We start from the raw sequence: 72089 nt of genomic DNA, 5'->3' as shown, positions 1-72089 counted from the left end.
CTATGGGCTACTCTTATTTCGAGTTCGAGCAAATACTCACTCGACCATTAAGCCTACGGGCTACATTACTTGGAGTTTGAATCACTCACTCGAATAATAAGCCTACAGGCTATATTACTTCAAGTTCGAGCAATCACTCACTCGACTACTAAGCCTACGAGCTACTCTTATTTCGAGTTCGAGCAAATACTCACTTGACCATTAAGCTTGCAAGCTATATTATTTCGAGTTCGAATCACTCACTCAACTAATAAAGCCTACGGGCTACATCACTTCGAGTTCGAGCAAGCACTCACTCGACTACTAAGCCTACGGGCTACTCTTATTTCGAGTTCGAGCAAATACTCACTCGACCATTAAGCCTACATGCTACATTACTTCGAGTTCAAATCACTCACTCGACTACTAAGCCTACGGGCTACATCACTTTGAGTTCGAGCAAATACTCACTCGACCATTAAGCCTGCGGGATACATTACTTCGAGTTCGAATCACTCACTTGACTAATAAAGCCTACGGGATACATCACTTCGAATTCGAGCAAGCACTCACTCGACTACTAAGCCTAGGGCTACTCTTATTTCGATTTCGAGCAAATACTCACTCGACCATTAAGCCTACGGGCTACATTACTTCGAGTTTGAATCACTCACTCGACTAATAAGCCTACGGGCTATATTACTTCAAGTTCAAGCAATCACTCACTCGACTATTAAGCCTACGAGCTTTCTTATTTTGAGTTCGAGCAAGCACTCACTCGGTTATAAAGGCTACAAGGTCCAAATACGATCAAATTGCCTAAAGCCTTATGAAAATCTTCATAAGGCATGAATGAAATAAAATCTTCACGAGGCAGAGAATAAAACAAAGGAAAGTTGGGAATAGAAAAGATCTTTATATATATACAAGAATATTTATAATGTCCGAACAGGACCCTACACAAAAAACCAAAATGAAAACTAAGGGCTAAGTTTGTTTGTTATCTACGGGGGCGGTCTCTTCTCCAACAGGCTCCTCCCCGCTCTCGGACCCTGCTACCATTATCACCATCATAATCATCGGAAGCCAAGGCTTCAGCATCGTCTTCGAGGTCTTTAGCCCTTTTTATCTCTTCGGTGAGATCGAAACCTCGAGCATGGATCTCCTCGAGCGTCTCCCTCTGAGATCGGCACTTAGCAAGTTCAGCATCGGCCCGATGTGCTCGAGTGTTGGCGGTCTCGGCTGCCTCTCTTGCTTGTACCTGACAACTTCAGCATCGGCCCGATAGACGGCCACGAATGCATCCGCATCGGCCTTTGTCTTTTCGACGTCAGATTTGGCCTTGGCAAGTTCGGAGGCCAACCGAGCCTCGAGCTTCTCTATTCTTCTTGCCTGAACCGAGCTTTTCTCCTTCATGCTTTGAAGTTGGTTTTAGGCTGATGATAATTGGGCTCGAGCAGCCTCTTTCTCTGCATCAAAGTGGTCCATACTTTCTTTCCACTTCAAGGACTCTGCCTTTATCACATCGACCTCATCACGGAGTTTCCCAATCATCTCAAGTTTTTGCTGTAGCTGTGAGACCGAAATATTAGTCATCGTTCTGATATCGAGCCTATAGGCTTTTAATAGTATCATTACCTGCTCGGACAGATCGGTCTGATCTTGGTGAGCCTTAACCAACTCAGCTGGAAGGTCTTTGATTTCCTCTCCTCTTCGCCCTAAGAGGAGTTTAGGGGCATTCCTCTCCTCCATGACCCGTTGAAGGTCAGCCTTGTATCGACGCAGCTCGGCTCGAGACCGAGAACATGCTTCTCGATGAACCGCTGCGGCCTGCAAAGAAAGAAGAAACAAAGTTAGAAAAGAAAAACAATCATAAAGGTAATACCAACGAAGTAAGTTAAGGCTTACCCGATTCAAAGCCTACTGCACTCCGAGGAAAAGATCAGATGCATCACTAGCGCCGGCAACGTCCTCGACACCGGTAAACAAATCACTAAAAAGGGTCCTCTCCCTCATGAGATCCATCTATCTCGAGGGCCCCCAAAGCTTGGGCTTCCCGAATCGCCCCTTCGGAAAAAGCAGGGAAAATGGGCGAGTCTTCGATTACTACTGCCCCAAGTGAGTCACTAGGGGCATTCTCTTCAGTTCGAAGATATTCAGGGACGGTCCCTTCAGACATATCCACCATCTGTTGACTTCAATGGGAGATATCCTCGATCTCCAATGGCTCGGGGACTTTGCCCAAATCTTTCTCCGATATACCCTCAGTTCAAGGCGGAGCCTTGTAAACCACCATCGATCCAGCTGCCTGTGGGGCATCATTGGTTTTCTTCACTCGGGCCACCAGTACGGACCCGTCGTCTTCTTCTTCTTCCTCGTCTTCATCCCTTAGACGCCGAACTGATTCTAAGGTTAAAGGGATGATATTCTTCCTCGACTTACAAGCCTTCGGTTTTGGATTTTCGGAAGAAGATGCCCTTTTTCTCTTATTGTCCTTTGCCGGTTTAGAAACCGGGGCCAAAGTTTCCTCCTCTCTGGATAGGGGTCTCAAAACCGCATCCTTGCCCAGACCTACACACAAGAAAATTGATTTGAGTGTATGGAAAACAATTCGAACTATCAATGATGCGGGAAAGGAGATTACGGTGATTTTTGGCCTCCCATCGGCCCTTTGACAAATCGCGCCATGAGTGCTCGGCGTACGTAGAAGTCGAAGCCAGGGCCCGTACCCAGTCCTTGAGGTCGGTAACTGCACCGGGCATCCAAGGAACCGCTGCACCACAAAAGGGGATATCAGTAAGAAGGAAATGAAGGGGAAAAATAATGGGAGATTACAGTAGAGTTACACTTACGCTTCATGTTCCATTCTTCGGGAAATGACATCTTCTCGGCCGGTATTAGGTCCGACGTTTTCACTTGAACGAACCTTCCCATCCAGCCTCGATCCTTGTCCTCATCTATGCTCGAGAACAGAACCTTGGTGGCCCGGCGCTGTAGTTTCATTAACCCTCCTCGAAAGAGGCGGGGGCAGTACAATCTAATAAGGTGGTCGAGGGTGAAAAACATCCCCTCGATTTTGTTCACAAAGAAACGGATCAGAATAACGATCCGCCAAAAAGAAGGATGGATTTGGCCTAAGGTTATTTGGTATTTACGGCAAAAATCAATGATAACAGGGTCAAGGGGGCCTAACGTGAAAGGGTAAGTGTACATACTTAAAAACCTTTTCACGTGAGTAGTAATATCCTTTTCGGGAGACGAAACTACTACTTCTTTGTTCTCCTAGTTACAATCTTTTCTTATCTGTTCGAGATACTCCCCGGTTATCGAACATATATATCTCGATACTTGCTCACATCGACCGGGAACTGATGAGCCTTTGTCGACCTTAAAATCAGAGGTAAGAACACACGCCACGGGAATGCACTCCTCAGGCCGTGGATCCACCGGTGTTTTGTCGACGGCAAGTTGGGAAGAAGAAGCTTTTTCTTTTTGGGGGACGGTTTTTGATGTTTTTACCATTTTTGGATTTAAAGAAGGAGATAACAAAGATATGGTGTTTTAAAGAAAGATTTTGCAGTAGTAAACATAGAAGGAAAATTTTGTAGACTTACAGATGAATTCAGAAGGTGCGAGAAAGAAGTTAGAAAATTTAGAATTTGGAGATGTAAAAGTGATTAAAAGTGAAAAAAATGGTTATTTATAGGTTGAGCAATGGCGGTTCAATTTTGATAATGGCCGACCATCATCTGACACGCATTAAATGCCTCGCTAAACTGAACCGACGGGACAACTATCACGCACGTCATAATCGAACTCGATGCAAACGTCAGTATATATCTAATCGTACCGTTGAAAAATCATGTCGTTTCTCGCTACATTCCTTCCCGAAAAACGAGTGGACTATCTGTATACGGTCAAAACCGGTTAGTCCTTCGTACGAGCTGGTTGAAATGGTAATGCATTGGATCGAAAAACGTCTTCATAATATCAGGTTGAGGTCCGAAGTCAGGTCATCAAGCTTCGAGCCCTAGGGACCGATCAATATCGAGCTCGTTATCATTATCGAGCTCGAATCCAAATCGAACTATGATGCAAAGTGAAGTTATCGAGCTTATGAGGCAGAGACCGACCAACACTGTCCCCGAATCAATACAAGGCTCCGAGACAGAATCGAGCTCGAGTCAAGATCGAGAGCTTGACTCGATATCAAGCTCGAGTCAATATCGAGCTCATAGACAAGAGCCGTTACAACCGCACTAGAGAAGGGAATCCTGGCAGGAATTATGAAAAAGCTTATTTATCATAGGTCACCCACTATGTATTTTTAATTATATCTAAAGTAGGATCCCTCCACTATAAAGGGGGTGGTTATTATTTCTGTAAGGGACAAAGTTTGGCATACATTATAACTGAGATATCATACACTCCTATATTGAAGAGTTATCATTTTTTAGTTTCATAGATTGATTCATCTTGCTTAATCCATAAATTATTTTCTTTCCAACTTTGCTTATTTTTCATTCTCTATAGTCAACACTCGATATTTTTATTCATTCTTACGATTTGTGTCAAGTTATACCACAAACCCTTAAAATTACGTACAAATTTAACTCTATCCATTTTTTTTTGGGTAAACAAACTTTTTTTACACAAATAAAAGAATGCATTATAAATATTCACCTCATAGAAACAAGTGTCAGAAGATTGAAGTATGAATTATACGAAAGAGGAAAGCGAATAATCGCCGCTCCCCTTCCCATACCCCAAAAAGAAAAAGAAAGAAACAATTTGCCTATTGGCCCTACATAGAATACTTTATTTTCATGTGTCCAATCTCACACATGCTTGAGAAAAACTAAATTCCATTAATCAAATGAATGAGATATGTATATTTGTTTGTCGGTTCTTTCACCAAAGATAAGATACTCAACTTAGTAGACACTCAATCGGTGCGCATCAAGTTTATTCTTAAAAATAAAAAATTAAATCCCAACTGGTAATCCTGTTACTCACTTGTTCGGAAGCTTCATTGTCAAAGAAAGGCAGTTAAACGGAGCTGATTAGATCCACACCCAAAAAATCACAATTAAAACAAAAATAATCAATTTGGTAGACAATCAATTTGCATTATTTTTTAGTCCTTGCATTAATAGAAAAACAAGTCGACATAATTTATGTATCTAGTCTTTGCATTACTAGGAAAACAAAGGGATCGATAATTTTACTGACTTTATCGTGGTTACCTTGTTTGCTATTTGTGTTTGGCATCCAGGTGCTTTTCTTAAATGTCCCATGTTACCCCCCTTTCTTTATCATATTCCATCTTTAGTCTCATTCTGCATCATTACTAAATGGGTGTGGAGGTATGCAAATGAAAAAATTCTTGGCAAGGAGCGTTTACATTGTATACGAAGCGAATGCAGGTTAGTTGAGTTAGAAGGATCGAATATCATATAGTTAAACTAACAAAGAATATGCAATTTTCGTATTTGGTTCAATTATTAGAGTTAATGGTGCACAAATTGGTATCCAGGTGGTTCAAGGAACAGCGCAGCAAATGCCGCTCTTCCGATCATTAGGAAGGTGACAGCAAACATAATGAAACATTTATTTAAGCATTTTTCTGAGGTTTTCACTATAATAATAGGAAACTGCGGAGTTTTCTTGACTATCTTCACCTTCTTTGTGGTAAGTCGTGGCCCCACGAATATCAAGTTGTATGTTCAATAAGGCACGTGGCTATATCAATATCAAATTTTAAGTACAATAGACCATCAATTAGTAATGTTCCTTTTGAGTAAACACTATAGCCATGTGCCTTATTTTAAATGAAATACGATCAACTAAGAACTTCACTGGTTTGGTGTTAACAGATCGCCATACTTTTAAAATCCCTACCGACTAGAATTGACCACAGCTATTCAATTTTAAGCTTTAACACTGCCTGTTATGGGGTAAATCAAGTTTTCACCATATTCTGTACAATATCAATAACAAACTCAAAAGCATGCTTCAAATTAGTGTAGTAGAAAATCAACACAAAACAAAGTCGCTATAGGTTAACACTCTTTTTCAAACACAAATATATTGGAATAACCAAGATATAAAGCTTCCAAATGGTACACTCCTGCAGCATTGGAAAACATGAAATGAAAGTTTGTCAAATGAAACTGGGGCACACTGGTCCTCTAGAAAGTCCAAGACGCACTTCCATGCCGTGATGCATGTCAGCTGGACGGAAACTTTCAGAATCCTTTGGATCTGCAGGATTTATCAAGAAAACGAAGAAGAATTCAAGAGCAACTACAATATGTATTATGAATAAAATTTTAATAACACGGACAAAAGAACAGTAAGTAAACCTAACGAAACATCAAATGTTCACTGTACAGGCATTTCAACAACATGCAAAATAACAATCCAAGTTGAAAGCAAATGATTGTCACAGCATCAAATTAGGGAAAACTAATCCTTCCCTGCATTGATGATCCTAAAAGAACAACCTATTGAGCTTGCCTATAGGTGTGCATGAACAATTTTCTTGTATTATCAAATTTATCCAAGCACACAAGTCACGATAACATGAGAGCCACGTGAAACATGTTTCAGCTAATCTAATGTCACATTATCTCACTTGAGCAGTTCATAGGGGTCTAACCATGCAGAGGGGATTTTCTAACTTCTGCCCTTCAGAGAATTATTGAGGTGAAATCATTCTAGATACAAACCTCTAGAAAACGAAAAAATTTGACAAAACAATGTTGCTTGTACAGGTTATGGACTTGGACAAAAGAGACTATTGTTCGTCAAATAATGCAACTACTTCAAACCCATTGCCTAAACTAGCTGAAAACAGTTTTAATTTTTAGAAAAACCAAATAAAATTTCAGTGAACTAAAAAAGAAGAATTGAAAATCAATTAGCCAACGGAGTTGCTTAAGTATCTAAGTAGCAGATGGCGATCAAGAGGAAGGTCAAACCAATCAAAGGCATTTCCCAAGAAAATTCATCGTCAAGATCCAGTGAAGAGGAACAATAGTCAACCATAATAGTTGGCATATTATAAACAATGTGTACCATTTAGATAATCCTCAAAACCGAAGTCATCCAAAGCTCCTGTTAAAGCCTCTAAACCCACCATTGAAGATGTTATACTTCCAGATGGCCTCTGAAATCTGCAAATACTTAGAAGTAATGAGTTTTAAAAACCGGAGACCAATAACTGCTGAGGTGAAACAGCTTCTTTGTTGTATGTACACAAAGTAAGCTATGTAACCTTGAAATACAGTACATTTCACATTTCACCAGAGAAAATATATTTGCCAGTAAAAAAATCAACATAACAGAACCTGGCAGTGAGATTTCAGAGAGACAAAGACTAATCAAAAAGGGATCTTAAACATAGAAATGGTACCTTGAAGACCAAAACTAATGACCTTTGTCAAAGACCTTTCTTTGTAAAGAAGAAAGAACTACCAAAATAAAGTTGATTTACACTTGCATATTTTCAATAGAGTTACCCACTTCTCCATAATTTTTTAATAACCAAAAATTTTCCGAGAGCCCGTGGCACACGGTTTGACATTTGGTGGATAATCCGCCCCTTTACCTTTCTCCACTTATATATCAAGCTTTTGCTTGCGACATGGCTCAAACTCGTGATGTGCGCCTAACACATACAATACATCATGGGCTGCACTGTTACCACTAGATCAAAACCTTGGGGGCTACCCACTTCTCCATGCTAATAGATTTCTTTTTGAGAAACTTAACTTAATACTAAAGTAAGATGACATTTTCTTTTTCCAATCAAGAAATAATTCTTCCAACAGTAAAAAGAGCCAAAAACCCTACCAATCAAAAGGAAAAAAAAAACCCAAAAAGAACAAAAGACTCCAAACACCATTCAAGTCTACCGATGAAGGATGTACAACACCTCAACATTAAAGGAAAATAAGGAAAAGAACATATGTTCACGTAGATAATGTGAGTCACCTTAATACACACTTTAAGTTTGATCTCAGAATTAAAGACATTCCCCAAAATCCCTAACACAAACATCCGCAAGTTTGCAAAATTGAACAAATTTTTTTGCGTCAGTTAATTTTCTGTCTCATTTGGACTGCCACGTGATGCCTCTTCTTCCTTATTGACCTTTGCATTCCATTGCGGAGAGAGTCCCACTTTGCCCCCTTTCATAGAAAAATCCTATGCAAAACTCTACTTACCTCTATCAGCCCCTATAACCAATCAACAACCAACACAGAAGAATCATTATACCTCTACTCACTTATTCAGATCAAAAGCTTTGATCTGCTCCACACATTCACGAGCATAAGAGGGTGTGTTGATTCCAATGACCTAAAAGGTTTTTCTTTTGCAATCATTCCATTAATAAGATTGGAAGCATGGTATAGAAAATTTTAGATAATCTGCTGTTATTTCTCCAAGGAGTTTAAGTACTGGCAACTAGCATTCTATAATTAGTACTAATAGCTAATGTTTAAAAGTGAGGCCACTTAAATTGCAACATTACCAGCAATTGTTAAATTTTCTCTTCTGCATACATAGGGGGTTGCAAATACTATCTGACAAAAATCAGATGCATCAGCAACGGTACAGTGTAATAACATTTTTCACTCGGTGAATGCTCCTTCATGCAGAATAATTTATATAACCCAAATGCAAGCCAGCTGCCAATGACATCAGTAAGCCATAATTTACCAAGAAAGAGGCCTTCATCAGGCAACTACAGTAAGCTAAATTGTCATGGTGCCTACGGTGCACTTTCTGCAACAGCGAGCAGCAGAACTATCCTCCACGACAGGCTAGAATTTGATGTGAAGGAGAGTAAAATAGAGGAATGCATCACATTCCGATCGTCCAAAAAGAGCCTTTTTCCATTTAATTTGAAAATTATTTCCCTAAGAGAGAAACTACGAGGACGTTCTTAAGCCGGTAAGCCTCAGGTCAAACTTACTTATTCAAATAATGTATTAGGAAAAGATTTTATATAATACCTTGAACTACATACAAGAATGAGAAACATCAATCTAGAATTTAAAGAGACTCAAAGGTCTCTACTCAAGTCTTGTATAAGTAGTAGAGACTCATGTCGCTCTATCCTATGCCCAAATTCTGAGTGTCAGACAGGAAGAAATAAACATGACTTATGAATGAAAATCCATGGTGTACTTTCTCCAGAATTTTAACTCAGAAACCTACCCAGCTCACCACACAATTGAGCTGTTAGCTAGGCAAATACAATACTTATAGAAACATCCCATTTTTTAAGGTGTAGTGTCTGGGCCAGCTTGCGCGCATTCGGCTATTCCACTGCGCACCTACTAACTCGAATTAGTACAAGTACCGGGTAACTCTGCCCACCAAGGCTTAGGCAGATGGAAAGAAATCATCTAGTGTTTTTGTCTCCGTTGGGATTTAAACTTAAGACCAATGTGCTCCTCCCCTTCGTTAACCACTAAGTCACACCCTTCGATTATATAAATATCTCATTGATTAGATAAGAATGGCATCCAATCGGGTAAGAATCAAGGAACATACAAAAAATGAGTAACAAATGATGAACATTAAAAAGGGAATAAATTTTCCCAATAGGACCCAATAGAAAATATTTCACAGTGAAAAACCATAGCGAGCAAGTGCTTCTGCATAAGTAATTCTTTATATATCAGAAAAATCAGCGCATAAGGTTATAAAAACAAAGTTAAAGACTATTACCTAATCAATCAACTATATCTCAATCAACAATTCTCTTACAACTATTCCACCCAATTCGGGCCCATTTCATACCAATAACAGGGAGGGCGATGCACTAAGCTCCCGCTATGCACGAGGTCAGGAGAAGGGCCCGAACCACATTGGGTCTTATGTAAGCAGCCCTTGCATTTTTGCAATAGGCATGACCTACTTGTTATACGAAGGCAATTTTTACCGTTGCACCAACGTTCCCCTTCAGATAGAGTAATAGACTATTAGCAAATTAATCAACTATGTCTCACTTCAAATTCCCCATCTATTCCACCATACTCGGACCCATTTCATTCCAATACCCAATAATTTATCTTTTAACGAGCTCTCTAAGGCTAGATTCTTTAAATTTCACATCTCTTCTACACTGACATAGAGAAAAAACTTTAAAATTACCTCTTTATCAAAAAATAAACTTTAAATTACTTATAATAAACGCCAACCTTGAAAGAATTTGGCGCTCGAGCTCCAACTTCATAGGTAAAGCTGACCCGTAAGTGTTGGCAAGGATCTTCCTCTTCATCTTCTCTTGCCTAACCTTCGCCTGCCAAAGTAAAAAAAAAAGAAAAAAAAGAAAAAAGGAACATATATTTAAAATTATACTAAAAACACAATTATAGCATTTAACATTAAAAGTTTGCGAAAATTTATACTTAAGAATAAGGTATAGCATATGCAATAGAGTGGCGTTGCTACCAAAATCTATTGAGATTCAGTTCTTTGTGACTCTAATTCGTCCAAAGCAAAACTTTACTAATTAATGAATTTTTACGCCATCCGTGTAATTTAAACAGTCATAACAGATTACTTACTATTTATTTTAGGCTATATTACATGCATTTACCTTTTAAATGATTGTGAAAATAGTTTGCACAAAACTTAAAATCTTCTTAAAAATAGAACTATACATGAACAGTAACATTATTGTAAGTGACAGAGTGGGCATGCTACCACGACCACTGAGATTCAGTTTTTCCTCGCTCTAATTTGTTCAAACAAATAATTTAAAGGGGAAAAAAGTGTGATAAGGAAAGAAGAGTACGGAGTGGTAGGAAGATTGGAGAGGATGAGATCCGACGATGTCACTCTTAACACCATGAAGACCGAATCGAAAAGCATCACTTCTCACTCCACCGATTTCGTGTGGTATTGTCTTTGAAGCTTCCATTGCTGATTGCTCTCTTCGTCTGAAAGAATTAAGGGAAAGAAGAAATCTCTGTCTAAAGAGAGATGGTGAAGGACGTAAAAGGAGAAAAGGGCCTCACCTGTGGCTTCTTTTGGGCCGGGCCCCTCCTTTGCCACTCGTAATAAATTAAAAAATAGCCAAATTTACAAGTGATAATTGAAAAATAGTGACAATTTCAAAACTAATCAAAATTTAGCCACTTTTTATGTAAAGATAAATTTGAACGAAAATACTTTTTAAAATTCGAAAAATATTACAGCATAATACACTGGAGTTCCAGTATAATATATCGGTCCAGCATAATATGCTGGAAGTTCATACACAGGTGCTCCAATCTCCAGTATATTATGCTGGAATTTTCCGTGTGTTGGAGTTCCAGCATAATATGCTGGAAGTTTATATACAGGTGCATCAATCTCCAGTATATTATATTGGATCGGTCCGTGTTACAGCAAAATAGTGGCTATTTTTAATGACTTTGCAAACGATGGCTATTTTTCAATTACCAATCCAAAAATTGGCTAGCCCGTGCTATTTTTACTTGCGACTTTTTATGGATTTTGAGAATTTTGAGCAGTCGAATAGCTTGCTTGACTGACAACAATAACAATAATCCAGTAAAATCCTACTAGTAAACTTTTGAGAAGGTAGTGCGTACGCAGACCTTACCCCTACCCCGAGGGAATAGAGAGACTGTTTCCGAAAGACTATCGATTCAGGCAAACGAGAAGAGACAATATATCAGTACCATCAATAAAAACTAAAGGAATAATAACTACAGCATAAAAGCCCTAAAATAGATGAAAACAATAGCTTGTTTGACCAAACTTATAAAATCAATTTACTTTGATTAATTTTTTTTTTCTTAAAAATACGTTTTAAAAAATATTTTTGATGATAATCTATGTTTCACTAATTAATTTAAAAATTACTTTTGATCAATAATTAGTATTTGTCCAAATTTGTAAAAAGTGCTTTTAATCGAATGTTTGGCCAAGTTTTGTTTCGGCCAAAAGTACTTTTTTTCTTAATAAAAGTTATTTTTCAAAGTTAAGGTATTTGATCAAGTTTTTAGGAGAAAAAAATATTTGATTAAAAATAGAAGTAGATTTGAGAATAAGAATCAAGTATCTGCCTAAAAATTACTTTTTGAAAAGCATTTTAGAAAAAAATACAGCCAAAGCACTTTGGATCCTGCATTATGACGCCGTGCACCATTTCATAGTATTGAACGCTGAAATTAACAAAGGTTTTTGGAACTTGGAAATGATTTGTTCCGGCAGTGGCGGAGCCACCTTATAGGACGTGATGTCAAATGACACCCCTTTGCGAAAAAAATACACTATGTATGTAGGTAAAAAATAAATTTATATGTATGCGTGCTATGTATTGACTCCCCATAATTTTTAGGTGTATTTACTTTTATATATTTTGATACCCCTTAATAAAACTTCTGACTCCGCCACTGTGTTCCAGCAACTAGTGACAAAAGTGTAATGTTTTTTTTCTCCTTCACTCCTGATATTATTCTTTATTTATCTATTTTCCTTTAAAGAATAGAACAGATTAGAGCCCGTTTGGACATAAGATTTTTTTTATTTTTTTTTGATTTTTTTTTACTTTTTTTCAAAATCAGTGTTTGGCCATAAAATTTTCAACTTTCACTTGAAGATGAATTTTAGAATTTTTCGAAAATTTGAAAAACTCCAAAAAAACTGTTTTTCAAAATCTTCACTCAGATCACTCAGAAAAATTTAAAAACAATCCAAAATTATATTCACGTTCAAACATAACTCTAATTTTCAAATATCATTTTCACTTGAAATTTCTTTTCGCCTTTTTGGAATTTTACAATTCTTATGTCCAAACGTCCACTTAATAAGACCTCATCCCAGGACTTCTGATCCACTGCAACCATGATGCATGAAAACCAAATTATAATATCGAGATTACAACTCATTTAATATAAGAATTTATTGGGTTTGAAATTAATTATTGTACTTCTATAATGAATTATTTAACATTAGGGATGACAATGAGGCGGGACGAGTTTTCTCTGATGTGGGGCGAGGTAACTGGTTTTTTGTACATATTTCAAGCGGGGTGGGGCAGGTTGTGGGTTGAGACCATTAAAACAATATGTTTTTATTTTTTATTTTTTATCTTATTATTCTTACAGCGTTTAACCCAATTTTGTTTGTTTATTTCTATTAGGAAAATTTACGTGCCATAGCTAATTCTTAGGGTTATTTATGGATGATAACTACCTTCTTATTTAATTGCTTTCCATAGCTACAATGTAAAAACTTACCGGTGTATACACCCAATTTAATTAAGTTAACCATAAACAACAAACTAAAGTTTATTAAGAGTCCTATTTTTAAATAATAATAGTTTTTACTTCACACACGGTGTATACACCCAATTTAATTAAGTTAACCATAAATAACAAACTAAAGTTTATTAAGAGTCCTATTTTTAAGTAATAAAATTTGTAAAGATGGAGTATATCTAATAAGGCACCGTGATAAAATTTAGGGTTGCCGTCACATTTCTATCTTTTATTCCCTCAGTTTTTCTTCTAACATTGGTTTTACTCTTCATCGCTGATTTAACAAGAAGCTGAAGTTTACTTTTTTAATGATGCAATTGCAAAATTAGTGTACAATATTATGCCAAAAACTCAATTGAGAATATATTGTGGGAGACAAGTTTAGCAAGTAAGCGTATGCTACTTTTTGCTTTGGAGTAAGCAAAACTAAATTACAAATATAACTTTAATAAATGTGGAGTTATCTTTATGTTTTCATCGAATACATGTAAGTACCAGGAAAGAAATATAGTCTGCCTCCTCTTTTTTTTTTTCCTCCTTATCAATAAATCCTAATAAACTACAATTTTGTTTTGTCGTCTAATTTATTGAACAATTTCTGAACAAAGAAATGTCTAGCTAAAAAACTTGAGTTTTTCCCAGTTGGTTTCTTGTATTTTTGGTAATTTGCTGCTAGTTCAAGTTGACGTTAACATAAGGAACATGACAAAGAATAGCAAAGAGAATTTTTATACAACATTATTTAAAATTATGTGAAAAATATATGGTAGTTAACTATGGTTATATACTAAAAAATATGGTTAAATAAAATGACATATGTCATTTATTTATAGGATGGGTATAAACACCCGGTGCGGATAAGTATTTACCTTTTAAATTTACCTATCATAGCTATATTCCAAATACATAGAGTTATTCCACTATATCAATCTTTTTCCTAAACTCTCTCTCTCTCTCTCTCTCTCCTTCTTCCATCTCTCTTCTCCCTCGGCCAGCCGCACGTCCAACTTCGTCACCACCCACCGCCGTCCAACGAGTAATAACAGTAGAGAAATCGCCGCTTGTCATCTTCTCCGGTGATGCTCTACCGGAGCCCAACCAAATCGTCGCCTCCCTTCACGTGAATCACCCTTAAACATCATCGCCACCCACCGTCAGATCCAAATCTGAAATCACGAAATTGTGATCAATCCATTACCGGCGTCGAAAATAATGGTGTAGGAAGATCGGAGGTGTCACCAGATCTAGATTTGACGGAGATGCCGTAATCCATGGCTTTCTTCCCCTTCTCTGTATCTCACATCTGAGTGTATTCGTCTGACCGGAAACTTATTCTTCCACCACTGCTTTTCATGCTGGAAAAAGGAGCGCCTCTTTCTCCTTCATTGCCTTCCACGCAGGAAATTTGTTGTATAAATACAATGTATTTTGTATTTCGTCAAAGATTTAAAGTGTATGTTGCATTTTCGCCGGAGATCCGACGGGACTTGATTGTATTCTATATTTTAAATATAGTGTATTTTATATTCTCGTCGGAGATTTGGCCGGATTTGACTGCTTCATTTTTTAATATAAATACAATATATTTTTAAAAGAATTTAAAAGTATTCTTCATTTGGTTAGTGTAAGTACAATGGTGCCTTATATTTCTCCGGAGATCCGACCGGTTTGATCATATTCTTCTTTTTAAATACAGTGTATTTTTGCCAGAGATTTGACCGTATTTGACTGTATTCTTCATTTCGTTATTTTTTTAGTGTAAATACATTCAAATACAGTCAAATACGTTCAACCTTGCGATATCAAATAAGGTTGGTATAACGACCCGATCGGTCGTTTTACTTTCTAGAACCCCGTTCCCCTAAATAACACTTCCCGTACGTGCTTTTACTATTTTATAACTTGCGGGATAGTTAGTTCGGGATTTGGAAGGGTCCGGGTTGAAATCAGAACACTTAGTTCCTTAAGGTTGGCTAAAAAGGTCAAGTTTGACTTCGATCAATATTTTGAGTAAACGACCTCGGAATCGGGATTTGACGTTCCAATAGGTACGTATGATGATTTCGAACTTGGGCGTATGTTCGGATCGGGGTTTAGATGATCCGGAAGCGTTTTGGCACCTAATAGTGAATGTTGGTTCTTCGAAGATTTTAAAAGTTCTTTAAATTTGGTCTGGAGCGGGTTTTGGTGATATCGAGGTCCAAACGGAATTTCGAGACCGGGAATAATTCCGTAATGTTATTTAAGACTTGCACGCAAAATTTAGTGTCAATCTGAGTAGTTTAAGTACGTTTCGCCGCATTTGGAGTAAACTGAAGAACTTGAAGTTTATAAGTTTGATTCAATGAGTTTTGGGGTGCGATTCTTAGTTTTAATGTTATTTTGGGCGTTTTGAGAGTTGGAGCGAGTCCGTTTTATGATTTCAAACTTGTTGCTATGTTCAGGCCGGGCCCCGGGGCCCCAAGTGCCGATCGGACGAGGCTCGGGCCAAGTTGGGAGCTTAGAGCAACAACTGAAGCTCCCAGATCTATCATAATTGCATCTGCGCTTGGCCAGCCACAAGTGCGGGCTTGCAGATGCGAGCCACGAGCCTCAGAAGAGAAATATCGAGGGCAACCCCGGAACCGCAGATGCGGAAGATTGGGTGCATCAGCGTGACCGCATGTGCGAGAGTTGTGGTCACAGGTGCGGCTAGGCTCACAGAAGTGGCCCCTTCTGTCCGCAGATGCGGAGTAAGGCCAGGTGAAGGAAAAACGCACCTGCGAGGCAATTGCCGCAGGTGCGAAAATCACTGGGCAGTGAGGGTTCATTTAATACGGAACTTAGGTCATTTTTATCACATTTTTCTTTCACTCTTGGGCGATTTGAGAGCTTTTAAAGAGGGAATTTCACCTATCACTTGGAGGTAAGTGATTTCTACCAATCTTGAGTTAAATACATAGATTAAGGGTAGCTAATAACATGTAAATTAGTGAAAAATCATAGGTTTAAGTAAAAACCTAGGTTTTTGATAGAATGAGATTTAACCACGAAATTTATTATGGAATTTAGTAAAAATTATATATTTGAGTTCATAAGGTTATGGGTAACAACTTTCTTCAAATATTTTCGGAATCCGAGCACGTGGGTCCGGGGGTGAGTTTTAGGATTTTTTGCAAATAGGCTTGGGAAATCATTTTGATAGTTAGGGTATGAACTTTAAGCATGTATTAATTATTTCATATAACATTTGACTAGTTTCGAGTCGTTTGGCACCAAATTGAGGGTGGGGCACAAATCTTGGATCGGAAAGTAGGCCTTGAGACGAGATAAGTATCTTTTCTAACCTTGTAAGAGGGAATTAACCCCATAGGTAAATTATAACTAATATGTTCTCCTACGTGTGGGGGCTACGTACGTACGAGGTGACGAGAGTCCGTACGTAGCTACTAATTATGCTATTGTCCGGGTAGTCTAGGACCCATACCATGCTATACTTGAAATGTTTGCACTCCTACTTGTTGAGTTAATTGCTTAAGTCATATTGGAAGTTGATAAAAGAATTGTAAAAGACTAAATTCATTTACTTAAAGTTGCGAATGGAACACTTGACTATAAATGAGAATTTGTGTGTTATTTGAAATATTTTCTATTTGTGGAACGGGCCGAACGCCTCGGTAGCAGATAGATGCATCTATGGTTCATGCCGTTTGACCCTCGGTAGTGCACAATTTAAATATTAAGTTGGATCGGGTCGTACGACCTCGGCATAATATGCGCATGAAAATCTTTGGAACTATTCATGATTTATATTGCTTAAAATGCCTTGAAATACGAGCTGTTAAATAATGAAACTAAACTCGGGATTTAATATTTGCGAAAGAAGAATTTACTATTTCCTGATATTTGAGCTTTCGGTATTGTTCATGAAATCTATGCTTAGTATAAAATTTGATATATCATTGTTGGCCCATAGTAAGTGTCAAAGTAGACCCCTCGTCCCTACTTCTTCGAGGTTAGACTGGATACTTACTGGGTACATGTTATTTATGTACTCAGGCTATACTTCTGCACTTCACTGTGCAGGATCTGAGGCAAGTACATCTGGTTACCAGTTCGATGCGCATATTTGATCCCCGCTACGAGACTATACGGTGAGCTTCCTTTCCGAGCCGTTCTGCAGCAGCCAGAGTCTTTCTTTTGTTTATTTGTTCTGCCTATTCATTTCAGGCAGTAGATTAGAATTCTTTTGTATATTTTACAAGTAGCCCATATACTTGTGACACCGGGTCTTGGCACACACTAGTAGACTTATAATTTTTGGGTTGTATTTCTATGGTTATGATTTCATTTAGCTGCTTTCGTTTTGCTCACTTTAAATTCCGTTATTTGTTAATTTGTTTTTAAAATTTAAGGAAAGTTAGCTTCTTGAAAAAAAAACTTATTAAAAATGGAAATCACTAGATTGTCCACTGTCGGATTTCCTAGCAACGACGTTGGGCACCATCACGGCCTAAACTAGAATTGGGTCGTGAGTACACCATAGTATCAGAGCACTAGGTTCACGTAGGTCTCACAAGTTATAGGCAGAACTAATAGAATCTTGCGGATCAGTGCGGAGACGTCTGTGCTTATCTTCGAGAGACTATAGGGTGTTAGGAAACCACTCTTTATTCATCTCCTATCATGCAGTTGATGGTATACTAAGTTCCTTTTTCTCATTCTCTCACAGATAGTGAGAACGCGTACGGCGGACATTCCAGACCCGGGAGGAGCTGCTCCCCCCGGTGCTAGAGGCCGAGGCAGGGCACCGGCGCAAGGTAGGGGACAAGGATATCCCAGAGCTGCCCCAGTTGCACCACCAGTGGATCTAGTGGAGGATCCCACCATTGAGGAGTAGGGCGAGGTGCCCGCAGCAGAGCCAGCCCCGGTAAATTTCATGTTAGCAGCGGGCTTTTAGGAGGTCATGGGTCGTATGCTGCAGTTCATGGACACTATGACTCAGGATGGTTTATTTCCAGCGGACCACGCCACCTCTCAGGCGGGAGGGGGAACACAGACCCCTACCACTCAGGCTCCTAGGCATACAGCCGCTGTATATCATACCCCAGGCACTCTCCCGTGGGCGGAGCCTAGCTAGTCGCAATAGCTGTACCTGAGCCTAGACTAGCTGTGGTCGGCAAGCCGCAAAAGCTTTTAGACAGATGGATTAGGCTTCACCCTCCGGTCTTTGGGGGTGAGCGACATGAGGATACTCAGGACTTTATTGATAGGTGCAGGGACAGACTACACAACATGAGGATATTAGAGTCTCATGGGGTGGATTTCACTACCTTTCAGTTGGAGGGCCGAACACGTAGGTGGTGGCAATCTTATCTTCTTGGTAAACCAACAAATTCTCCTCCCATGACTTGGGACCAGTTCACACGCCTATTCTTGGACATGTATATTCCACCCTCTCAGAGGGAAGAGTTACGATTCCAGTTTGACCAGCTCCAGCATGGTCAGATATTCGTGACCGATTATGAGGCGGGGTTCTCTGAGTTGTCTCGCCATGCACTCATGATACTCCCTACTGAGGCGGAGCAGGTGCAGAGGTTTGTTCTGGGGTTGCACTCAGGTATTCAGGCTAGTATGGCCCGAGAGGTAGATATGGGGACTTCCTACCAGCTAGTAGTGGAGATTGCTCGGAGGATTGAGGGCTATCGCCAGAAGGGTAGGGAGCAGATGCATCAGGACAAGAGGGTCCGTTACTCCAGGGAGTTCAGAGGTGCCCCAGCTGGGGGCAGAGGTCAGTTCATGAGGGGTCAGCCCAATAGGCCCCTATATCCAACACCGCCGCCTCCATGGTGTGCTCCAGCGCGGCCCTATTTCAGCGCTATGCCGGAGAGTTCTTACCGACCGCCAGCTGTTCAGGGTCCTTCCAGTAGGTACTCCGGTCATTAGGGTTCTTCTAGTGCTTACTTCAGTGCCATGCTAGAGAGTTCATATCGCCCACCAACTATTCAGGGTTCTTCCGGTGGGTATTCAGGCCATCAGGGTCAGACTTCAGGGCAGCAGATCACCGCGCCGAGAGGTTGTTTTGAGTGCAGGGATCTTACTCATGTGCGGAGATTTTGCCCCAAGCTTCGGGGCAAGGCAGTGCAGCAGGGCCAACAGCCCATGATTACAGCTCCAGTAGCCGCACCAACCGTTCAACCGCCCAGAGACGGAGGGCAGGTGGGTAGAGGCCATCCTAGAGGTAGAGGTCAGGCAGGCGGAGGCCAACCAAGTGGTGCTCCATCCAGATTTTATACTTTTCTGGCCAAACCAGATGCAGTGGCCTCAGATGTCGTGATCACAGATATTATCCCTGTCTGCGGTAGGGCTGCTTCAGTATTATTTGATCCAAGATCTACCTATTCGTATGTGTCATCCATGTTAGCTCATTTTCTGGATGTTCCTCATGAGTCTTTGGTTACTCCTATTTATGTGTCCACCCCTGTGGGTGATTCTGTTTTTGTGGATCGGATCTATCGGTCCTATGTGGTTACATTTTGTGGATATGAGACTAGGGCGGATCTTCTGTTGCTTGATATGACCGATTTTGAGGTCATTCTGGGCATGGACTGGCTATCTCCATATCACGCCATCCTTGACTGCCATGCCAAGACTATTACCTTAGCGATGCCAGAGCTGCCGAGGTTGGAGTGGAAGGGTTCATCTGTCAGTACATCTAGTTGAGTTATACCTTTTATGAAGGCTCGACACATGGTCGAGAAGGGTTGCTTGGCTTATCTATCCTATGTTCGGGATACTACCGTAGAGTCTCCGACGATTAATTCAATGCCAGTAGTTCGGGATTTCACCGATGTGTTTCCTTCGGAACTTCCAGGCATGCCACCAGATCGTGATATTGATTTTTGTATTGACTTGGCTCCAGGCACTCAACCTATATCTATCCCACCATACCGTATGGCTCCAAAAGAATTGAAGGAGTTGAAGGAACAACTTGAGGAGTTGCTAGCAAAGGGGTTTGTCAGGCCGAGTGTATCACCTTGGGGTGCACCAGTATTATTTGTGAAGAAGAAAGATAGGACTATGCGGATGTGCATTGATTACCGCCAGTTGAACAAAGTCACCATTAAGAACAAGTACTCGTTACCGCGTATTGATGATTTGTTTAACCAGTTGCAGGGTGCTAGGGTATTTTCTAAGATTGACTTGAGATCAAGGTACCATCAGTTGAAGATTCGGGACTCAGATGTTCTGAAGACTGCCTTCCGTACTAGATATGGCCATTATGAGTTTCTAATGATGTCCTTCGGCTTGACCAATGCCCCGGCGGCATTTATGGATCTGATGAACAGGGTGTTCAGGCCTTATATTGATTCCTTTATTATTGTCTTCATTGATGACATCTTGATTTACTCACATAGCATGGAGGAGCATGAACAACATTTGAGAGTAGTGCTTCAGACCTTGTGGGAACAGAAGCTATATGCTAAGTTCTCCAAGTGTGAGTTTTGGTTAGATTTCGTGGCATTCGTGGGGCATGTGGTATCAGGCGAGGGTATCAAGGTGGATCCCAAGAAGATTGAGGTAGTTCAGAGTTGGCCTCGTCCCACTTCGGCGACTGAGATCAGGAGTTTCTTGGAATTAGTAGGTTATTATCACCGGTTTGTGGAGGAATTTTCATCTATTGCAGCACCTTTGACTAGATTGACCCAGAAGAGTGCTCTGTTCCGTTGGTCCGAGGATTGTGAGACGAGCTTTTAGAAGCTTAAGAAAGCTTTGACTACAACACCAGTTCTAGTGTTGCCTTCCGGTTCGGGGATGCATACCATTTATTGCGATGCTTCACGCGTTGGTTTGGGTTGTGTACTGATGTAGGGGGGGCGAGTTATTGCATATGCTTCGCGTCAGCTGAAGATCCATGAGAGAAATTACCCTGTGCACGACCTAGAGTTAGCCGCGATTGTTCATGCTCTTAAGATCTAGAGGCATTACCTTTATGGGGTGTCCTGTGAGGTTTACACTGATCATCGCAGCTTGCAGCATTTGTTCAAGCAAAGAGATCTCAATTTGAGGCAGCGCAGATAGCTTGAGTTACTGAAAGATTATGACATCACTATTCTTTATCATTCGGTCAAGGAGAATGTGATCGCGGATGCCTTGAGCAGAAAGGCAGAGAGTATGGGTAGCTTGGCATTCATTTCAGCAGAGGAGAGGCCACTAGCCTTGGACATTCGGTCCTTGGCTAACAGACTCGTGAGGTTGGATATTTCGGAGCCCAGTCGAGTTCTTGCATGCGTCGTTGCCCAATCTTCACTATTCGAGCAGATCAAGGCTCGATAGTTTGATGATCCGCACTTGGCGATTCTCAGAGAGACGGTACTACAGGGTGGTGCCAAGGAGGTTTCTATTGGCGAGGATGGTGTTCTGTGACTCCAGGGTTGTCTATGTGTTCATAATATTGATGGCTTGAGGGAGAGGATCCTAGAGGAGTCGCACAGTTCCCGATATTCCATTCACCCAGGTGCTACGAAGATGTATCGTGACCTGAAGCAACATTATTGGTGGCGGTGGATAAAGAAAGACATAGTTGAGTATGTAGCTAGATGCTTAAATTGCCAGCAGGTTAAGTATGAGCACCAGAAGCCAGGAGGCCTACTCCAATAGATGACTATACCCGAGTGGAAGTGGGAGCGCATCACTATGGACTTCGTAGTTGGGTTGCCGTGAACTTTGTAGAGGTTTGATGCAGTTTGGGTCATTGTAGACAGATCGACCAAGTCGACACACTTTATTCCTGTGATGACTACATATACCTCAGAGAGATTGGCCAAGATTTATATCCAGAAGATAGTTCGGCTGCATGGTGTGCCCGTTTCCATTATTTCAGACAGAGGTCCTCAGTTTACATCACATTTCTGGAGAGCGGTACAGAGTGAGTTGGGGACTCGCGTAGAGCTCAGCACAACATTTCATCCGCAGACCGACGGTCAGTCGGAGCGGACAGTTCAAATATTGGAGGACATGCTCAGAGCATGCGTGATTGACTTTGGAGGCCAGTGGGATCGATTCTTGCCTTTGGCTGAGTTTTCTTACAACAACAACTATCAGTCCAGCATCGAGATAGCTCAATTCGAGGCTTTATATGGTCGGCAGTGTCGTTCTCCCATTGGGTGGTTTGAGCCCGGCGAGGCTAGGTTGTTTGGGACTGATTTGGTGAAGGATGCCTTGGAAAAGGTAAAGTTGATTCAGGAGCGGCTTCGCACAACTCAATCCCGATAGAAGAGTTACGCGAATCAGAAGGCGTGTGATTTATCGTTTATGGTAGACAAGAAGGTTCTCTTGAAAGTTTCACCGATGAAGGGGATTATGAGATTCGGAAAGAAGGAAAAGTTGAGCCCAAGGTTTATAGGCCCATTTGAGGTGTTGAGGCGAGTTGGGGAGGTTGCTTATGAGCTTGCTTTGCCTCCCAGCCTATCGGGAGTTCACCCAATTTTCCACGTGTCGATGCTATGGAGGTATCATCCCGACTTGTCGCATGTGTTAGACTTCAGCACGATTTAGTTAGATGAGAGTCTGGGTTATGAAGAAGAGCCAATTGCCATTGTTGATAGGCAGGATCGCCAGTTGAGATCCAAGAGAATTTCCACGGTAAAGGTTCAGTGGAGGGGCCAACCAGTCGAGGAGGCGACCTGGGAGTCCGAGGAGGACATGCGGAGCAGATATCCACACTTATTCAGCACTCCAGGTATGAATCTAAACCTGTTCGAGGACGAACGTTTGTTTATGAGGTGGAGAATATAACGACCTGAACGGTCGTTTTACTTTCTAGAACCCCATTCCCCTAAATAAGACTTTCCGTACGTGCCTTTACTGTTTTATGACTTGCGGGACGGTTAGTTCGGGATTTGGAAGGGTTCGGGTTGAAATCGGAACATTTAGTTCCTTAAGGTTGGCTAAAAAGGACAAGTTTGACTTCGGTCAATATTTTGAGTAAACGACTTCGGAATCGGGATTTGACGGTTTCAATAGGTACGCATGATAATTTCAGATATGGGCGTATGTTCGGATCGGGTTTTGGATGACACAGGAACGTTTTGACGCCTAATAGTGAAGGTTGGTTCTTTGAAGGTTTTAGAAGTTCTTTAAATTTGGTCTAGAGCGATTTTTGGTGATATCGAGGTCCAAACGAAATTTCGAGACCGGGAATAGTTTCGTAATATTATTTAAGACTTGCATACAAAATTTGGTGTCAATCCGGGTAGTTTAAGTACGTTTCGGTGCATTTGGAGTAAATTAAAGAACTTGAAGTTTATAAGTTTGATTCAATGAGTTTTGGGGTGCGATTCTTAGTTTTAATATTGTTTTGGGCATTCCAAGAGTTCGAGCGAGTCCGTTTTATGATTTTAAACTTGCTAGTATGTTCGGGCGGGGCCCCAGGGGCCTCGAGTGCCGATCGGACGAGGCTCAGGCCAAGTTGGGAGCTTAGAGCAATAACTGAAGCTCCCAGATCTGTCATAATCGCACCTGCGCTTGGCCAGGTCTATTCATGATTTATATTGCTTAAAATGCCTTGAAATACGAGCTGTTAAATAATGAAACTAAACTCGGGATTTAATATTTGCGAAAGAAGAATTTACAATTTCTTGATATTTGAGCTTTCAGTATTGTTCATGAAATCCATGCTTAGTATAAAATTTGATATATCATTGTTGGCCCTCGTCACTACTTCTTTGAGGTTAGACTAGATATTTACTGGGCATATGTTGTTTATATACTCACGCTACACTTCTGCACTTGACTGTGCAGGATTTGAGGCAGGTACATCTGGTTACCAGTTCGGTGCGCATATTTGATCCCCGCTACAAGACTATACGGTGAGCTGCCCTTCCGAACCGTTCTGCAACAGCCAAATTTTTTTTTGCTTATTTGTTCTGTCTATTCATTTCAGGTAGTAGATTAGAATTCTTTTGTATATTCTACTGGTAGCTCATATACTTGTGCGGATCTTGGCACACACTAGTAGATTTATGATTTTTGGATTGTATTTCTGCAGTTGTGATTTCATTTAGCTGCTTTCGTTTTGCTCACTTTAAATTCCGTTATTTTTAAATTTAAGAAAAGTTAGCTGCTTGAAAAAAAAACTTATTGAAAATGGAAATCACTAGATTGTCCACTGTCGGCTTGCCTAGTAACGACGCTGGGCGCTATCACGCCCTAAACCAGAATTGGGTCGTGACAGTTAGATACAACTAAATAATATTTTTAAATACACTCAAATACACGCGGAAAAAAAAATAAAAAAATAGGTGAACAGTGTATTCAAATACACTCAAATACAACGAACGGTCCAAAACAAGCTACGAAATATAAATATATAAAATGTAGCTACGAATTGTTAAAAGCTACTTAAAAGGTAGCGGTTTCTGTAAGTTCCCCTTCTATTAAACTCTTTTCTTTGTTTCTATTTTTCATGTTACTCGGTGAAAATATCAACTCATTTCTGCAAGACCCAATTATACTAATTCAGTGTATGACAATTTCTTTTTCCCAGTGACAATTGAATTGATAAATTCTTATCTTAACAAAGTCGTTGGTTTGTTTTTATTTTATGCTACTATTAATATATATTTTACAACAACAGGAGATACTATTTAACAACTAATTTTCGAATTAAAATGGTCAGGAAATAATTAAAATGGTATACTATCAAAAGAATTCGAAAAAGAGACAAAAAGAGAGTTATTTACTTAGTAAATACAAAGTGGGTCAATAAAAATAACGAGGAAGGATCGAGTACATTTGGTCAAGAATATGAGTTATATTATAATTTTGAAACATTTTTCTTTCTTATTTCATATGGGGTCTTTTTGTGGAGTAGAAAACACAAAGAAAAACTTTTAGGTATTAAATTGCTTGAGTAATGTAACTAATAAGCTCTCCACTTTACACAATTATAAAATATTTAACTTATTTATTTTAGTTAAATAATAAAATGAAAGAAAAAGAAAAACAAAACATATGCGGGTGCGGGGCGGGTGCTAGGCGGGGTGGGTTAAAAATAAAAAGTTTGCTAGGCGGGTTGAAAGTTTTGCGTGTTTAGTCAAAAGCCGCACCACTGCCATCCTATATATATATATATATATATATATATTCGAGTAAAGCTACTATAGTGCAGTTGAATCCAAAACTTATATTTTATCCGCCCCTGATGTTGAAGAAGGTGGAACAGGGAATGTATTCATCCAAAACGAGTCTCCTTCATTTCATTGAAGCCTTTACATATACTTAGCTATCCATAAGATCAAACCTCAAATTAAAATAAAAGATTAGCTACTTAGCTAGACAAAGCATTAACCTCTGCCTTATAACACACGATGGTGTGGTTTATTTAAATTAAAGGCCATTTTTAATTTATTGAGCTTAATTAGAAGCGGCACTGAGTAGGCTGAATGTTGCACATACGGGGGAGGTAACGAGCTCTCTCCATCAATATTTGCTCAGACTCTTGGCCTCGGCTACCACGTTCCTGCATCATCATCCTCCTTAGGGCTTCGCAGCGGCATTGTGTGTCCATGTTCCTCAATTCTTGGCAACATTGTTGGAGATGCTCCTGTCCTTGGTTCCTTTCATCGTCGTCTGTTACCATGCTTAGCTCGTCGCCATAATATTGGCGGCTTCTTGAAAGGTACATCCTGCAAATCAACATTACGCAAAATTTTATTCATTTGATTTATACTTAATTTTATACTATTAGTTTCAAGCAGTGTAGATATATATAATCCTGCAATTAGTCATGTTGTACGCAATTTTTTGTGCGAAATGATTGAATATAATAAACTATGTTGGTTTCATTATAATCCTACAATCAGTAACGTAAGCAACGTTTAATGCAACTGTTATTATTAGACTTACTATATTGTTACAATTCAAGTTGTTGTAAGTGAATTTGATACTAATTATAAACCGTCATATTTCATAATACTCTATTAATTAATTTATGTTTCTTATTATTTTCATGTAGTGCCAATTTATTGTTAATTATTTTTGAAAAAGATATATTTACAACTACACATAAAGATAATTTAAAAAATAAAATTTTGTGAATTAGTGCTGTCGGATGACATCCCTTTCCAAAGGGTGTCTTCGTCACTACCTGCAGTGGTTCAACCTCTGCCTCTGGATCTGCTCTTGGCACCTTTGCGACCCCTGATTTTCGTACTCGCCCTCTGTTGCGGTGGCGGTGATGGTGTTGGCACTTGCAACAACTAACAAACACAAGAGAAGAGCAGCAGCCAGTGAAAGCTTCCTCATGACAAGTAGTGAAATTATAGTATGTGTTATAGTAATTGTGAATAGGGAGAGGTGAATATAATATTGTTATGGGTGTGATGGTGAACTCAATTTTTAATGGTATTTATAGCAAATACGTTGCTTTGCATGGAAAATACGTGTTGAATCTCTGCTAATTAATTAGGTAGATGATGAAAGTTAATTACCAGAGAGGTAAACGACTAAACGTGGCAAGCTTCAACCTTCCACATCAATTTACATGCAAATGCTGCCGAAAAGCTTTTTGTCCATTTCTCTAGACATTCTATGCTAATATGAAGGGCTAGAATCTCATCCGACTACCGAACATTTCGCTTTGGACTATTAGTTCAACAATATATCCTTAGTCCCTTCGGGATGGCCTAGTTGGTTCGGAGGGAGGTCATCCGCACAGATGACTTGGGATCGATTCCCCTTAATGTCTTCTGAATTGAGCCTGTCGCACAATGTTTTTGTAGTGCGGTTTACATCCTTGTATGCGGGGACAGATTTACCAAGGGTGAAGCGGTGTAATGTGATACCGCTTCGTCGAAAAATTTAACAAATTATATATATAAAAATGATATGTGAATATTAAATATGTTATAAATATAAATGGATGACCCCACTTGCATAACACATTCCTCTGTTGCAACGGAAAAGATGCTACATTTTATCAGGGAGGTGGCTGTATCGATTCTCTCAGCCAGCATAGAGGTTTAGCTTTATTTATTTATTGCTTTCTTCTTCTTCTTCTTCTTTTTGAAATACCCCCCCCCCCCCCCCCCCCACGTTAGGGCATTTAAATTACTTTTTGTTTATATGATCTTTTTATAACGATTTATTTATGTGTTCATTTATTTAATGTGACACCGCTTGTAAGAAGTTCTGCGTACGCCACTGCGGCTGTATGGTTTGTAGGTTATTACACAGTGGGGGTTTACCCAGTGCACACAGAGTGCTCACCCGAAAGGGTAGAGGCTATAGCAACTGCGAGTTTTTTTGGGATTCCAAAAAAAAAAAAAAATTCCTAAAAATGCCTAGTGCACACTTCATATATTTGATTGTTCGCGTCATAGAATATACTTTAATCTTTTTAAAAATATTTGACTTGAACTTATATACATACTGTCATTAATACGTTTTTTTTTTCGCTTTGAATATTGGTGTAAATGGATTCCCTTAATAAAATTTAACTCTGTCGAACTTAATTAAACAAAGGAAGACGCATAAAAAACTTTAATGAATTGTTGATCCACAAAAATAGACAGAATATAATAATTGTAGAGGACATGGACTTCATGTGCTGCGGCGCCGATTTTAAAAGTTTGGCCAAACATGCTAACATGAGTGTTTAGTACATCTCTTTTTTTGTGTAAATTTGGTATTAATATTTTATTTTGTAAGTAAACTACTAAGTACTATATATTTAAAAGCTATATAAAAATAACTATACAAGTTTTATTGTAGTTAAATAACTTTACAAAAATCATAGTCAATATAAAATTATTTGTCTTTTGCAATATTTCTGTCACGACCCAGAATTTCCACCCTCGGAACCATGATGATGTCTAACATTTCACTTGATAGAAAAGCCAACGTTAGATGTAGTTATTAACCATTTTTAATAATTCAAATCAAATGAAAACCATTAAGCTAAATAAGCCAAAATAACATATATAAATCTGATAAACGGCGATATCCAAATACAAATCCCAGAATTGGTGTCACCGTACACGAGCATCTAGAGTACTACAAATAATAGTTTGAATGAAAGTATAACCGTCTGAACCGAAATAAACAGCTAGGGTAATGTAGAAGAGGGACTTCAGGGCTGCGAACACTGTGCAGCTGTACCTCAAGTTTCCGTCAAGCACCGGATCCGAGCAATCTACTGACCGCCGCTAGGACCGACTCCAAAATCTGCACAAGAAGTGCAGAGAGCAGTGTGAGTACAACCGACCCCATGTAGAATAAAATCGCACGACAGAGTAAGAAAGAAGTGATATTATTCCTAAACTTCATAGCTTTTGGAAGATACGTACAGGCGTCTCCGTACCGATCCTCCACACTCTACTAAGCTTGCTCATGATTCGTGAGACCAAAGCAACGTAGTGCTCTGACACCAACTTGTCACGACCCAAAATTCTCACATTCGGGACCGTGATGGCGCCTAATATTTCACTTGCTAGACAAGCCAACGTTAGATGTATTTATTAACTATTTTTAACAAACTTCAAATGCTATGAGAATAAAGAAATTGAATTTCTGAAACAAGATAAATAAGCTAATAAGTGACGAAATTCAACTACAATCCCGAATCTGGTGTCACGAATATATGAGCGTCTAAGATACTACAAGTAATAGTCTGAAATAAACATAACCGTCTGAATCAAATGACAACTAAAAGAAGTATAAGGGGACTTCAGAGCTGCGGACGCCATGCAGCTATACCTCAAGTCTCCTCTGCGTAGCTGGATCCGAGCAAGTCGACGGTACGCCGCTGGGACCAACTCCGGTATCTGCACAAGAAGTGCATAGTGTAGTATGAGTACAACCGACCCCATGTACTATGTAAGTACCGAGCCTAACCTCGACGAAGTAGTGACAAGGCTAAGGCGGGTCACTTACATTAACCTATGCGCAATAATAATAATAATAATAATAATAATAATAATAATAATAATAATAATAATAATAATAATAACAAAAGAACAGGAATATAAGTAAAGCATGTAACTCATATCAACGAAACTCAAATCAACCAGCAGAGAGTCCCGAATAACCATCCATATAACTCATCTCAACAACCGAGGCCAAACCAGCAATCACAACAAATATAATTTTTATCAACATGTTGCGCCGTGCAACCCGATCCCACAATATAAACTTTAAACAAATTCGTTGCGGCGCGCAACCCGACCCCTCCATATAATCATCTGTCAATATCATAGTCCATCCTTATTCCGCCTTTTTAATTTATTTCTTTTCAATTTTCGTTGCGGCGTGCAACCCGCTTCCCAAATAATATCAATTAATAATAATAACTCAATAACTAAGATTTACCAGAAATCATACATCAAGAGAACAAATGTATGAGCAATGGAGAATAACATGATAATCAAAGAGACTTGAACAACTCAGATGTATCAACTTTACCAATTCAACGGTATCTACTTTTAACAATACGTACAAGTGAAACTACTTCAATGAAGGCAATAATTAATACGAAACTATAAGGCAACAGGGCGTAAAACAATTTAGATATATGAGGAAAACAAATCCATACAAATAGTAAATAAGTATGGAATCAGGGAGGGGATGGACAATTTAATACAAAAAAAGCTAAATGGCAAGTAGCAATTATGGCATGGAAGTCAAATAAGCATGTAAAAATTAAGGCATGAAAACAAGACATAATGTTAAGCAATGAAGATAGAAAAAACAAGTAATGTAATAGTTAAGTCATGGAATAAAATAATTAATAAAATACAGGAAAACATTGAAACAAGTAATTTGACGAAGTATATACACTCGTCACCTCGCATATATGCCGCTACACATGTAATTCACATAGCACATAGCTCAAGGGTTACTAATTCCCTCAAATCAAGGTTAGACCCAACACTTACCTCACTCCGCAATCAACTCAAAGTTCAATCACGGCCTTGCCTTTCGAACAATCCTTCAAACCAACCAAATCTAGCAAATTATTAACCAAACGATTCAAAATAAGCCTTAGAAACTACTCACGAATGAAAGAGGTTCAATTTAGATCATTATTGAAAAAGTTAACAAAAGCCAACCCCATGCCCGCTTGATCAAAATCCGATATTCGGACCAAAACCCGATCACCCATTTACCCCCGAGCCTAGTTATGCAATTCAATTCAAAATCTGATCTCAATTCGAGGTCTAAATCCCAATTTTACAAAAATCTCTAATTGTACCCAAATCCCTAATTTCTACCATGAAAATCCTAGATTTGATGTTCAAATCTTATGAAATGTAATGGGTAATTAAAAAGAAATATATTGAAGTTGCTTTCCAAAGAATTTAGGAAGAAAATCTCTTGGAAAAATCGCCTCTAGGGTGTTTAGGGTTGAAAGTTTGAAAGAAATGAGCTAAATCCCGTTTTTTCCCTCCTTTACCCAACCACAGTTATCGCAGTTGCGACACATAGTTCGCAATTGCGATGATCGCAAAAGCGATCAACCATCCGCAAATGCGAAAAAGTCACTGAGCCTGATGTCATCACAAATGCGACAATTTTATCGCAAATGCGAACCAAGGCTGCCGTAAATGCGAACAATCGAATCGCAAATGCGAGTCTGCCTCAGTCTTCCTCTAGTCGCAAATGCGACTCGAAAGTTTGTAAATGCGAACCTGCCCTCCTTCGCATCTGCATAATTTACTTCGCAAAGGCGAAGCTGACCCAGCCCCCACCATCTTCGCATATGCAAGCCTGACCTCGCATTTGCGATCAGGTCCTCGCAAATGCGAGATCTGCAGACGTGATGCACCAACACTCTTTTATGTTCAAAAATCACTCCGTAGCCTATCCGAAACTCACCTGAGCTCCTCGAGTTCCAAACCAAACATGCACACAAGTGTAATAATATCATATGAACTCGCTCGCGCGATCAAAATACTAAAATAACACTTAGAACTATGAATAGGATGAAAACAAATAAAATTTTCAAAGAAACTAAAGAACTTTTAATTTTTTAACCGGACGTCCGAATCACGTCAAATCAATTCTGTTTTGTACCAAATTTTGCAAACAAGTCATAAATACTGTAATGAACTTATACCAAGTTCCGAAACCGAAATCCAAATCCGGTAGCAACAAAGTCAACTTACGGTCAAATTTAGGAATTCTTTAAACCTTTAGATTTCTAGTTTTCAACAAATTACGTTAATTCAAGTTAGGGACTTTTGAACTCGATTTCGGGCATACGCCCAAGTCCCAAATCACGATACGGGCCCCTCGAGACCGTCAAAATACCGATTCCAGCCCGTTTACTCAAAACATTGACCGAAGTCAACTCAAATGAGTTTTAAGGTACGATTTCACATTTTCATCCATTTTCTCATAGAAACCTTCCAAAAAAAAGACACAAACTGCGCACGCAAATCGAAAAAGGCTAAACGGAGTTATACGAGGTCTCGGAACACATAAATGAAGGGTAAAACTATAAATGACTTATTGGGTCATCACATTTCCGCTTTAAGTTATACTAGTACATATAATTGAACAATTCTTACAGAACATATTTTTACTAAATCAGCACTAACTTATAAAGTAATAATAAATGTAATGCTATTTTTGAGTGTTTGAAAAAAATATTTATTTTGATTTTTGTCGCAAAACTAGCCCAAAATTAACGTCAAACAGACATCACTTAAATGCTTTAGAGCAGAGTCCGCAACCAAAATGTGGTTCTTTTAGACTCAAAGAACCAAAATATGTAGAAAAAATACTGGTGACCATAATATATATAACACCCTTTTATAAGGCGCTATACCTCAACGGCCGTTTGCCCAGTTAAGTATAACGCCCTTATTTAAGGCGCTATATATATAACGCCCTAACTTACCGCGCTATATATATTATGTGGCTCACCAATGATTCTTCTGTGCTTAACTGGCATAACAATAATTCAACTAGGTATAGCGCTCATATTTAAGGTGCTATACCTCAAATAATTGTACCCCTGACTGGTTTTTGCCTTATTTAAAGAGGTTAAGGATTTTGTAAAAATTCATTCATAAATATTTTCAAGTCTTCTGAAATATTTCTTCGTTAAGTTATTTTGTATTTTGTCATAATGTATGAAGAGCGAAGGATTAGAGTTTTATTATATTGGGAGGGTGGGGAGGGGGGTGAGGTTGTGGTGGCGAATAACTCAGTAACCTATAGTTTATCTCCACAGTGTCATGTTAAATTGTCACTTACAATAAAGTACGATACATTGGTATTGTTGTTATGTAAAAAATGAGTGTGAGCAAACGTTCGGTGAATATTAAAGTAACCAGAAGATATTCGTATTCTGTCACTCCACAAGGGGTTGCTTGTTATACCGAGTTTAACATCGAAGACGATGAAACTCTTAGAGATTTTTTTAGGACTCCGGATGAATACCGGGAATTCCTTGGGATAAAAATATTGGAAATGTACGTCAAGGCTGAAGACGTTCGCAATAATGAGGTTGCACAAAATAGGGATATCCCCCAGTCATCAGGTGGTTATTTTGGAGCAGTTTTAGTCGAACAGGTTCCGGGTGAAAGAGTTTGGCCTGATCTAAACTTATCTCCACGGGCAAATGAGGAGCGAGGAATTTCTCCCCTAGTTTACATAATCCACAAGCCGAGTGGTAAACTTCAATTTTCCTTTATGTTACAATATTTATTTTTGATGTATTGAATTTGTATTAACACTCATATATTCCATAGGGGGTACCTGCCAGATATAAATTTTACAAGTTATGAACCAACGCCCAGTTGGAATATACCTAGTTTTGGTGTGTTGGATCATGGTGGTCCATCCGGGAGTCATCACTAACATGATAATGTCCATCATGAGGTAACAACACATTATGATTTGTAAGTGAAGTGATAAAGCTATATATAAAGTTTGGATCAATTTGAGTAACTCATTATTTTGTTCGTTGTGCAGTGAAAACGAGCAACTTGAAGGTCCTGTCCTTACTCAATTGCCCGAAGACGACATATTTAATCGGGATCTGGCAGATGCGCAGAGTGAGGAAGAGAATAGTGATTATGAGAACAATGCCTATGAGTCTGGAGATGACACACCCTTCCTTGATGAGGGTGATGATGAGGAGGAAGAGAATGCTGAACCTAATTTGACGAGGGAGCATGCTCCACCTCCCGTTAGACCAAGAGTGTACGAGTCCCACATACCGTTTCATTCAAGAGAGATTCCCTACCTTGATCATTTGCCAAGTATGCCAGATGTGGATGCCCTCACAAAGGATATTGACGAAATTCGGACAGCAATGTGGGATGAATCTAGAGCAACGGTGCTGTCAAAAGGCATGTTTTTTCCTGATAAAGCGCGCCTAAGCAGGGCGGTGCAAATGTATAGTGTAAAAGAGTGTCGTGAGATCACGGTAACAGAGTCATCTCCGGATGTATACAAGGTTATTTGCCGTGGATGGTTTACAAGTTGTAATTGGTTACTGCGTACGAGGAAGAAGAACATAAAAAAGTGGGCTGTGGGTAAATACATTGGCACCCACAATTGTGAAATGGACACATTCAATGGGAATCATTTTAACTTGAATGTTGACTTAATTTCTCTTGTCTTGATTCCACACATTGAAGCGTCCATGAGGTACAAGATCAGAGAGTGTATAACATCTGTCCACCAGGAATATAGGTGTACCATTACCAAAAGAAAGGCATTTCTCGGGTGCAAACGTGTATTTGAAATTGTTTATGGTAGCTGGAATAAGTCCTTTGCATCTCTACCCAGGTACATGGCTGCATTGCAACACTTTAACCCCGGGACTGTTGTTGAATGGAAGCTTGAGCGGAGTCCGGGAATACCAGAACATATATTCCGATATGTGTTTGTCACAACCCAAAAATCCCGCCACAGGCGTGGTGATGGAACTTAGTCTCTAAGACTAGGTAAGCCGATTACAATTACATTTCAAGCCATTATTTATTTATTATTTTTATTCAATACAAGTGTCAACACTAACAACGGAAATATTCAACAAACAACCTCCCAAGACTAGTAATACTGAGTCACGAACTCTAACTGAATACATGAAATGATCTCAAAGATCGAATACTCAATACTGTTTGATTAATAATTAACAGTACAATAAAATAAAAAGACTTTAAGGGACTGCGATGACCAAGCAGCTCTACCTTGAATTCTTGCGATCACACTATAACTCTGTCCGAGTCCTGTAGCTCCAATACCTGGATCTGCACAAAAATGTGCAGAAGTGTAGTATGAGTATACCACGGTCAGTACCCAGTAAGTATCAAGACTAACCTCAGTGGAGTAGTGACGAGGTACAGTCGAGACACTCACTAGTCTAATAACCTGTGCAATATAGTATACAAAAATAATAGAAAATAAATAACAATAAAGGCAACACAAATCAACCAGTGATATGCATAACAGGGCAATAAGAACACCATTAATATTGCTCAACAAATAATAAATACAAGTATACCCAATTAAATCAAGTCCTTCAAATATAAATCTTTCGTCTGTATGCTTCTCAAATAATACTCTTCAGGATATAATATTTTTCAATAAATATATTTAGAATATACTCCCTTCAAATAAATATCTTTCACATATAATTCTTCCAAATAACTCTCTTTCAAATATAATTTCCTCAAATAAATATCTTTCAAATATAATTTCCTCAAATAAATCTCTTTCAAATATAATTTCCTAAAATAAGTATCTTTAAAATATAATATTTTGAATATAATTCTTACAATTAAAAGTCACCATGTGACACCCCATTTCATAATCATAAAAATACGGGTCTCAGCCCTTTTTTTTTATATATTTTTCGTAAATACGAGTCTCAGCCCACTTTCATATTTTCACGGCACTTCGTGCCCATAATTAAATCATCATATTTCTCCGGCACCTCGTGCCCACTTTTCATATCACAGCTGCACGGACAAATCACGTGTCAATAATAAAACCATCATATTTTTTCCAGCACCTCGTGCCCACGTTTCATATCCATTGCGGCGTGCAACCCGATCCCATATAACATTACCTGCCCGACAATAGCCACAGTCTCACAATTTCAACATAAATCAGGCTATTATCAAGTTTACCGAAACAACAAGACAAGTTGCACAAGATATAAAAATAAACACAAGGAATACCCCAACATCATATGAAAATTACCAACACAATAACTCCACATCATTACATATCATCCCTGACAATAGCCACCCTTATCTCTCCTATAGCCACCCTTATCACTCCTATAATAGCCTCCCTTATCCCTCCGCCCTGATAATATCAATAGCCACCCTTATCGCTCCTATAACCACTCTTATCTCTCATATAGCCACCCTTATTTCTCCTATAGCCACCCTTATCGCTCCGCCCAAATAATATCCCAACATACATAACAACAGCGAAATGCCTCCCTTATGCCCACATAATATAAACAGTGGAATGCCACCCTTATATCCTCAAAATAATAACTCACACAACACAATAATTTACACAGAATATTATCACGGCAACATAACAAAAATCAATTCATATCACAATTTGCCCAATGGCCACAACCAATTCCAAAGATATAACAAATCAATTAATTTCACAACAAATAGCCGAAGGCTCCACACAATGTATATAAAACCTCAAAAATAATCAACAGAGATAGAAAATAATCAGCATAGGGCAACACCTTCATTAATCCAAATTTTGATAATTATATTAACACTTCTTCTTAAGCTCGTTTAATTAATTATTTGCAGAGAAAAAATCCATAATAAAATTAAATTCCAGAAATATCAAACCATCAAACTCACAGAATTCACATAAATATACAGGTAACATTCACATCAAATCGTCATATAAAAACAAATTCAATAAATGCGAATTGAGGTATGGCAAACAGATGATTAAATAAATGCCAACAATTATCCAATTTACTACATAATATGCCCAAGACTTTAACTCAATAAATTTTGCATATATAGCCCGAGTACGTACTAGTCACCTCGAGTACACGGCTTTTCACATTTCACAAATGGCACATAAGACTCGATGCCTAAGGGGTAATTCCCCCACTCAATAGGCAAGACACTTACTTTTTTGAAGTTATGCTGATATTCCAAAATTGCCTTCTTGCTTGAATTGACCTGCGGGCCGCTCAAATCTATCCAAATTAGTTGTATAACTTCATTAAAATTCATCGGAAATAATTTCGGATAATAATACATCGACTTAAAATTTATTCCAAAAAGTCAACAAAGGTCAACGCGGGGCCCACCTATCAGAACCCGACATAATTTTTATGAAATCCGAACACCCATTCCGATACGAGTTCAACCATACCAATTTTATCGAATTCCAATAACAAATCATCCTCTAAATCTTGAAATTTTGTTTTTGAAATATTTTGCAAAAATCTTGATTTCTTCCATTAAAATCTAATTAAACGATGAATATAATCATAGATTCATGAAATATAAATACTTTAGGATATAGAACACTTACCCCAACCAATCTTGTGAAAATTCCCTCCAGAATCGCCCAAATTCGAGCTCCAAAAATTCCAAAACGAAATGGCAAAAATGACCAAGTTCAATCCTTATGTTTCTGCCCAGTTTCGCACCTGCGGACGAGTCGCCGCATCTGCGTAACCGCTTTTGCGCGCCAAAACTCACTTCTACAAAGGCCACTGCCAACAACACCATCGCACCTGCGGACTCCTCTCCGCTTCTGCGCATTCATAGGTGCGATGCAACCTGCGCATCTGCAAAAGTAGTCGCTTCTGTGTCGTCCTTTCCCGCTTCCGCAGGTGCGAAAATTTCTTCGCACCTGCGACCACTGCCATGCCCTTCCATCTTCACTTCTGCGAGGTCGCTTCTGCGGCCTTGGCATCGCAGAAGCGATTCCACCAGCTGCTGCCATTTTCCAGTATTTTCCTTCAAGTCAAAATTGCTCTGTTAACCTTCTGAAATCCATCCGAGGTCTTCGGGACTTTCACCAAATATACCAACATATCCCAAAATACAATACGAATTTAGTCGAGGCTTCAAACTCAAACAACGCCGAAATTACGAATCGCGCATTAAATCGAATTATGAGTTTTCAAATCTTCCAACTTTTATATTTTGCGCCGAAACGTATCAAATCAATCCGGAATGACTTCAAATTTTGCACACAAGCCATAAATGACGTAATGGAGCTATTCAAATTTTCAGAATCGAAATCCGACCTCGTTTTCAAAAATTCAACCTTCGATCAAACTTTCTATAAATCTTCTATTTTTCAACTTTCGCCAAAATACGTCGAATTGACCTACAGACTTCCAAATCCAAATTCGAACATACGCCTAAATCCGAAATCATCATACGAAGCTATTGCCATCATCGAAATTCCATTTCTGGATCGTTTGCTCAAAAGTCAACTCTCCGTTCAACTCTTTCCATTAAAACTTCTAACTAAGAATTGTTCTTTCAATTTAATTTTGAATCTTCCGAAAATCAAACTCGACAACACCCGCGGGTCATAATACATATTACGAAGCTGCTCAAGATCTTAAGTTACTGAATGGGGCGTTAATTCTTAAAATAATAAGTCCGGTCGTTACAGTGTTCTGGGCTTTTTAACCTAGCAATTGATGGTTTTTTGCATTGCCAGCCGATAATATCCATAGACGACACTCATGTCTATGGAAAGAATGTATTAAGTTGTTGATCGTCATTGCAGTAGATGCTAATAGAAGTATATTTCCCCTAGCTTTTGCTATTTGTGACAATGAAACCCAAGAGACGTGGACACTATTTTTGAACCACTTGAAGGAGCACGTTGTTAGACAACGTTCAGGTATTTGTCTAATATCTGATCGGCATAGCGGTATTTTAAGTTCTGTACAAAATTTTCCTGCATGGCAGGAACCGTATGCCTACCACCGTTACTGTGTGAGGAACCTGAAGGCTAATTTCTAGAAGGCATATCCCAACAAGGATTTGCATGATTTAATGTGGATGGCTGCAACAGATCACTAAGAGTGTAAATTTAGGAGGCGCATGGCATCGATCAGGCAGGAAGACCAAGGAGCCTATCGTTGGTTGATGCGACATGAGCTTGACAAGTGAACTTTACATGCGGATGGTGGTAGAAGATGGGGAATTCTGACTACAAATGTGTCAGAGTCTTTCAACGGATTATTGAAGTCTGCACGTGGATTGCCTGTCACTGCCATATACTCATGCTCACCATCCATACGGTCAGGTGGAGGGGGTGGCAGAATCAGGTCATGCCGCTGGTCCTAAATATCGATCTGCGCCTCTAGCCATGCCACATATGTCTGGTCAACCCTAGAACGATCATCCCGCTGGTAATGTGTCCTATGCCAAGCGGACGGTGGAGGTACAAGCTGCGGTCGACCAAACTGGCGAAGGACTCGCTCGATGGCATGATACTCGACAATATCGAGACACATCAATGGGACGGAAGAGCTCCACATAATTCGGCCGGTCGAGCAATAATCGGGCAAACCAGCTATTAGCTCGTCGTTGTATGGCCTCCAAATGAACTATTAAGTAAAAACAGGAACCGTGAGTATACGCAACACATATAAAGCCAGGCTAAGTAAACTTAAGTATACATTTACCTGCGCGCCCTCCAGCAAATCTAACAAATCCCTTCAATAGGGGAGATTATGTCGAGCCTCGTACTCGCGTCTGTATCCCTGCCTATCAACCCACCTCCTAGCTAAAGGGATAAACAATGGAGGTGGTGTATCCGGAGCAAAGGGTGGTAGAGGTGGCTGCAACTGCAGGAACCGCTCCCAGGCCCAAACCTAATATATAATGTGGACGTAAAATTTAAGGTATATTTTTACTATGTATGTTATAATCATGAAAATAATTGACTATGTTTTCACCTACATCAACGACAAATATCCGGCAACGTCTCGCTGCGTGCCCATGATCGTCCGACACATTTGCCTGTACAAGTAACCAAGAATAATTGCACCCCAGCTGTAATCATGTAAATCATCTAGCCGCTCAAGATGATGAAGAAATCTCAAGCTGACTAGGTTTTCAGAAGTGTTCGTGAATAATACCCCTCCAAACATAAGCAGCATCAACAACCTCGTGTACCGGTTAATATGAAGATTCGGTGTATCATCCGTAATGTCCGCATGCATCGCCTCCAGATGCAGCTGGACGGGCGTTAACTGCAGATGACTACCCTAACCAATGCAGCCTCACCCACTGGCTGGAAATCGGTGAGCCGCTGCAACATCTCCATGTACTGCAATCCCGTATAATCTCTGATAGCATGCGGTAAAGCTACAGGATGTCCATCAACCGGTAGCCCATATATAACCTCCACACCCTGAAGCGTGATGGTAGCCTCGCCAATGGGTAAATGAAATGTGTGCGTTTCCGGTCGCCACCGCTCTATCAAAGCCGTGATCAACGACCAATCCAGCTGCAGCCGGCCGATCTCTATAATCCTATAGAAACCTGTATCCTGAAAGCGTCTGACTATACGGGGATGGATATGGTGGGCCCTAAGAAAGTCTCACATATCGTCTACTCTTCTAGCACGGAACGTCTGGGCCAATAACTGCTCCTCCCATATGTACGAAGACCTATGCTCGTCCTGTAGCAACAGTAGCTCTAGCGAGGCAGGTCCGGGATGCACAGGCGGAACCTCCATGATGACTACTGTAAATTGAACAATATTAATTAAAGTATTTTTTTTTATTGCTTAACATCTTTAAATATATTGTAATATCTTTAATATTAAAATTTATTCGATATTTTTACTATATTGTTAATTAGGTTGATATATTTTCTATATTATAATTTTATATTTTATATGTTACTTTATAATTTTATATGTTTGTTCGTTACTCACCTATTTTTGACTATAATAAAATTAAATAATTAAGTTTCATAACTATACAAGATTTAATTATTAAATATTCATATAACAATACTTAGTTTGAGTCCAAATAAACCACATTTTGGTTTCGGACTCGATATTTGAGGCCCAGTAGCACCAAGGAATCCAATATTCTTGTGTTCATGATGAGAAAATTTCTTCAATTTATCACTTAATAGATCTGTTATTTTATATGTTAGTTTATTATTTTATATGTTTGTTTGTTACTCACCTATTTTTGACTATAATAAAATTAAATAATTAATTATTAATTTAATTATTAAATATTCATATAACAATACTTAGTTTGATACATATTGTTGTTTTCTCATGTTATTTTCTTACGTTTGTTGACTAGAATTGGAGAGAGATTGTGTTTGAACTATCAGTTTTTTTGAGATATTTTTGGGTTTAACAGGTACTTAAATGATTAATTTCAATAACTATAAATATACTACGCTAAAGGGCACTACATTTTACTACGCTAAAAGGGCACTACATTATAAATATGAGTACTACATTAGGGCACAAGATACCACTACAGAGAACTAAAGTCACATATTCATATATGTACAACAATAACATCTAAATAAAATTAATTATTTCTAAAATAATAATTTATCTATTTTACTAGTCTTTTAGCAAATAAATAATCTAAACCAAATAAAAATAACAAATTAATTTAATCACAAAACAATCACGAAAAAATATATACCACAGTAAAAAGTAACTAATTAATATTTTTTTAAACAAATAATAACAATTTCTCTATTTTACTAATTTTTTTAGCACACTAATAATATAATCCGGATAAAAAATAATAAATTAATTATATCGCAAAACAATCACGAAATAACATAGAACACAGTAAAAATAACTAATTGGCATTTTTTATACACAAATTTTAACATAAAATAAGTCGAAATACCTCGATTTAAAATTTTTGGAAAGTTGAAGATTTGGTGATTTGGAGCCGAAACAAGCAACCCACTACGAGATAACGCCTTAGATACGATGTGGGACTGAGAATCTATACTTTTTGTGGGACCGGTGGGCTCCACTCGAGCTTTTTTTGGTTAACAATGGGGGGAGGGGGAGGGGACCGTTTTGTTTTGCTGGGGAAGGGGAAATGACGATTATTTATGTAAGTATAGCGCCTTAGGTAAGGGCGTTATACTATAGCGCCTTAAGTTAACACGCTATACCTTCCCGCCCGTTTGCGTTCAAATATAACGCCTTAAATAAGGGCGCTATACTTAACTGGAAAAACGGCCGTTAAGGTATATCGCCTTATAAAATGGCGTTACATATATTTCGGTCATCAGTTTTTTTTCCATACATTTTGATTTTTTTGAATTTAAAAGAATCACATTTTAGTTCCGGACTCCTTTAGAGCATGGATGACTATATTGGTGAGCTAGCTTGACGACAGCAATGCTATTTTCCAATGATTTGAAGCCCCTGAGCAGACACTGAATTTGCATAACCACTGGTTTCACTTCAAGTAATTGGACCGATTTGATTGCATGACGTATTATATCATTTTTCTACAACTACTGCTCCTTTCAGATTACGCTGATTAAGTAACAAAGTTCATTCAAAAACCTTTTAAAACGAAAGTTTTCTTTTAATATGTCACGATCCAAAATTTTACTAGTTTGTGATGGCACCTAACCCAATTCGTTAGGTAAGTCAATTTTCAACTATCCAATTCCAATAAAATTAATTAAAAGAAAATATCTAAAACCGATACATTTCCCTAAGAACTGGTAGTACAAATCATGAGCTTCTAAGAATAGAGTATACAAAGCGGAAATAAAATAAATACATAGTCTGTTTGAATAATACATAAACAGAGCTTTTATAAACCTAAGGCTACCCTGAACAAGAGGCAGCTACAACAGGAACGCAGATACATCTTCAAATCCCGCAACCATCGAGCACAGCAACAACAACAGCTAACATCTGTACGCAATGTGCAGAAGAGTAGTATCAGTACAACCGGCCCCATGTACTGAGTAAGTAATAAACCTACCCGTAGGTTGAAAGTAGTGACGAGCTTCCACCAAGGTCAGGTCCAAAACCAATAGTCCACAACAATCCATAACAACATAAAGAAAATAATATCAGAAGTAACTCAGGGATAAAATACTTAGCCAAGTAATGATTTCAAAAAAAAATAGTAGTTCTTTCTTTCAAATACATCAGTGAAAACCCAAATCGTTTGCCAAAGTTGCCAATAATACGAATAGTTTGAAAACAATAAATTTCTCCAAAGATATTCTCAATAATAAATAATATGTTTCATTTTCCTTCCGGATAACCCATGTACAACAAATGTGTGAGAAATCATGAATGATGTGATATTGTACAGCATGAGGAAAAATACATCTCTATGCCTTATGTCATGTGTGCATGCAAATGCGATGCAATTCAGTGATAAAATCATAAACAGCCCCTCGGGCAGAACATCACTCATATACAACCCCTCGGGCAAACCTCACAGTCACTCGTGCCACTCGGGCATACCTCACAATCACTCTTGCCACTCGGGCATACCTCACAATCACTCATGCCTCCCAGTCACTCAGCACTCGGCACTCGCACTCAGTAGGTACCTGCGCTCACTGGGGGTGTGTACAGACTCCGGAGGGGCTCCTTCAGCCCAAGCGCTATAATCTGCACGGACAACTCACGTGCTGCACGGACAACTCACGAGCTATAATAATAAAGTATGCTGCAGGCGGACAGCCCCGATCCACACTCTTCCTCACAAATCAGGCCCTCGGCCTCACTTAATCATAAACCTCTCAAGCCACTCGGGCATTTCAGTAAAATAGGGCAATCGGCCCAAAATATTTATATGCATCAAAATAGAGTCATAAAACTAAGTTATGATATGCAATGAAATGAATATGACTGAGTATGAATTTTCAATTTAAAACAAATAATTCACAGCAATATGACCTCTGTGGGTCCCAATAGTACTGACACATAGCCTCAATCATGATTTTTAATATGCTTTTCAGCTTAATTTCTCTAACTCATAAAACCGCATGGAAAATGCCAAGATTATTTAACTACAAAATTTTACAAAAACAATTATGTCACAAATTTTAGAGTGCACGCCCACACGCCCGTCACCTAACATGTGCGTCACCTCCCAACAATTCACATAATACATATATTCAGGGTTCATACCCTCAACTCCAAGATTAGAAGAGTTACTTACCTCGAACAAGCCAAATCCAATGCCGAGCAAGTTAAACAATGCTCCAGAAATCCCATTATGCGCGTATCAACTTCCAAACGGCTCGAATCTAGTCAAAATAATTTGATTCAGCCGACAAAAATTATAGGAATTAATTCCATATCAAAATACTAATATTTTCTAAAAATCCGAAATTGCGCCCCAAAAATCATCCGTGGGGCCCACGTCTCGGAATCCGATAAAAATTACAAAATCCGAACCCCCATTTAACCACGAGTCCAACCATACCAAAATTACTCAAATCCGACCACAACTCGGCCTTCAAATCCTCAATTTAAACTAAGAGGGTTTTCAAACTTTTCCAATTTAATTCACCAATTAAATGATAAAAATAACCATGGATTTGGGTAATTTAACCAATATTGAGTTAAGAACACTTACCCCATTATTTTCTCTGAAAACCGCCCAAATTTCGCCTCAATCCGAGCTCCAAATCGTTATAAATGGAAAATGGGACGAAGTCCCACTTTCTGGACTTAAACTTTCTGTCCAGACCTCTCTTCTTCGCGAACGCGACAGGTCCCTCGCGTTCGCAAAGCACAAAATGTGCTTCCCAACATTTGTTCTTCGCGAATGCGAGACATTGCTCGCGAACGCGATACTTTACGGAGCCCTTCTTCGCGAACGCGAGCTCCCCTTGGCGAACGCGATGCACAACCCAGCTCCTCTTAGCGAACGCGAGACCACCTCGCGAATGCGAAGAGTAAATCCTGCTTGCCTGAGATTCCTCTTCGCAAACGCGATGAAGGAAACCAGATGGTGCATCAGAAAAATTCCAGCAGAGTTCCAAGTCTAAAATCTAACCCGTTAACCATCCGAAACTCACCCGAGCCCCTCAGGACCTCAACCAAATATACCAACAAGTCCTAAAATATCATACGAACTTAGTCAAACCCTCAAATCACCTAAAACAACGCTAAAACCATGAATTACACCCCAATTCAAGCCTAATAAACTTTGAAATTTCTAATTTCTACAAACGACTCCGGAACCTATCAAATCACGTCGGATTGACCTCAAATTTTGTACACAAGTCACATTTCACATTACGGACGTATTTCAATTTTCAGAATCAGATTCCGACCTCGATATCAAAAAGTCAACCTCCGGTCAAACTTCCCAAAAATTCAACTTTCGGCAATTCAAGCCAAATTCCACTACGGACCTCCAAATAATTTTCCGGACACGTTTCTAAGTCCAAAATCACCATACGGAGCTATTGGAATCATTAAAATTCGAATCCGAGGTCGTTTACATATAAGTCCGCATCCGGTCACTATTTTAACTTAAGCTTTAAACCTTGGAACTAAGTGTTCTAATTCCTTCAAAAGTCTCACTGAACCCGAATCAATTACCCCACCAATTCACACAACAACTATAAAGTACAATTTGAGAAGTAAATGGGAAAACATGATTGTAATACTCAATACGACCGACCAGGTCGTTACATAATAATTAGCAATAAATTAAACATGACAAAAGGTTTATGTTCAACACACATTATAATCACGTAAACGTGCCAAATATTATGATAAGAATGAGGAACACACGAAATGAAAAACATTACTTAGAAGTTTAGCACTATTCGTTTTAGTTCTGAATAGTACATTTTGAAGGATAGCTAGCTTTCGTTCAAAAATTAAACCAGAAGATAGGTCAAATACATAGACAACAACAACAACAACCCAGTATAATCCCATTAGTGGGGTCTGGGGAGGGTAGTGTGTACGCAGACCTTACCCCTACCCTGGGGTAGAGAGGCTGTTTCCAAATGACCCTCGACATCCTTCCCTTCAAAAACTTCCCACCTTACTCTTGGGGTGATTCGAACTCACAACCTCTTGGTTGGAAGTGGAGGGTTTCCCACCTTGCTCTTGCTCTTGGGGTGACTCGAACTCACAACCTCTTGGTTGGAAGTGGAGGATTTCCCACCTTGCTCTTGGGGTGACTCGAACTCACAACCTCTTGGTTGAAAGTGGAGGGTGCTTACCATCAGAGCAACCCACCTTGTCATGGGTCAAATACATAGACGACCCTCTAAATTGGGCATAAAATTCAATTTAGATACCTTCTTTTAGTTGTGTCTATTAAACATTTGATTTTCTTTTCAAGGTCTATTCGCGTACTCATATACATATTCCTTTATTAATTATAATTATAATGATAATGATAATTACGCTGATTAACTACTTTTGACTTTTACAGTTTCGATAAATTAAATCTCTACATAAATAGTTGGTCGGATTTACTGTTTAGTTTTTTTAGCCGATATACATAAATATACTAATTATATACGGTTATACACATATTATATATGTATTAGCATATATAATACATATGTCGTCTATCAGAGGCGGATCTAGAATTTAAACTATATGGATTCAACCTTTAAGATTTTTTGTATTTAATTCATTATGCTTTTAAAGTTATGAATTCACATCGAATATTTGACTTTTTTAATACATAAATTTATGTTATGCACCGAAAATTATGGGTTCTAATTAAGTCAATTTTTACAGCTATCATTGCGTATTTAAATACTCAAATCAAACTTCACCAAACAAAAGAAAAATCTGGTATTGACTACAACAATTGATCAAATCTCGCATGTCCCATCTGGTCTGAATTCTGAACCATGCTTGGACCTTCAAAGCTACTGACAATGGTAGTGCAAAATCAGCGACCGCATGCACCATCAAAAGGGTTGTGTTGAAGTTCCTAGCGATGCACATTTTAATTTAATTATAGCTATAATATCTTTCTTAAGATAATATTTGTAAAATTTATTAGAATTTCAGCATATACATGAATTATATTAATCCGTAGTAGCAAACTGTGTCTAAGCGGAACCATGGAGGAGATTCTCCCACAATTCAAGTTTACATGTTCGACCTTCTTCTAGCTTTAACATACTACCTCTAGCCCGTTTCAATTTATTTGACACTTCTTACGTTTTTTTCAATCTCGAAAAAAGGATACCTATTTAATAATAATAACTTCAAATTACCAATTTTATATTTAGTGAGTCAATTAATAACCATATAAAATATTTATAACTCATTTTAGAATTTAGAGTATACATTTTAAAAGTCTTATATTTTTTTTTCTAAACTTTGTGCTCAATCAAATACCATTGAATAAATTAGGAGGGAGTATTAAATTCAGTGTTTGTTTCTTCTTTCACTTTATAGGTCACAGTGTCTTCTTCCATTCCATTGCAAGAAAAAATATTGTTAATGCCCAGAGAGCAGCAGATCTTCTGCCTCTTACGTTCCCAAGTTATTCTGCTTTGTTTTCCCAGGTTTTACGCACGTCATTCAAACAAGGTTTTAACTTTGTCTTTTCTATTGCTGTAGTAGGACAGTTGTTAAGGAGTATTATATGAATATCAACCTTATTACAGTAGTAGTTGTAGTAGTAATCATTAGATTTTTTCCATTAATTTTGAATCAGTAAAAACTGAAAAGTGACACAAGTCTTCATCGGATCAAAGTCTGAGGAACTTTGGGAAATACCGCAGACGTCGTCAAGAGCACTTATTACGTTAACAGTGCACTATAACTCTTACTCATATCAATGGATGCACAATTATAAAAAAAGAAAAATTAAATAATATGTTTGATTTAAAAAACAAAAATTAAAATAATTGTAAGAATCCTGAAAATAACGAATGTTGATCCCATTTAGCTACAGTATGCGTGAGTCCTAAATATTAGAATTAATTACGTAAAAGTTCAAATAAAGAAAGATTTAAACTAAAAAATTTAATTTATTTTAAATCCCTAAAATTTAGAAAAATAATTAAAAGACTATTTTGTTTAGTATCAAATTAATTTTTAAAAGGTAAAAAAGATAAATAAATTTTAATTAGAAGCTTCATACTTTTAGTATAACACAGATACGATGGAAACAATAAATGTAATTATCTTTCAGATTCTATTTATATTTTCGACGAAGAATTTTTATGTTATGTTTTAATCTATTTTTAGGGCAAATGCATATAACTAGAAGCAATCACACTTGGATCTCAGGGTAAGTGAAATGTAATTCCCCACTTCTAGACCTCCAATAGTTTCTGCTTGAATTGAAGATGGCATATATCTTATGACTCATGGTAGATGAGATCTTCACGGGGTTGGATTTAGAATTTTGAGTTTTTAAGTTCTAAATTCTAGAAAAAATAACTTATTGGATTTTGAATAAATTACGTATACATATTCAATGTATTTCATAACACAAATATAAGGTTTTGATCAAAGTTACTGAATTGTGTCAAACCCTTAGCTAGAACTTCAACTCCGCCTCTGATCGCGTTCATGAAAGTCCAATTTGAGAAGCCTTGTTAGAAAGGACTGTGACTTTGTTGTAAGAGATAGCTGAAGTCATTTACCACCTGGCAAACGATTCTAAAGCTGTGACAGTGTGACATATATATGTATGAAGATGTTATTAAGCAAAGGATTTAACTTATGCGTGCTAAATAAAATGTAATTGATTTCTACAGCATCAGTGAATTTTACATTGTTATAGTAGAGGATTTATTTTATTTTTTATATACACAGTATCAAATATGTCTTATTTCAAAGAGTTATCTATTTTGTATGTCATACATATAAACCTAAGTGACAAATGTTTGTTAAAAAAAAAGATTTTGTGTTTGTTGGTTTGGAGTAAAGACTAGGTAAAACCGTAAAACTCAGACAATCAACTTATCTAATTGATTAGTGATTTCGATAGGTGATAAGTTATTTTGTAATTAAATCATTTTTAATTGTCGAGAAGAAATCTTCTGATTTCTCCATCTTTTCTCAAATTATTTAAAATACAATTTCACAAACATGTATCAGTATGGGAAACATACATAAGAAAATACTCGGTAGACTTACAAGCATGGACATTCCAGCAGTAGTGTAGTTAGACTATAGATATATATGCAAGACATATGTGTCATGTTAATTGACTAAACATCCAATGTGAGTAAGTTTTTACCTAAATATATATGTGAAAAAAATTATAAATTTACTAATACATATATTAAATTTTAAACCCATCATTACAAAAGTCTAATAGTTCATCGGTGAGAATATAAAGTTTACAACCCATTAAATCTAAATTTTTAAATTTGCCCTATACCAAAAACCACATTCCATACTTGTGGAGAGAGAGAAAACGGAGAAAGAAACAAAGCACCTATATGAAGTATCAAACCTTAAAAACAAGAAAGTTTAGCTTACACTGTTCCCATATTAGATTTGATTGCTATGACTTGAGTCCCATTGTTTCCAGCGACCTTGAAGTTCTGGAAAAAAAGAACATTGAAATGATATTGAGTTTAAATTTTATGCACCGATGGTGAAAAAAATATTTATACAATTAAATCAATTGTAAGATAATTATTATAAATTTTGAGTTTAAATTATATACATCGTCAATATAAAGAATTATTTATACTATCAAGTCACCCAAATAATATCTATATGTAACCTTTCTTAAACTGTAGAATTTGTAATTTTCAATTGTAATCTTGAAAATTAGACAGATTACCCTCTACAACATGTAAAAGTGGCCTGATGGTGTAAAACTTCTTACACCGACAGTGTATATAACTTAAACTCGTAATTAAGATAAGCATTAATTAATTTATAACCTGAAGTTGTGCCCTTGTCCAAATTCTCAGTGTTGAAAGAAGAGCTACCATAGTAGGTAGTTGATGACTCTATAGGAGCAGAGAAATTTGGGTGAAAACTAGATCTGATCAACTGAGAAGTTGACCTCTGGCTAGTTTCAATTCTACTCCACATTTTCTTGATTGTTCTTTCCCTAGCTCTTGCTCTTGCCTTCGCCCTTGACTCTCTTGCAACTAGGACAAGATCTGTTGCCTCATCTTTTACTTCTTTCTTTTCTTTTGCTCTTTTGGGCTTTCTTTCCGAACCCTCATTTGTTGTTATGGCCAGGTCTTCACACTGTGAAGCACAATCCTTGGCGGTCTCATTGCAGCTCGACTTCGTTGCTCCTACATAAATAAAATAGAATATTTGAAATATTGTCACTAGCTAGAAAGGACTATACATCAAAAAGCATATTCATTTCTAGAGCTTAAAGGAGGTTTTCAAAGTTAAAACAATACTATGCTAATAGAAGCTGACTAACTTCAAGTATGTAGTTAGTTCTCAAGCGATTCTTTTGGATCAACAACAATAACAACGACAACAAACCTAGTGAAATCTCACAAATGAGGTCATGAGAGGGTAATGTGTACGGAGTCCTTACCTCCATCTTATGAAGGTGGAGATGTCCTAATTTTCGAGTTCTAAGCAGGACAAGAAGGGACTCGCGGAGGGTGGGAGAGCCTTCCCTAGAAAAAAACCTAATAAGACTCATTCTAATACTGAGGATTGGGATCGAACCTGCAATCTTTGGGTGATGATCCTGATGAGTTGACCAATTAGCGAGCTCCTCAATGGCTAGTTTCGAGTTAGTGAAAAGCCAATCAAGGGTTTTGCTTGGTTTATCAAAACCTAGTATTTCTTGAAGATCAAAGAACTTTCGAGCAATGGCAATGGACAATCTCACTCTCCGATCTCTTGGACCTTGAGATGTTAAAATTTTACTAAACCTCTCTCTTTTCTTGGGTTTCTTGTTGATGGGAAATGACCTTAAGGAATTATCACTATGATTTTGATGGTATTTTGGAGAGTTGATAATATTGTTTGCTGAGAGTGTCATGTTCTTAGCAAAGTGATGAGAAGATAACTGATTTTGGTAATGATGAAGGAGAATTTGGTTACCATTGAGGCCAAGAAAGGGAGAGGAGCTGTGAAAGGATAATGAAGGGTGAGGAGGAGGGTTTCCAGTACTGTTACTGGCAGGGAACATTTTGGTCAAAGGAAATTTAATTAGGGTTGTGGAATTTGGATTCCTTCTCTCTCTAAAAAATATTGAAGAAACAAAAATCTTTTTAAAGCAAGTAATTACAACAACTGCACACAAGCTCCATGCATTAAGAGTGTTTTGGCTTTCACCAAAACAAAGGATGGAGAATTCTTTCTCCTTTTTTTGCCCCCCTAAGGCTAGGATTGCTAAACTGAGAATGTGTTCTAAAGACAAGAAAGAAGGAGCTTTTTAAATCAATCGGTGAGACAACTAGGGGAAAGTTAGGGGAATTCTCGCTTACTATATCGCTTCATTTAAGTCTATCTTAATTTAACAAACAACAAGAATAATACGTAATAATTATTATCATAACAAATTTAGTTTTTCCAGCATGAAATGTTTTCTATATTTTCTAGTGACATATAAATCTATCATAAAGATTAAAAACTCATAGCAAATATTATAGACCTATAAAGTAACCGCACAAATTAATATGATTAAAATTAATTCGAACTCGGTGAGTATCAATATACTTTTTTTCTTTTTTAATCTGGTTAATTCATAAAAGAAAAGCTATAAGTTTCTATTGATTTTTGGCTATGGAGAATATCTATTAAACGTAGTGGTTCTGATGATCAACTTCAGAAACTTGCCCTAAGGAACCAACAACGAAAGTGATGGAAACTCATAAACAATTATTGGATCTCTATCTATAACAAAGGCACACATTTATGGACAAAGAGAAGAGTAGATTCATTAGGTTTGAAAAATTGAAGAGACTCCAAATATAGAATAATTGAAGAAGCTAGGGCTGGGATTAACCCCGTGAGCTTTATGTTTGGACTCAGCGTTTAAAGTGGACAGATATACGTACTTTTCTCTATCGTCCTACACAAAAAGACAACCTAATTTCTGTTTGTTCTGACTGGCTTCTTCAGATTGGGAGCTCATCACTTCAATCAAATTACTAATGTGATCTACTAACTTAGCAACATAGCCAAAATTTTCACTAAATAGTAAATACTTGAAGAAGTCAAGGAGATACAACATGTATAATTTATACATAATTTTTTTTTATCTATCTATATAGTGTAATTTTCGATAAAAGAGTATCCAATTGACACTCCTTATACAAGGGTGGCTCCGCCACTGCACCGTCCCTTAAGGGCGAATGCAATGTGGGAGTTACGTGTTTAATTGAACCCATAATTTTCGATGCGAAGTAAAAATTTATGTGTAAAAATTTATTAAAATTGAAAAAATAATAGATATGAATCCATAAATTTAAAAATATAATAGGTTCAATGTTAAGAAATTTCAAAGTTGAACCCATAGAGTTTAAATCCTGGATCCGCCTCTATTGTCCCTAATTTCTCCGGAAAGAAAAACCCTAATGTCTCAGTCTTTCACCCATAGCGAAATCCATAAACATTCCATTAGGTTCTCTAAAAGAAAGCCCTATAGAGGAAATGTTTAATCAAATACGTTTTTCTTCTATATTTGATATATGGGGCATTCAATTTCATTTCTAGTCCTTGTACTGGTATAGTAAACACAACATTTAACAATTTTAATTTCCAAATGAACAACTTATTCTATTTCATTTTATATGATATTCTTTTCCAGTTTAAAAGGAGTGATATTCGTTTATATTCAAAAAATTATTTAACTTTAAATTTTTAGTTTTCCCCTTAATTAATTGCTAGTATATATAGCCGTAGAAACGTCAATGGTGGGCTTTTCCCACTTTACTCTCTCGATTATTCGAATCTCAAATTTTAAATGGGAGGTGGATGATTTCAACTAGGTTAACCTCTTTTTTAAAGAAAGGTATATACTGTTTCTTGTTTTAAAAAATATATGGATATCATAGTTTTTGTATTTTCTTAAAGGATAACAGTTTGATGTGTTATTCTCACCAACAGACAAACGGTACTTAGGGGTGGCTGGTAGGGGAAATGCATATTCTTATAATTGTTCTACTAAGCCTTTTAATTATTAGCGGTGCCAAAAAATTTTAACAAGGTAATTTAAAAAAAATAGAATTCTATACCTAAGATTTGAACTTGTTATCTAAAGCAAATTTTGAACTAAACTTTTGCTATTTACATTAAAAGTTTATTTTTATGTTAACAACTTAACGGGATTTAACAAATTTTATAGGTATACAAAATTTTATTTTCACCTTGTTTGCACAATAGAGTACTTTCATACTACTTAGATCTCTTGCTATTAAACCATAGTTAACGATGATATCCATCTCTCTTTTTTTTTTTAATGAATTGGAAAAGCAGAGATTAAGCATTCGAATATGTTTTTATTTTTGGTCAAAAGTTCCCTTTAAGGGCTATATAGATGATACGACAAAAGGATTATTGAGCATTCAAATATGTGTACATCATAAATTAAATGTTAAAATCTAAAAATATTTTCATATAATCTCATTAATTTTTTCTAGGAAAAAAATTGAATGCAGTCGTATCTTGAGTTTATCGCATGACTTTAAATTCTGGAATATGTTGCTGTCTTTTATCTAAATTCAGCTTGCCATGGTAAAGCAGAGTATATGAATTATGACAGCCTTTACTCCAAAAAGGTTCGATCAAATTTGTTTACCCTTAAAATTGGATAACAATTAAACTTATAATGTATTAGTTCTAAAGACACGTGATTTCACTTAATACCAATTGATAAATATGAAGATTAACAATAGAAATAAACTATAAAGTAAAGCAAACCAGTGTTAGAATGGAACTCAGCCCTCAAGTTTGGATACCCTCGAACTGGTTGATGTAAGAACAATCAAAATATAACAAACTGACGAACAATAGTATAAACGAGAAAGAGAATTATATAACTTTGATATCTGTGAACAATGTGTCCTTACAAATCGTTAATACTCCCATTTATATAGTAGAAAAATTCTACTTATGGTATAGCTCTAGTTACAGAAGAAAATCCCATGGTTAGCTAATTAACCGTTTCTAATTTGATCTGTTCCGAGATTTCCGCAATGATCTTCGACCAATCACAGATATTTCGCCATTCCGTTATTATGTTATCTTCGATGTTGCTCGATGCCTGTCTTATTCGGTCTCGATCACTGCTGGCCTCGATCTCGACATGTACCTCGAATCCCGAACTTGGTACTTTGTCCTCGTACCTTGGTCTGATCCACTACGGGGCCGACCTTCGATGCAGATCCCTGGTCTCGGTCAGATAAAAAAATTGGGTGGGCTCGGTTTTAACCATATACAGACAGTCCCCTCATTTTTTGGAGTGTAATGACAAGAAACAAATTAAGCCTTCGATTTTTACCTCGACCTGCCATGACGTCACCGCCGTGACGTAAGCGACGAAAGTGACCAAAACGTCCCGTCGGTACAGTTTTCCAAGTCATTAATGAGTGTCAATTGGTGGTCGGCCACTAGTTCCTTTGAACCGTCACCGTGAATCCAATAAATATACCCCTTCCTCAATGATTCAAACTTTACTTTCACTTCCTTCTAATCTCCAAAGCTTTCACATCTCTTAAGTTCTTCCTCTTTACAAATCTTCAGATTTTGTTGTTAATCCTTTCTCAAACGCCAAGTCCTATTATCTTTCTCTCCTTTAAACTTACACAAAAATGGATAAAACATCGAAAACGGTACCACAAAAAGAAGCTGCTACATCTTCCTAACCGGTCGTCGGGAAAACGCCGGTGGAACCCCTTCTTGAGGAATGCATTCCTGAGGGATGCGCGCTAAACTCTAATTTCAAGATCGATAAAGCCTCGTCGATTCCTGGACAATGCGAGCCAGTGTCGAGGTATATATGCTCGATAACTGAGGGATACCTTAAGCAGGTAAAGAAAGACTACAACTAGGAGGGAAAAGAGTTGGTGATCCCGACCCCCGAAGAAGACATCACCACCCATGTGGAAGGGTTTCTAAGTGTTTATACTTACCCTTTCACACTGGGCCCCCTCGACCCCGTCATCGTTAATTTTTGCTGTCAATATCAAATAACTCTAGGCCAAATCTATCCTTCCTTTTGGCGAATTATTATTATGCTCCGATTCTTCATGAGCAAAATCGAGGGGCTCCCTTTCACCCTCGATCACCTTATCAGATTGTATAGCCCCCACCTCTATCGAGGCGGGTTAATAAAACTCCAATGTCGGGCTACCAAAGTGTTATTCTCGAGCATAGACGAGGACAAGGATCGAGGCTGGATGGGTCGGTTCATTCGAGTGAGGACTTCCAACCTAATCCCAGTCGAGAAGATGCCATTTCCTGAGAAATAGAACATGAATCGTATGTACCGTCTCACAGTTAGCTTCCATGTATTATTTGTTCCTTTGTCTTTTCTCATCGATGTCATTTTCCATGATATAGCGGTCGCTTGGATGCCCCATGCGATTCCTGACCTCGAGAGCTGGGTTCGGAACCTGGACTTGACCTTTACATATGCTGAGCGCTCATGGAGCGAATTATCAAAGGGCCGATGGGAGTCCAAGACTCATGGTAAGCCCACTTTTTGTGTATTTGATGATTCGATTAAGATGCCCTTCTTCTACTTATTCATTTTTTCTCGTGTACAGGCCTGGGCAAGGGTGCGGTCATGAGGCCCCTATCTAGTGAAGAGGAGACTTCGATCCTGGGACCGAAACTGGCGAAGGACAAAAAGAGGAACAAGACCTTAACCTCCAAGGATCCAGAACCTAAGAAGAAGGCGACTCGTAATCCGAAGAAGAACATCATCCTTTTGACCGAAGACTCTATTCGACATCTAAGGGAGGAAGACGAAGAAGAGGAAAAAGACGACTCCGGGCTGATGGCCTGAGTGGGAATGAGCACCGAGGCCCCAAAGGCCATTGAATCGGTGAAGGCTGCAGAGACTCCATCTTAAGACAAGGGGGTCTCGGGAAGAGACTTGGGCGAAGTCCCCGAGTCATCGAGGATTAAAGATTCCTCCTACCATAATGAGCCAACGGTGTGTACGGCTGTAGGGGCTGATCTCGAGGTCTCTCGAGATGGAGAGAACGCCCCAACTGATCCATTTGGGGAAATAGAAATTGGAGGCTCCCCGCTGCTCCCCTCGTTTTCTAAAGAGATGATTCAAGAGGCTCGGGCCTTGAAGACCCCCTCCATAGAAGGAGCACATGGAAGGGAGGACCCCTTCCGTGATTAATTTACTGAGGTCGAAGATGCTACCGGCCTAAGCAACTTGGAGGTCTCGAGGAAGGACTCGGGCGAGGAATTAAGCCTTTTCAACGAAGCGCAGCAAGCTCTGAATCGGGAAAGCCTTAACTCCCTTTGTAGGTATTAACCTTGTGTTCCTTTTTATATTCCTGTCTAACTTCTTTTCTTCTTTCTACGTAGGCCTCAGTGCTTCATCGGGAAGCATTTTCTTAATCTCGAGCTGAGCTGAGTCGGTACGAGGCCGACATTTAAAGGCTTACCGAGGATAGGAACACCCTCAACCTTCTCGGTGGGCAAAAAGAAGAAAAGATCAAGGACCTCCGAGTCGAGTTGGCCACGGCTCACAAAGATCAGACCGACCTAATCGAGCAGGTAATGAAAATCTTAAAAGATCATGGGCTCGATTCGGGAACGGTGGCTAGCATTTCTATCTCACAGCTGCAACAGAAGGTCGAGAGGATCGAGAAATTCCGCGAGGAGGTCGACATGATGAAGGCGGAGACCTTGGGGTGGAAAGAAAGTATGGACCGCTTTGCTGCTGAAAAAGAGGCTGCTCGAGGCATGAAGGAGAAGAGCTCATCTCAGGCAAATAAAATAGAGGAGCTCGAGGCTCGGTTGGCTTTCGAACTTGTAAAGGCCGAATCTGATGCCGAAAAGGAAAAGCCAAGGCAAAGGCGATCGTGGCAGTCTACCGGGCCAATGCTGAAGCCGCTCAAGTCCAAGCGAGAGAGGCAACCGAGACCACTCAAACTCGAGCACATTGGATTGCTGAACTCACCAATCTCGGAGGGAAACCCTTGAGGAGATCCATGCTCAAGGTTTCGATCTTACCGACGAGATAATAAAGGCTAGAGAGCATGAAGCCGATGCTGGAGTGCTGACCTCTTCCGATGATGATGATGATGATGGCAGCAAGAGCGGGTCCGAGAATGGGGAGGACCTCAATGGAGAAGAAGCTGCCCCTAAGGAAAATTAGGAATCTTGGGCTTGTTCTTTTTTGATTTTTTGTGTGGGACCCTGGTCGGTCCTTGTAAATATCTTCGTATATATATAAAAAGATCTTTTTTCTTTTTGACTAGTCTTTATTCTATTTCCTGCCTCGTGAAAATTCTATTTCATTCATGTCTTCATGCCTTATGGAGATTTTGCTCATAAGTTTGGGACTTTAGGCAACTAGACCGAAGTCCGACTAGTGTAGTACTAATCGAGTGAGTACTTGCTCGAACTCGGAGTAAGGTGAACCTTAGGTTTTAATTGAGTGAGGATGATTTCTCAAACTCAAAAATAAAATGGCCCTTTAGGCTCTTAAATTAGGCCGATACGACCATAGTAAAAAGAATGGCTTTCTCCCCCTTTTCGGCTTGAAAAGTTTATTGTTTAATCATATAAAATCTGTTGTATCTTAGCATGAAATAAGGGATTTGCTTGAGAGTTTGAACTATTCCGTACCCATTTAGGGTTTTCAAGGGTCGATATTATCGAGACCCTTTATTTCGTAATGCCTTAGCATAAAATAAAGAATTTGTTTGAGAGTTTGAATGACTTTGTACCCATTAGGGTTTTCGAGGGACGATATTATTGAGACCCTTAGTAATTCAGCCGATGGTAGCCTTTTTAACCGATTTATGAAAATATTCGAAGGCCTATTTTATAACGGAAATTGGACGTCTCCGAATCGTGCTAATTTGGTCGTAGCCTTTATCTTGGGATTCACCTTTTGGGCTTGTTCCCCTATTATACTTCAAACTTGTTCAAAGTATCAGTCCCCATGTGGGGTGTCCGTGGCCTATAAAATCGAGGGTTGCCTTTTTAATATCTTACGATCTCGAGGTTTTAGTAATTCGATCATATCGATTTTTTGGATGGCAGTCCCCGAGTGCGGGTTCAATTGTTCGAACTTTAGTTGTGACCGACCCTTAAGCCAGTTTCCACAATAGATCACAAGCACGACATTTTAAAGTAAAAATTTCTCTAAGGCATGAAATATCTGGCAAGGAAAAATACTTTTTTCAATAGATTAACATGCGTACATGTTTGCCATTAGGGATCGAGTAATATACATGGGCATGGCTCGTTCGACCCTTACAAAATTTACCTATCGAGACCTTGTCGGCACGAAGTATTTTCCTTGTAACTATCCGAGGTTGATTGTAAAGGAGGCTCGAATATGTTGAATTACTCTAAGTTTAGCACGAACAATGGTTGCCTCGTTAAAAACCTCGCCGGAAAAACCTATTTGGGACAAAAACCGGTCTAAGGGAAAAAGAGTGCAACGCGTGCTTTCAGACCTAAGGACTTTGTGTTTGAAGAATCGTTTTATGTCTTCGATTAAACACCTGCAAATGGTTAGTATAAAATATATACGAAAGGGGAGAAGGTCGTACCTTAACAGTAATATCGTTTGAGGAGTGATATGTTCCAATTGTTTGGTAATTGTTCGCCGTTCATCGTTCCAAGTTTGTAGGATCCCTTTCCGATGACATCGAGGACCTGATACGGTCCCTCCCAGTTTGGGCCAAGTGTCGAAGATTGGCTCTTCGATTGTAGTACCTTTCGATCTGTTGTTTCTGTGCGGCCATTCGAACGAGGGCGGCTTCCCGTTTTTCATCTAGCAATTCGAGGCTTGTATTCATAGCCTCGTGATTTGACTCTTCCATTGCATATCGAAACCTTACGCTGGGTTTCCCGACTTTAACCGAGATCAGAGCTTCGGCGCCATATACTAAAGAGAACGGTGTTACTCCCGTACTGAATTTTGGTGTTGTTCGATACGCCCAAAGGACTTCGGGCAATATTTCTCTCCATTTCCCTTAGCGTCGTTCAATTTTTTCTTTAGATTTTGAATGATGGTCTTGTTTGTTTATTCGTCCTGTCCGTTTCCACTAGTATGATATGGCATTGACAAGATCCTTTTTATTTTGTGATCTTCGAGAAACTTTGTCACTTTGCTGCCGACGAATTGCTTTCCATTGTCGCATACGATCTTGGCAGGCATCCTGAATCGGCATATAATGTGATCCCAGATGAAGTCTACGACTTCTTTCTCTCTAAGTTTCTCGAAATCCTGTGCTTCAACCCACTTAGAGAAATAGTCAGTCATAAATAAAATAAATTTAGCTTTACCCGGGGCCGATGGTAGAGGGCCGACGATATCCATTCCCCATTTCATGAATGGCCATGGGGATAAGGCTGAGTAAAGTTGCTCTCCGGGTTGATGAATCATCGGCGCATACATTTGACATTTGTCGCACTTTTGAACAAACTCTTTTGCAACATTTTCCATATCGTCCCAATAGTATCCTGCTCTGATGACTTTGTGAGCCAATGATTCGACACCGAAATGATTTCTGCAGGTGCCCTCGTAGATTTCTCGTAGGACGTAGTCGGTATCTCCTGGTCCCAAACATATTGCCAATGGTCCATCGAACATCCTTCTATATAGTGTTCCATCTTCGGCCAATGTGAATCGTGTGACCTTCGTACGTAGAGTCCTCGATTCCTTAGGATCCGATGGAAGCTTCCCTTTCTTTAGGTACTCGATATATTTGTTCCTCCAATCCCTGGTCAGACTTTTGGAGTTGATTTCGGCGTGGCCTTCTTCGATTACTGACCTTGAAAGTTGTACGGTAGTCCCTGATCTAATTTCGTTGTCTTCGACTGATGACCCCAAATTTGCAAAGGCATCGGCCTCGCTGTTTTGTTCTCGAGGCACATGCTGTAGGGTACATTCTGTAAACCGATGTAGAGTCACTTGTAATTTGTCCAAGTACCTCTGCATTCGATCTTCTCGAACCTTGAAGGTTCTGTTGACTTGGTTTACCACAAGCAGGGAGTCACATTTGTCCTCGATGACCTCTGCTCCCAACACTTTAGCTATCTCGATACCTACAATCATGGCCTCATACTCGACCTCATTGTTAGTTAAATTGGAAGTTTTGATAGCTTGTCTAATTATATTACCCGTGGGCGGCTTCAAAACGATGCCTAGCCTGGACCACTTCACGTTCGAAGCGCCGTCTGTGAAGAGGGTCCACACCCCCGATGATATACCCGACTTTAATAATAGTTCCTTTTCGACCTTGGGTATGAGGGTTGGCATAAAGTCGGCCACGAAGTCCGCTAAGATTTGAGACTTGATGGCCGTTCGGGGTCGATACTCGATATCATACCCACTAATCTCGACAGCCCATTTGGCCTATCATCCCGAAAGTTTGGGCTTATGCAAAATATTGCAAAAGGGATAAGTAGTCATCACACAGATCGGGTGACACTGAAAATATGGTTTTAATTTCCTAGAGGCGCTTATTAGGGCAAACGCTAATTTTTCTAAGTGTGGGTATCGGATCTCGGCCTCACCTAAAGCTCGACTAACATAGTAAACAGGAAATTGCGTACCTTGCTCTTCTCGAACTAGGAATCCACTTACCACAATTTCTGAGACTGCTAAGTACAAGTAGAGTTGCTCATCCGTTTTCGGAGTATGAAGCAATGGCGGGCTCGAGAGATACCGCTTTAATTCTTCCAATGCTTGTTGGCACTCCGGGGTCCATGTAAAATTGTTCTTCTTTTTGAGCAGTGAGAAGAACCTGTGACTTCTATCTGAAGACCTCGAAATGAATCAGCCTAGGGCGGCTATGTGCCCTATTAATCTTTGTACGTCCTTAACATTGTCCACGACTGTGATGTCTTCGATTGCCTTGATCTTATTAGGGTTGATTTTGATCCCCCGATTTGATACCATAAAGCTGAGGAACTTGCCCGAGCCGACCCCGAATGAACATTTCTTCTGATTGAGTTTCATGTAGTGTTTCCTTAGTATATCGAAGGTCTCCTGCAAATGTGTCAAATGGTCCTCTGCTCGCAGGGACTTAACTAGCATATCGTCAATATAAACCTCCATTGATTTACCTATTTGTTCTTCGAACATTCGATTTACTAAACGTTGATAAGTGGTACCAGCATGTTTTAGTCCAAACGGCATTACATTATAATAATAGGTTCCGTACTTAGTGATGAACGAAGTCTTTTCCTGATCCTCCGGGTTCATTTGTATTTGATTGTACCCGGAGTAGGCATTAAGAAAACTAAGGATCTCGTGGCCGGACGTGACATTGATCATACGATCGATATTCGGCAGAGGAAAAGAGTCTTTAGGACATGCTTTGTTTAAATCTTTATAGTCTATGCACATTCTAAGTTTATTTCCCTTTTTAGCGACTACGACTATGTTTGCTAACCATTCAGGATATTTTACTTCCTGAATAGATCCTATTTTGAGAAGTTTGGCTACCTCGTCCTCGTCCATTCCCTGCTTCTCTGACTGAGTCGAGGCTGGTGGTTGTGGTTGCTATTTAGCTTCTTATTTTCCTTTGGACTTCGACCCCTTTGTTGACGAAAGCGCCGATATCGGTATTACTTCGTCGATCGTGAACATCTCTTTGGCAGTATACTGTTCCCCATATACCATTGTTACTCCATCCGGTGTTGGGAACTTCAGTATTTGGTGAAGGTTTGAGGGGACCGCCCTCATGTTGTGAATCTAGGGTCTTCCGAGCAGTGCGTTGTATCTCATATCGCCCTCGATCACATGGAACTTTGTTTCTTGAATAGTTCTGGCTACATTTACTGGTAGGATGATTTCGCCTTTAGTTGTTTCACTCGCCATGTTGAAGCCATTGAGAATTCGAGCTGCGGGTACGATTTGATCTTGTAGGCCGAGCTGCTCTATGACCCTCGATCGAATAATATTGGCCGAGCTTCCTGGATCAATTAAAACACGTTTAACCTGAATTTTATTCATAAGAATAGAGATTACCAAATCATCATTGTGGGGTTGTGATATCCCTTCCGCTTCCTCAACATTGAATGATAAAGTGCCTTCTGGCACATAGTCTCGAGTTCATTTTTCCTTGGTGATTGATACTTTAGTGCGTTTGAACATGGGCCCTTGTGGAATATCGACCTCACCAATGATCATGTGAATCAAGTGCTGTGGTTCTTCCTGCTCATTTTTACTATTCGCATCCTTGTCTTTGACATGGTTCTTAGCTCGGTCACTCAAGAATTCTCGAAGGTGACCCTCGTTGAATAAACGGGCCATCTCCTCCCTTAGTTGCCTGCAGTCTTAGGTTCTATGACCATGTATACCATGGTATTTGCATATTTGATTGGGGTTTCTTTGGGATGGATCGATTTGTAGGGGTCTGGGCCATGTAGTATCTTTGATTCTCCCAATGGCTGAAACAATACCTGATGCGTCGATGCTGAAGTTGCATTCTGATAACCGTGGCGCTATTGTGGGATCAGCATGTTTATCGAAGCCATTTTTTCTCATGAGCCCTCAAGAGCTCTGTCCTCGATCATTCCTTTGATCATTTCAGATGGGATTGCATCCTGGGCCGCTGTTTCTACGATCTGCATTGTATGGTTGATACCAATCTTTGTTTGATCGGGGTTCTCTGTATCCCTTTGAGTTCTGCCGATGGACCTGTTTGGATAAACGGAACTGGAAGGGGTCCCCAATTGGTCATCATCAACCCTGATCTTTGACTGGTACCGATTATGTATATCGGCCCAGGTTACCGCTAGATATTCAATTAAATTCTGCTTTAGCTGTCGTGATGCCACCAAACTTCATTCGTTCAAACCCTGAGTAAAGGCTTGAATAGCCCAATCGTCTGTGACCAATGGTAGTTCCATGCGTTCCATCTGGAACCGAGATACGAATTCCCTCAACATTTCATTCTCTTTTTGTTTCACCTTGAAGAGGTCCGACTTCCTAGTTGTAACCTTTATTGCTCCGGCATGTGCCTTTACGAAGGAGTCTACAAGCATGGCGGAGGAATCGATAGAATTAGGTGGCAAATTATGGTACCATATCATTGCTCCTTTCGACAAGGTTTCTCCAAATTTTTTCAGTAAAACAGATTCAATCTCATCATCTTCCAAGTCATTCCCTTTTATTGCGCATGTATAAAAAGTGGCATGCTCATTAGGGTCGGTGGTCCCATTATACTTAGGAATTTCTGGCATTCAAAATTTTTTCGGAATTGGTTTCGGAGCCGCACTTGGAGGGAAAGGCTTCTGTACGAATTTCTTTGAATCCATACCCTTTAGAATCGGCGGTGCCACCAGTATTTGGTCAACCAGGGAGTTGTATGTCTCTACATTCTTGTCATTTGTCTCGATTTTCTTTTCTCTCGATTCAATCCGCTTAGTGAGCTCTTCGAGCATTTTCATAATGGCAGGGTCAGTCCCTGATATGTTGGCGTTTGACCTTTCCGGCACATGCTCAGTCCTGTGGATGACTTTTGGTTCGATCCTACTCGGTTTTCGGTGATGATTTTATAGTTGTTCTATAATGGCTTGTTGAGCCTGTAACATTTCAAATATCAATTGGAGGCTAACTCCACCATCTTCTCCACCCTGCGTACCTCGACCACCTGATCGAACTTCCCTACGTATGCTACCTTTAGGATCAACGCCCAAATTTGTATTTAGGGCGACATGTGAACTGACACCGACTGGATTTGCAATTGGTGCTCCCTCGAGGTCCGCATGAGGCGCCTCGATCCCCGGGGCGGCTATATTTTCATTTTTCCCGTGAAATCCGAGGCCGTTGTCACCGTGTGTAGGCGCTACTAGTGAGTTTGACATGTTTATCCTGAAAACAAAGATTCTTACGAGAACAAGGGTAAAGCACTTTGTGTTATCGGAATCAGTATTAAGCAATTACTATTATCCTTGGCCCCACGGTGGGCGCCAAACTATTTACCCTTAAAATTGGATAACAATTAAACTTATAATGTGGTTCTAAGGACACGTGATTTTACTTATACCAACTGATAAATATGAAGATTAATAATAGAAATAAACTAAAAAGTAAAGCAGACCAGTGTTATAATGGAATTCAGCCCTCAAGTTTGGATACCCTCGAACTGGTTGATGTAAGAACAATCAAAATATAACAAACTGATGAACAATAGTATAAACGGGAAAAAGTATTATATAACTTTGATGTCTGTGAACAATGTGTCCTTACAAATGGTGAATATTCCCCTTTATATAGTAGAGGAATTCTACTTGTGGTATAACTCTAGTTACAGAAGGAAATCCCATGATTAATTAATTAACCGTTCCTAATTTGATCCGTTCCGAGATTTTCGCCATGATCTTCGATCAGTCACGGATATTTCCCTTTTCCGTTATTATGTTATCTTCGATCTTGCTCGATGCCTGTCTTATTCAGTCTCGATTGCTGCTGGCCTCGATCTCGACAGGTACCTCGAATCCCAAGCTTGGTACTTTGTCCTCGTACCTTGGTCTGATCCACTACGGGGCCGACCTTCGATGCAGCTCCCTGGTCCCAGTCAGATAGAAAAATTGGATGAGCTCGGTTTTAACCGTATATAAAATTAAAATATAGAAAATACTATTTAATACTTAAAAAGAGTGGCTTGATAAGTTTATCGGACTAATAATAGGGGACATGTACTTGTGGACTTACAAATTAATCATCGGTTTTTAAGTTTCTGTCATGTCTTGATGGAATTGACAGTAATATGTCTCGTAAAGATTGATCATCAGCAAGGTCATGTCATTTCTTTAGGACGGACATTACTCCGTCTGTTTAAAAAAGATTGACATTATTACTATTTGGAAAGTTAACAAGGTTATTCTTTGATCATGTTTTTCTTAAATATTTTTTAAATATTTTAAATTATGTTTTATTATGACGTATAATACTTTTTATGTAGTTTTCGAAAATATAATGTCACGACCCAAAATTTACCAAGTTGTGATGGTACCTAACCCTACTGCTAGGTAAGCCAAACATATCATAATGTAAATCGAGTGAAAGATCAATAACAACAAGAATAAAAATAACTAAATTCTATACAACTTCTCAAGGACTGGTAGTACAAGTCATGAGCCACTATAATTTAGATTTACAAGACCGATATGAAAAATAAATACAATATCTCTTTGAAGTTTACATAAAGAGAATTAAAATACTAAACTACCATGAACAAAGGGTAGTTTGAATCTGAAATGTGGGTACGTCTTCAATGCAAGACTTTGTCTTCCACATAAGTGTAGTATGAGTACAGCCAGCCCCATGTACTCAATAAATATTTTAAAAAAAAAGAAAGTATATTGACTAACCTCGGTAAAGTAGTGACGAGGTTGTAAGTTAAAAGACACTCACTTATATTTTAGTTGTGCAGTTGATAAGCAGAAAAAGCAACACGGGAAAAAGACACGAATAACCACGTAATAAATGAAACATGAATACAAATGACAAAGGGCCCAGAGTATCATCACTTCTCATTCTCACAATACAATACAATAACAGAAATCAACAACCAAGAATAACCATAATACATCTTCTCCGTTGCGGTGTGCAATCCGATCTTATATATAATAACAATACTGTTGTGCGTGCAATCCGATCCCAAAATTAATATAAATACTGTTGCGGCGTACAAACCGATCCCAATATCAATATAAAAACCGTTGCGACGTGCAACCCGATCACAATATTAATATAGATTCATATGAAACTATTCAACAGCAACCAAGCACGGAAAATTTATAGCGTGACACCAAGAAAGCTAACTTGTAGAATTCAACTAGGAAATCCAAACTCAAATAAAGTAAGAGGGAAACACAATAGTCTAGAGCTAGTCTCCCACATAAAAAGACAAGGCTTTCACAAAGAATAAACACACAACCAATCTAAAAGTCATTCAATCCTGCGAAACAAGGAAGTGTAAAACATGAAACGAGTAAGGATGCACGACAAGTAAGATAGGTATCCCGCATAGTTATTTAATAAGCAAAATCGTATAATAGTAGAGACATGTAGCAAGTAAGGTCATATAGCAAGTGAAGGCATGTAATAAGTGAAAGCATGTAGTACGTGAAGGCATATAGTAAGTAAAGGAAGGTAATAGGTCAAGGCATCTAATAAGTAAATCACGTAATAGCGGCTAATAACAAGTAAAGTCATGAATTCAAAGAGGACACGTAGCATAAGTATATCAAGCAAAACCGTAGGAGTAATAGTAATAGACAAGGTAGAAACATAGATAACAGGCTAAATAGGAAACACATAGGTAACTATATAAAGGAAAAACACAAACGTGAAAGCAACATACAAAGTATCAAACGTTAATAGAAAACAAATTAGAGGACATGCACGTGTTTAACGAACAAGTAATCATATCAAGAATCCAACTCCCATTCTTTTCGCACAGTAACAACCAACGGTCAATCCTTTTTCAAACTGCACTACAATACTCATCTTGCCAATATCATATCAACCGCACAAATATACGCATCGTGCCAAACATAGCCCTAAGGCCCCAATCATCATCTCTTATTGTAGATAGAAAATCTCAAGTAGTATGACAATAACATGTATAGATGAGTATTCATGAGGCCTCTCATGACCCAAACTAACCCTTATCGTGATGGCGCCTATCGTGGAACTAGGCAAGCCGACTCATTATTCAAAACAACCGATATTTGTTTTTATTTCAAGAAGATATCAAGGCTAATTAACATAAAAACCTTCGTAAAGGAGTTCAAATTAAAACAAAAGTGCGGAAAATAAAAGCCCGACATCGGGGTGTCACTAGTCATGAGTATCTACTACCATTTGTCTGACAATATCAAGAATAACATAGTCTAGAAAATATCTAAATACAACTAAAGGAAGATAAGAGGGAGAAGAGAAGGGGTTGCGATCGCCAAGCAACTACCTTGCTATCCCCGAGAAAATCTACAACCAGAATAATCAACAACCGCTACCGTGTCTGGCTACACCTGGATCTGCACACAAGATGCAGGGAGTAATGTGAGTACGCCAACTCAGTAAGTAACAACAATAAATAAAGTCTGAGCAGTAGTGACGAGCAATAAAGCATATAACGTTCATATCATGAAATCTCAGTAAAGTACCTCATGCTTTTAAAATGAGGATTTGAATTAAAATATCTCGTTTAAACCCAGTTCCAGTAAAAAATAATTAAGGATATTCTTCAACAGTTTTCAAACAGAGAAAAAATGCAAAGGTGAGCAAAAATGATGAAATCATAAATAGCCCCTCGGGCAAAGCATCACTCATATACAGCCCCTCGGGCAAACCTTACAATCACTCTTGCCACTCAGGCATACCTCACAATCACTCATGCCTCCTAGTCACTCAGCTCTCGGCACTCCCACTAAGTAGGTACCTGTACTCTGTAGGGGTGTGTACAGACTCCAGAGGAGCTCCTTCAGCCCAAGCGTTATATCAAGACAAATCATGGCATAAATCACTCAGGCTCTTGGGCTATATCAAACATGCTGCGGCGTGCAGCCCGATCCCATAAATATCCTCACAAATCAGTCATAAACCTCTCAAGCCACTCGGGCTCTCAGTAAAATGGGGTACTCAGCCCAAAATAACATTTATATGCATCAAAATAGAGTAATAAAACTGAGTTATGCTGTAAATAGGTATAACCATGACTGAGTAAGATTTTCAATCAAAAACAGTGAGAGGATAGTAAGAATAGGCCCCTAAGGGTCCAAACAGCACTGGCACAAGGCCCAAAACATGACATTCAACCCAATTTACCGAAACTCTTTCTAAAACATATAAGTATCATATAGTTTCAACAAAATATGCAAATTTACAGTTGCTACGTGACAGACCAAATCACAATCCCCAACAGTGCACGCCCACACGCCCGTCACCTAGCATGTGCGTCACCTCAAAATAGTAGAATGATACGAAATCCGGGGTTTCATACACTCAGGACTAGATTTACAATTGTTACTTACCTCAAACCGGTCAAATATCTACCCCGTAATACTCTTGCCTCTCGACTCGGCCTCTAAATGCTCCGAATCTATTCATAATCAGTACAATACCATCAATATACGCTAATAGAATGAATTCCACAAGAAAAACTATCAAATTGGCTTAACCCGCCCCCCAGGCCCATGTCTCAAAATCCGACAAAATTTATAAAACTAGGAAGCTCATTCACTCACGAGTCCATACATACGAAATTTATAAAAACCTGACATCGTTTGGTCCCTCAAATCCTTAAATTAAACACTCCAAAATCCAAGCACTAATCCCTCATTTTCACTAATTACATGATTAAACAACGGAAAATCACCATACATACGAATATTAGGGCTCAAGCAACTTACCTCACTGATAGCCCTTGAATCACCCTTCAAATATTACTCCAAAAGCTCCAAAAACCGACTTGAAAATGGTGGAAATGAAAAAAATTCGCGAAGGGTTTTATTTATGGTTTCTGCCCAGGCTTTTCGCACCTGCGAACAATTTCTCGCTTCTGCGCCACCGCACCTGCGGTCCAAACAACCGCACCTGCGCAAGTCACTTAAATGCCCAGACTCTGCACCTGTGCTCCATTTCCGCATCTGTGACCACGCAGGTGCGGAAAATACCTCGCACCTACGGCCACTGCCTGACTTCCTCACTTCCGCTTCTGCGTCATCTATCCGCAACTGCGGACTCGCATATGCGACCTATCCTACGCACCTGCGGACCCAACCTACCTCGACATTGTCCGCACCTGCGACCTCTTGTGCGCTTCTGCAGCCTCGCAGGTGCGGGAACTTTATTGCACCTGCGCTTTCTTCCCAGCTCCTCCAACCTCGCATCTGCGACACCCCGCTCGTTTCTGCGAGCTCGCACCTGCGATGAGACATCCGCAGATGCGATTATGACAGTTGAGTTCCAACTTCAGTAGTCCTCCAATATCCAAACTTGTTCCGTTAATCACCCCGAGGCCCTCGAGACCTCAACCAAAAATACCAACAAGTCATATATCAACATACAAACTTAGTCGAACCTTTGAATTACTCAAAATAACATCAAATTATCAAATTACCCTCGGATTCAAGCCTAAGAACTTCTAAACTTCCAAATTCGACATTCGATGCCGAAACCAACCAGACCACGTCCACATGACCTCAAATTTTATACACACGTCAGAAATGACACTACGAACCTACTCCAATTTCCGAAATTCCATTCCGACCCCGATATCAAATTTTCAACTGCCGACCAAAAATCGCCAAATTTCAAATTCCGCCAATTCAAGACTAATTCTACCACGGACCTCCAAATCATATTCCGGACGCGCTCTTAAGTCTAAAATCACCTAACGAAGCTAATGGAGCCATCAGAATTATATTTCAAGATCGTTTACACATAGGTCAATATCCGGTTGACTTTGCCAACCTAAGGTTCTAAATAAGAGACTAAGTGTCTCATTCCACTCCGAAAATACTCCGGACCTAAACCAACAAACCCGATACATCACAATGCAGCTAAATAACACATAAAGAGACAGAAATGGAGAAAACAAGACTATAACTCTCGAAATGACCGGCCGGATCGTTACAATGCCACAGTCAAATTAAGTGTGTAAACAGTCTCAAAACATCACATTAAATCCTTTCAAGATGTCATATGTTCTAACATGATTTCTACACAGTTAATTAGATCCACTGGTCATAGAGTTAAATGAAGAATAAGTCAAGGGATTACCAAGTTCAACAAGGCACAAGGAAGCATATAATTCCCCCTTCATAGAATGGAAACCCTGACACATGTATATATGCTCATCACCTCGTATATACATCATCCCTGAAATGTAGCAAACAATGTTATTTAGTAGGAAAAATTCTCTCAACAAAGTTAGGCAAGACACTTACCTCATTCGGAAGTAATGTTCACAATCCAATGCCATCTCCCTCCGAAATACTCCTCAAAAAGATCAAAACTAGTCAAATATCATCTTAAGAAAGTAAACAATGCTAAAAGAAATATCCTTAATCAATAAAGGTACAATATTTGTCAAATCCCAAAAGTCAACCCGGGCTCACGTGGTCGAAATCCAAAATTAAGAACAAATCCCGATTACCCATTCACCTCCGAACCCGGATATATAATTTGTTTTGAAAGAAGACCACAATTCGAGGTCTCAATTTTACAAAATTCCTAAATGCTACTCAAAACCCCAATTTTTACTTTGAAATTCATAGATTTGATGATAAAATTTACGGAAAAGTAATTGAAATTGATTGAAAATAAGTAAAAACTACTTACCAATAAATTTGGGAAGAAAATGCTCTTCATAAGTCACCTTTATGAAGTCTAGGGTTTAAAAATGATGTAAAATGAGTTAAGTCCCGATTTTTCAACTTTTACCTAGCTACAGATGTCTTGCTCGCAATTGCGACGCTCGCAAAAGCGAATAACTGGTCGCAATTGCGATAAGTGTCTAAGCCCTATAGTTACCGCAAAAGCGATGGTTTCATCGCAAATGCGAACGCTAGGCAGCCGCAAATGCGACTGACACTTTGCAAATGAAGAGACCCCTATCTGCAAATGCAATACGAACTTCGCAAATGCGAAGTGCCCAGCCCATCCCTCACATCGCAGATGCGAGCCTAGCATCACGAATTCGAAGCTAGCATTTGCGAACAGGTCTTCGCAAATGCGAGACCTGCAGGTTTGTTGCACCAGCAATACTATTAAGCCAAAAATCAATTCGCTAGGCATCCAAAACTCACCCGAACCCCTCGGGCTCCAATCCGAACATTCACACAAATATAATAACATCATACAAATGCGCTCACTAACTCAAATCATTAAATAACATAAAATTCAAGAATCGATCATTGAAACTCAAAATTTTCAAGTTTGAAACTCATTTATCTAACTTTTCACATAATGCGCCGAAACACCCTCGGGTCACCAAGGACCCTAACCCAAAATTCATACAAGTCCAAAATCATCATACGAACCAAGCGGAATCGTCAAAATACTGATCCAAGGTCGTTTACCAAAAACGTTAACTGTGCTCAACTCTAATAATTTTTATAGTCAAAAATCACACTTTCTTTATAAATTCACATTTAAATTTTTCGAAAATAGACACGGACCACACATGCAAATTATAAATCATCAAATAGAGATATAAAAATTTTCAGAACCCAAAAAGGAAAGCTAGTACTCAAAACGACTTAATGGGTCATGACATATAAGTTTTATTTTCAAAAACGTGAAGAATCTATGTCCAAATTCACAGTCAAAGTTAAATACTTTGACCCTCGTACTCCGAACTATGCCAATTTCTTTGAAAAGGAGGGGGGGGGGGGGTCTGATTTATGCGAAGATATAGGACCTATACTCTTCATTATTTTATAATGAAATTTCTTTATATTGTAATTTCCTACTAAACTAGTGACCCGATATAAAACCCCGTAAAATTTCATAAGGTCCTATTGCTTTAAAAGTGCGCCAACGGCAATTGGAGAGAACATTCTGCATTTCAAGAGGACAGTACGAACTCATACCATATTATCTGGTCATAATAATAAGTGTATAAAATGAATTGACAGTGATTGAGGTCAAAGAAGAGGCCTCAAGTTGGAGATGATGCCATGGGCTAAAGTTTCAAATCAGTTTTCACAAGATCCAAATTAAAACAAGCACAACTACCAAGAAATAAAGAATCTGGTGGTGATATACCTATAAAATGAGAGCTCTTTGTGTCTAATTTTATCGCTTCAAGCCGTTTATCATTTGAACATTCCTACAAGAAGTTATGACCTTCTTACTAAAGGGTAGTAGAGCAGCTAACTACGCCGAGCCAAACCATTGCATCCATCGTGTCTCACAGTTCAAACCATGATGAAATCAAGAAGGGTTGGGAAAGCGAGGGCTGGAGGCACTAGGCCAACCGTGGCCGATGGTTGGCAAACTTTGTCACACGGTTGGCCAAATTATGTCCAATGGTTGCCTCAACGGTTGCTCTAGCAACTATCTAGTAACACTTCGAAAAGAGAGAAAATCACTTTTGAGAAGGAAGAGCTTCCCACTATTAATACACTCTATAGTAAGAATTTAATATGTAATTATGAATACCTAATACCATTTAATGGTAGTTCTAACACCTTCCATAGATCAAATCCTTAGGATTTCATCCAAATCTTTAAGGATCACTACAAGGTCAAAAGCTAGGATTTGTTTATCCAAAAGGTAATATATCTATCCTTCATTCAAATACATGTTTATGAAGATATTTGGGAATTATATTGAGATACAAAACATCACTTAATTTGGAAGAGAATAATAATTCTTGAAAGAGAGTTATGAATTAGATTTTGTCCATGAATAGTAAATGGGTAGAGGTGAGTTAAGACTTTGGTTGATTAATTAATATTACCTATTGGTTTATGTAGATTAGAATCTTATGGTATCGATTTGGGTACAAGAAGATAAGTTAACTTCGAGATAGCTTAAGGTATCTTTCCCATAGAATTGTTTTCCTAAAATCCTCGTATCTTCTAAATGTGCTTTCATAACTAAATATGTAGCTTTCACATTGTTAGCGTATAATTGTGGGCAATAAGTAATCATATACTTTTCATATTTTCCTTTGAATGTTATAATTTCACATGATATATTTTACATAATAAAATATTATAAATGTTTAAGCTTGC

General features: G+C 38.7%; 3 protein-coding genes across 3 annotated transcripts; 1 reads left to right on the top strand and 2 right to left on the bottom strand.

Annotated features, from left to right (window-relative positions):
- Nucleotides 1–5902: 5902 nt before the first annotated feature.
- LOC104109617 (cyclin-B1-2-like) lies at nt 5903–11033 on the bottom strand. The gene is made up of 4 exons (XM_009618969.4): nt 10796–11033; nt 10197–10297; nt 7060–7157; nt 5903–6243 (listed from the first exon to the last, which is right to left on the bottom strand). Exons 1-4 carry the CDS (start codon nt 10919–10921, stop codon nt 6143–6145), a joined length of 426 nt encoding a protein of 141 aa, XP_009617264.1. The 5' UTR covers nt 10922–11033; the 3' UTR covers nt 5903–6142.
- Nucleotides 11034–19223: 8190 nt separating this feature from the next.
- Nucleotides 19224–24207, top strand: LOC138899077 (uncharacterized). Its single transcript, XM_070185192.1, has 3 exons — nt 19224–19841; nt 24054–24065; nt 24196–24207. Exons 1-3 carry the CDS (start codon nt 19224–19226, stop codon nt 24205–24207), a joined length of 642 nt encoding a protein of 213 aa, XP_070041293.1.
- Nucleotides 24208–47680: 23473 nt separating this feature from the next.
- Nucleotides 47681–50624, bottom strand: LOC104109620 (transcription factor CYCLOIDEA-like). The gene is made up of 4 exons (XM_009618971.4): nt 49893–50624; nt 49133–49498; nt 48720–48784; nt 47681–47878 (listed from the first exon to the last, which is right to left on the bottom strand). The coding sequence occupies exons 1-3, from the start codon at nt 50359–50361 to the stop codon at nt 48732–48734; spliced, it is 888 nt and encodes a 295-aa protein (XP_009617266.1). The 5' UTR covers nt 50362–50624; the 3' UTR covers nt 47681–47878; nt 48720–48731.
- Nucleotides 50625–72089: the final 21465 nt, after the last annotated feature.

Source organism: Nicotiana tomentosiformis, chromosome 9 (assembly GCF_000390325.3).
Source record: "Nicotiana tomentosiformis chromosome 9, ASM39032v3, whole genome shotgun sequence".
Classification (NCBI taxonomy): domain Eukaryota; kingdom Viridiplantae; phylum Streptophyta; class Magnoliopsida; order Solanales; family Solanaceae; genus Nicotiana; species Nicotiana tomentosiformis.
The sequence above is the reverse complement of the archived record's forward strand: the minus strand, read 5'-3'. Positions and strand labels throughout refer to the sequence as shown.

What these genes read in the sequence shown, in the direction of transcription:
- LOC104109620 (XM_009618971.4), bottom strand. Translation starts at nt 50,361, where the DNA reads ATGTTCCCTGCCAGTAACAGTACTGGAAACCCTCCTCCTCACCCTTCA. An exon ending in TCATCACCCAAAGATTGCAG is followed by an intron (nt 49,499 to 49,892) that starts GTTCGATCCCAA and finishes TTATTTATGTAG; the next exon opens with GAGCAACGAAGTCGAGCTGC. An exon ending in GGACAAGGGCACAACTTCAG is followed by an intron (nt 48,785 to 49,132) that starts GTTATAAATTAA and finishes CTTTTTTTCCAG; the next exon opens with AACTTCAAGGTCGCTGGAAA.
- LOC138899077 (XM_070185192.1), top strand. Translation starts at nt 19,224, where the DNA reads ATGCTAGAGAGTTCATATCGCCCACCAACTATTCAGGGTTCTTCCGGT.
- LOC104109617 (XM_009618969.4), bottom strand. Translation starts at nt 10,921, where the DNA reads ATGGAAGCTTCAAAGACAATACCACACGAAATCGGTGGAGTGAGAAGT. An exon ending in TCCAATCTTCCTACCACTCC is followed by an intron (nt 10,298 to 10,795) that starts GTACTCTTCTTT and finishes TTACTTTGGCAG; the next exon opens with GCGAAGGTTAGGCAAGAGAA. An exon ending in TTTTGAGGATTATCTAAATG is followed by an intron (nt 6,244 to 7,059) that starts GTACACATTGTT and finishes TAAATCCTGCAG; the next exon opens with ATCCAAAGGATTCTGAAAGT.